Source organism: Mustela putorius, unplaced genomic scaffold, assembly GCF_011764305.1.
Source record: "Mustela putorius furo isolate JIRA1106 unplaced genomic scaffold, ASM1176430v1.1 tig00000242_pilon_pilon_pilon, whole genome shotgun sequence".
Classification (NCBI taxonomy): Eukaryota; Metazoa; Chordata; class Mammalia; order Carnivora; family Mustelidae; genus Mustela; species Mustela putorius.
This window is the reverse complement of record NW_025421325.1, coordinates 240819-312907: the sequence shown is the minus strand read 5'-3', so window position 1 is coordinate 312907 and position 72089 is coordinate 240819. Positions and strand designations below refer to the sequence as shown.

Below are 72089 nucleotides of genomic sequence, written 5' to 3'. Positions count from 1 at the left end.
AAAAAAGGGGCCAGGAAAGAACTAACTAAAATCTGTTGATACCAACATATGTGAATCACCTATAATTAAATTTATGAGGATATGGGTTCATGCTTTTCATTTTTATAAAGCAATGCTCTAAAAACTAGACAGTTTTATCACATTCCATCTGGCAATATATTACAAATTATTAAGATAGAACAAGTTCACAGACCACACTAATGTCATATCAGTGTACAAACGAATTTTGAGGAAATTATAAAATCATCTATTTTAATGGCAGTGTAATGGATGAATAAAAAATAAGGTCTTCAGTTCCCATTAGTAGAAAATTTAAGACCCAAACTATTCATGCAAATATACATCACTACCCACTATAGACTTAACCAAAAACCAGATTAAAATAATGATAACTGACATTTATGAAGAAGCCACTGTATTCCAGCCCCTACTGTACATGCCTGATATGCTCTTCCTTTAATTCTATGAGAAAGTACACAAGGAAATTGGGGAAGACAGAGGTTGAGCTAGGTGTCCAGTGCCACAGCTATGAAGTGTCCACTCTAGAGCTAATACATTAACCTCTGTTGCTAATGTCCAAGGAAAGTAAAGAGTTCATAAAAGAAAAGTGAGAAATTGCACTAACTAGACATCATGACCGTATGAAAATGCTCTGGTGATGGGTCAACAAACAAGCACATAACATGGTGAAGCTTCCTATTATTTTTAAGTGGCTGTGTATGAGTGGGCTTGGCAGCACATTTCAACTCCAGTAGAACATTGAATTAGAGTTCTCTGCAAATTTTAATGCTGTATTGATCTTAACTTATCAATACCGAATTTTAGTACACTTAGCAATTCATGAAGTCCTGGGGCACCTGGGTGGGCTCAGATGGTTAAGTGTCTGCCTTCGGTTCAGGTCACAACACTAGGGTCCTGGGATGGAGCTCCACATCAGGGTCCCTGCTTGGCAGGGAGCCTGATTCTTCTTCTTCTACTGTTCCTCCTGCTATGCTTTCTCACCCTCTCTGTCAAGTAAATAAATAAAATCTTAAAAAAAAATTATGAAGTTCCTATCAGTTAGCAGCAAGTGTAAATAAAAACACTCTTTGAAGAAAGGCCTAGAACTTTTGGTCCAGTGAGTGGTGCAGCAGAAGAGACTCTCAGGGCCAGCAGTAGCTACGGATATTCTTACTTATTTTTTAAATATTCAATTTATTTAAACTAAAAAAATAAAAATAAAAACAGTTCATCCATTTCTCTTATCTTTCACTTCCTACCTCTAGTAACTAACAATCTATTCTCTGTACTTTTGAGCTTTGAGAAATAAATATATGTGTGTATATATGTGTGTATATATATATATATTTTATTATACATGTAAGAATAGCATATGGTATGTGTCTATCTCTGTCTGACTTATTTCACTTAGCATAATGCTCTTGAGGTCCATCCATGTTGTCTCAAATGGCAGGACTTCATTCTTTTTTATGGCTGAGTAATATTCCATTATATGTTATATATATCATATGTATATCATATTAGCACAGTTTCATATATATAGAATCATATATCACTTTTATACAAATATCCTATATACATTATAATATCACAATTTCTACATCATGGTTATTGTAAATAATGCTGCAATAAACACAGGGGTGCATGTATCTCTTTGAATTAGTGTTTTCATTTTCTTTGGATAAATACTTCCTAGTGGAATTGCTAGACCATATGGTATTTCTATTTTTAATCTTTTGAGGAGACTCCATACTCATTTTTATAGTGGCTGTACAAATTCACATTTCCACTGACAGTGCACAAGTGTTCCCTTTCTCCACAACCTTGCGAACACATCATTTCTAGTCTTTTTATAATAGTTTTTCTAATGAGTATGAGGTGATATTTACATTTCTGCAATGACTAATTATGTAGAGCATCTTTCATGTACACATTATTTCTCTCTGTCTTCTTTGGAAAAATATCTATTCAGATTTTCTGCCCATTTAAAAAAATTGGATTGTTTATTTTTTGCTGTTGAATTATATGACTTCTTTATAACTTTTGTATGTTAACCCCTCATCAGATATATGATTGGGAAATATTCTCTCCCATTCCACAGGTTGCATCATCATTTTGTTGATTATTTCTTTGCTGTATAGAAACTTTTTATTTGATGTAGTTTCACTTGTTTATTTTTGCTTTTGTTGCTGTTGCTTTTAGCTTCAGATTTAAAAAATCATTACCAAGACCTATGTCAAGGAAATTACACTGTTTTCTTCTAGGAGTTTTATGGATTCAGGTTTTATGTTCAAGTCTTTAATCCATTTTGAGTATTTAGTTTTTTTAAAAAATTTTTAAAGATTTTATTTATTGATTTGACAGACAGAGATCACAAGTAGGCAGAGAGGCAGGCAGAGAGAGAGAGAAAGAGAGAGAGGGAAACAGGTTTCCTGTGGAGCAGAGAGCCCGATGCGGGGTTCGATCCCAGGACCCTGAGATCATGACCCGAGCTGAAGGCAGCAGCCCAAACCACTGAGCCACCCAGGCGCCCCATGAGTATTTATGTATGGTGTAAGATAATGGTCCATTTTCATTCTCGTGCATGTGGTGGTCCAATTTCCCTGATAAAATTTATTGAAGAGATCATCCTTTCTCGTGGTATATTTGTGGGTTTATATCTGGGCTCTCTATTCTGTGCCATTTATCTGTGTGTTTATTTTTGCTCTAATACCACACTTTTTAAATTGTTACAGCTTTGTAATATAGTTTGAAATCAGGGAGTGTAATGCCTCCAGCTTTGTTCTTCTTTCTCAGTAGATTTTTTAAAAAAACCTATTCAGGGATTTTTACAGTTTCATACAAATTTTAGGGCCATTTTTTCTACTTCTGTGAAAAATACCATTCAAATTTTGACAGAGATTACATTGAATCTGTAGATTGCTTTGGGAAGTATGGACTTTTTTGGGAGGAGGGGGGACATTTTAACAATATTATTTCTTCCAATCCATGAACAGATATCTGTGTTTTCTTCCATTTCTTTTATTAATGCCTTGCAGTTTTCAATACAGGGTCTTTCATTTCCTTAGTTAAATTTATTATATTTATTTTTTGTAATTTATTCTTTTTGATGCAACTGTAAGTGGGATTATTTTCTTCTCTTTTTGATAGTTCACTATCAGTGTATGAAATGTTACAAATTTTTGCATATTGATTTTGTGTCCTGCAACTTCACTGAATCCATTTGTTAGTTCTAACAGTTTCTGATGGAGTATCTAGGGTTTTCTATATATAATATTTTGCCATTTACAAATAGTGGCAGTTTTAGTTCTTTCTTTTCGATTTGGATCCCTTTTATTTCTTTGTCTCCTATTTTTAGTTCCTCATCTGTAATATGGGAATAATAATATTTAACTTACAGAACTTTTGTAGAACTTAAGTGACATAGTACACAAAATGCTCCTATCAAAGTCGGAGATACAGGAGGTACTTGATAAATACTAGGTTTCTTTCCTGCTCAGACATTCTACAAGAAGAGTCTTTAATGATCCCCAGACAGTCACATGATTCAAGCATAATTCTTTTTCTTTCCCACATACTCAAATGAGAGACAGCCACACAGACTCAGAAGCCACCATGCTGAGAGTTGAGATCTTTGCTCAGGGACTGCCATTAAAAATACCGTGTAATCAGGGTGCTTGGGTTGCTCAGTTAGTTAAGTGTCTGACTCTTGATCACAGCACAGTTCTTGATCTCAGGGTTGTGAATTCAAGCCTCATGTTGGGTTTCATGTTGGGTGTGGAGCGTACTTTAAAAAACAAGACAATGCATCGTGTATTCTAGGGCAAGTGACTCTGCCTCTCAGCTGTTTCAGCTGTTTCATTAATTGTAAAAAGAGGGTGGTGGGCCTGATAATCTATCAGTCCTGTTAGCTTTAACATTCTAGTTAAAGGAGTGAAGGAGATACTGTTTGGACATATAGATTCCTTTCATTAATAGCATATATATATATATATATATATATATATATATATATATATATAGTGCTTGGAAATTTAATGTCAATATCGCTGCTAGGAAAAGAGTTATTTGGACTTACAAAGTTTTGAGCATTTAAGTGTTTCGAGATTGTGAGGTTATGGCCTTTTGGATAAGAAATGATTAGTTCTGTTCAAATTCTGTTACAGAGCCATAAAAAAGCAAATTGGTGGCTAGGACTTTTTTTCTGATGATTTTTCTTAGGATTTTTTTGCTGAGTGAACTAGTTTTATTCCAGAGGAAGCAACTTACCCTGAACCCATCTCTCAGCTGATCCCATTCACTATTCATTCATTCTTTTTTTTTTTAAGTTTTTAAAAAAATTAACATATAATATATTATTTGCTTCAGGGATATAGGTTTGTGATTCATCAGTCTTACATAATTCACAGCACTCACCATACTCACCATAGCGCATACCCTCCCCAATGCTCATAACCCAACTACCCTATACTTTTCCAACACCCTACAGCAAACCTCAGATTTCCTGAGATTAAGAGTCTTTCATGGTTTATCTCCCTGTCTGATCCCATCTTGTTTCATTTTTTCCTTCCCTATCCCCTTCAACCTCCTGCCCTGCCTCTCAAATTCCTCATATCAGAGAGATCACAAGATAATTGTCTTTTTCTGGTTGACTTATTTTGCTCAGCCTAATACCCTCTAGTTCCATCCATGCCATTGCAAATTGCAAGATTTTGTTTTATTGATGGCTGTGTTGTATTCCATTGTATATATATACACCACATCTCCTTTATCCACTCATCTGTTGATGGACATCTAGGTTCTTTTAATAGTTTGGCTATTGTGGGCACTGCTGCTGTAAACATTTTGGTGCACGTGCCCCTTTGGATCACTACATTTGTATCTTTAGGGTAAATACCCAGTAGTGCGATTGTTGTGTCATAGGGTAGCTCTATTTTCAACTTTTTGAGGAACCTCCATGCTGTTTTCCAGAGTGGCTGTATCAGCTTTCATTTCCACTAACAGTGTCAGAAGGTTCCCCTTTCTCTGCATCCTCACCAACATCTGTCATTTCTTGACTTGTTAATTTTAGCCATTCTGACAGCTGTGAGGTGATATCTCACTGTGGTTTTGATTTCTATCTCCCTGAGGGCAAGTGATGTTGAATACATTTTCTTTTTTTTTAAATTTTTAACTTTTTTTATATACACCACATTTTCATGTGTCTGTTGGCCATTTGGAAGTCTTCTTTGCTGAAATGTCTGTTCATGTCTTCTGCCCATTTCTTGATTGGATTATTTGTTCTTTGGGTGTTGAGTTTAATAAGTTCTTTATAGTTTTTGGGTACTAGCCCTTTATCTGATATGTCATTTGCAAATATCTTCCCCCATTCTGTCAGAATGGTTTTGGTTTTGGTCTTTTGGTTTTGTTGACTGTTGCATTTGCTGCGCAAAAGCTTTTGATCTTGACGAAGTCCCAATTGTTCATTTTTCCCTTGCTTCCCTTGCTTTTGGCAATGTTTCTAGGAAGAAGTTGCAGCAGCTGAGGTTAAAGAGGTTGCTGCCTGTGTTCTCCTCAAGGATTTTGACCATTCACTCATTTTTTAATTGAGTATGCTTTCACTATGTTTCAGGCAATGAGCTAGGTACTGAGGAGCAGAATGCCTCATGTTTATAATCCACCTAAAGAGAAGGAAAATTAGCCACTTAATAATAATAGTAAATGATAGCATGTTATGCTAATAAAGCATAAGACATTTGTCATTATTATTATTAAGTATTTAATGAATTAGAGGAAGCCTTTTGGAGGAACTTAAAAAATAAGTGGGAAATGATTGGGAGGTGGGGGAAAGAGCAGAGTGTTTCTGTTTCAGTATAAATGATGACCCCAGATATTACATTAGAAATATTTGATTTGAGGGTTTGAAAGGAGTATAAGGCAGAAAGTGTTAAACAAAGTAATTGTGGAAAAGTACATGGGTCCAGAACATTGTGTGGGGGAAGGAGGGGGTGTTTGTGTAAGCCTTTGGAATGTGTCCTACAAGAACCAATGAAAGAAGCAAAACAAGACCAGAAATTATTAGCAGGATTCCTCAGGCTTGGAATTGCGGAGGATGCTTTGGAATGGGAGCAAAGTTAGAAGCAGAGTGACAAGATAGAATGCTTTTGTGAGAAGATGGTAGCAAGGATAGGATGATGGCAGTGAAGAGAGAGAGACAGACAGATAGATGTCTGTTGTGAACAGCTGAGTAAAAATCATAAGAATAGAAGAAAACACATAAAGAATAAAAAGAGGGGGCATCTGGTAGCTCAGTTGGGTAAGCATCTGACTCTGGATTTTGGCTTGGGTCATGATCTCAGGGTTGTGAGATTGAGCCCTGCGTTGGGCTCCGTGCTCAATGCAGAGTTGGCTAGGGATTCTCTCTCTCCTTCTCCATTTGCTCCTCCCCCTGCTTGTGTGCACTCTCTCTCTCTCTCAATAAAATAATTAAAAGAAAATGTTCTTCCACTTGGACTGCTTGTCCCCCAGATCTCCAGGGGCTCACACTTCACTCCTTCCAGTACTTTGCTCTATTATTTTTCAAAAGGCCTTCTTTGAGCTCCCCTTTTTACATTGTTCTCTCTCATACCATTCCCTTTCCCTTGCTCCTCTTTTCTTCTTTTCTATAATACTATTCTCTGACAGTCTACTTGGTTGTTTCCTCATTCACTTATCCATCTTTCTGCCCTTAGTAGGCTCTAAGTTTCATGAGGTAGAACTCTGTCTGTTTGGGTCACTGGTATCTGACACACCATAGTTGCTCAATAAAATCTATTGAATGAATGATTGAGTGAGAATAACATCGACAAGATATTTGTGTAAAAGAAGCTGGAAGACTGGAGCATGGGAAGCAATGGGAAGCAATGCTGATGGGAAGGGTCTAGTAGAAATGGAGAAGTGAAAGAGAGGGAATAAGGAAAACATGCAATGACCTGAGATCCTTAAGAAGGGAGACAGGAATAGGATCTGGGCACAGGGGAAGGAACTGACTCTGGTAAGCTGATGAACTATCTTTCACTGTAACTAAAGGAAGAAGAAAAGGTGAGTGTAGATGCTGGTGTGTCTGTCGATATGGGGATGGGGAGATGAGAAACAGATTTCCAGTGACACCTATTTATGTGGTCTTGTGAGTCTTTTTCAGCAGGGCTGAACAGCTTGGTGACAGGCACAGGTAGAATGGAGAGCTAGATTCAGACATGAGGATTTAAATCCTGAAAAAGAACAGAAGAACAAGGGAGATAGGGCATTTGGCAAGAAAGTAGTTAAAAGTATAGGCTATGGATTTAAAGTAAACTCTGTTGAAGTACCTAGACAAAAATGTGCCTATATCATAGAAATATAGCTTGGTAAATTTTACACACTGAACACACCTGTATAAACAGGACTAGGACAGTACCGTGAGTTTTGGAATTTAGTGCAGAGCAGATGAGAGTGAGGACAGAAGGGAGAATGTATTAGGGACTATAGGATAAAATGATATTTGGATAAGATTAAAGAATTGAGGAAGAAGTTGAATGAGCAGGGCTTGATCTCATGACCTGAGCCCAAATCAAGAGTCAGACACTTAACCATCTGAGCCACTCAGGAGCCCCTGAGTGGTCTCTTTATTTTAATCTGTACCTTTCCACTCAGCAAGTCAAAACTCTTACGCTAGTCTCTTTGCACACTGTAAAGATCCTACTAGCTACAAACTCTGCTTTGATGTAGAGTTGGCAGCTTAATTTTTGAAACTAAAAGGTGTCTACTACTAAGGAATGACCTTACATTCACGGCAAGGATTCTGGTTTGAGGGGGAAAGCAATGCTTAAATGGGGCCCTACTGTCAAAATGAACTGCCTGTTACAGGGGCAGGATGATAATTTTCAGTAATACTTCCTGGTTTCATTGAGCATAATAAATACGGTTGAACTCTAGGTTTACTCTCTCCTGTGTCTAATCATTACATGATATATTCCTATTTCTAGAGGGGTATTTAAGATACTTGTATTCACGTGCTACAGATGGTGTCTAATCTTTCAAATCTTCGAGAAACATATTTATTTAACATCTAATTGAGTAAGGCGCCATGCTGGGTGTAATGTCAAGAAAAAAAATAAGGTTATAACGTAGGAGGAGAATTATGAAAGCATTTTCACATTTCTTTTCCTTACCCTAGTTTTTAAATATACCTTAGGGTTTTAAAACATGTAACTTATTTATTACTCTGTTTTAAATAATGGTAGAACTTAAGAAATTCAATTTTTAAAGAGTTCACTTAACACATTTTATATACGGTCACCTTCAAGGTATCATTAATACATTAGCACATCAATACATTCATGAGGAGCATAAATAAACAAATGGAAAAGATGCCTATTATGGACACATTAGAAATGTGGACTTGTTATATAGAGTATAAGATTCTTGAGGAGGCAATTCTGTTAATGTTTTTATGGTTTTTATGTATGGCATCGACTATATTTCAGCTCCTTAGGAAGTATTTTTTTTTAATTTTTAAAGATTTATTTACTGATTTTATAAAGAGAGAGAGAATGAGCAGGAGCAGGAGGGGCAGAGACAGAGAATCTCAAACAGACTCTGTGCTGAGTTGGAGCTTAGTATGGAGCTCAATCTTATGACCCTGAGATCACGACCTGTGCTGAAACTAAGACTCAGACGCTCAACCAATTGTGCCATCCAGGGGCTCTAAAATATTTCATATTTTTTTAAAAAGCAGTCATTCTAGTCTTCCTGAGATTTTTAATCTTCCAGTTAACGCAGTGTCAGGTTTTCTAACTGCCTTTTTATATGACAGTTCTTTAAAAAAGATTTATTTATTTATTTATTTATTTATTTATAGAGGGCATGGACAGAGGGAGAGGGAGAGAAACTTAAGCAGACTACCCACTGAGTGCAAAGCCTAACATGGGGCTCAATCTCACAACCCTGAGACTGTGACTTGTGCCAAAATCAAAAGTGGGTCACACAACTGAGTGAGCCACCCAGATGCCCATATATGACAGTTTTTACATGGGTCCTGATAGTCTTTGTCTGAGGAAACTTATTTGTTCATATCTGATTTATTTTTTAATTTTTTAAAAATATTTTATTCATTTATTTGAATTTTATTTATTTATTTATTTGATTCATGAAAAGCAGAAGTTTTACTTCCCACATTTGATATACTTCACAATTATTATTATTATTTTTTTTTTAAAGATTTTATTTATTTGACAGAGAGAAATCACAAGCAGATGGAGAGGCAGGCAGAGAGAGAGGGAAGCAGGCTCCCCGCTGAGCAGAGAGCCCGATGTGGGACTCGATCCCAGGACCCTGAGATCATGTCCTGAGCCGAAGGCAGCGGCTTAACCCACTGAGCCACCCAGGCGCCCCCTTCACAATTATTATTAATGGAGTAGAATTTATATTAGCTGGCTTATTTTGTCAATATATCATCATTTATTTATATTTTACTCATTGTCAGCTAGAGCTCTAAAGGTTTTAGAACTCATGTTAATAAATAATAGTTTTAACAGTTGTAGCTAATTGAGTGGTTAATAGCTGACAAGCACTGTTTCAAGCACTTTGCATGTCTAAGTTTTTCTCCTTCAGTAACCTTATGAATTAGGTATGTTATTCTTTCTTCTTCATTTTATTTTTTTATTTATTAATTTCTGGTTTTAGGTTTTTATTTAAATTCTAGTTGGTTAACATACAGTGTAATATTAGTTTCAGGAATAGAATTTAGTGGCTCATCATTCTCTCTCTCTCTCTTTTTTTTTAAAGATTTTATTTATTTATTTGACAGACAGAGATCACAAGTAGGCAGAGAGGCAGGCAGAGAGAGAGGAGGAAGCAGGCTCCCTGCTGAGCAGAGAGCCTGATGCAGGGCTCGATCCCAAGACCCTGAGATAATGACCTGAGCTGAAGGCAGAGGCTTAACCGTCTGAGCCACCCAGGCGCCCCTCATCATTCTCTTCATTAAAGATGAATAAATGCCTGCTTGGCTCAGTCTGTTTAAGTGGCTGCCTTCAGCTCAGGTCCTGATCCCAGTGTACTGGTATCAAGTCCCACATCAAGCTCCCTGCTCAGCAGGGAGCCTTCTTCCCCATCTCCCTCAGCTTGCTGCTCCCTCTGCCTGTGTCAAATAAATAAATAAAATCTTAAAAAAAAAAAAAAAGATGAGTAAATTTAGACATTGCGCAAGGCCATGGAGCTAGCAGGTGGCAGATCTGGGATTCAAAGTTGGGCAGCCTGGATCTGGGCTCACATTCTTATCTTGCAGTTACCCTTCCTATATGAGCTGATTTACATACTCAGGAACTGTAGATGCAATTATTACTATTTTAAGAAAACATTTTACTTTGGAATAGTTTTAGCTTTATAGGAAAGTTGCAAAGAAGTAGTTTTCCATATACTGTGCATCCAGTTTTTCTTATTTTCACATTTTACATAACCACTTGTAAAAACTAAGGAACCAACTTTAGTGCATTACTATTCACTAAATGCTAGGCTTTATTTTAATTTCACCAATTTTTTGACTAATGTCTTTTCTCTGTCCCTGGAGGCCATCTATGATACCACATTACACTGAGTTGTTCTGTCTTCTTAGTCTTCTCTGGTCTCTGAGAGCTTCTCAATCCTTCCTTGTTCCTGATGGCTTTGACAGATTTGAACAGGAGTTGTCAGGTGTTTTGGAGACTGTCTCTCAATTTGGGTCGGTCTGGTTTTCTTTCTCATTATTAGACAGAGGTTGTGAATTTGGGGAAACGATGCCACAGAGGTCAAGTGTCCTTCTCATTACCTCATACAGGGCACATGCTATCAAATGATTTATCACTGCTGAGATTAACCTCAATCGTCATTGGTCCAGGTGGTATGTGCTAGGTATCTCCACTGTGAAGTCACTTCCTCCTGCCTTTTATCTTATTTTTTTCTTTTATTAGAGATTTCAGGTGACTCTTTCCCACAGTCTGTTATATAAAAACACTAGCTTTGTGGGAAGTTAATTGGTATTACTTAAATTAAGGAGTCCATTACTAAGTAAATATAGAAAATATAAGAAAAAAATTGATTTTTCTTTATTGCAGTGCTTCTCAGAGCATTTTAAAATGACTATATGCATTATACTTCTCCAAGAGAAGGTAATATGCAGTGCTTCCAATTTTGTGTGATGTTATATCAGTTAAAGCATCTTAGGGACTAGGATTTTATAAAAAGTGTTTTAGGAATATCTGTTTTATCTTGGATCCTACCATGTCTTCTGGGCTAAATGCAGCTCATTGAGGTCTTTGAAGACACTGGCAGAGAGTCACCAGGAGAAGACCAGGTATGGGAATTAATTTTATTATCTCTTACCATGATTATATATGAGATGTCATGTGACTTCATGTTTAATGATTATTACTTCCATTAGCATTCCAACTGAGTTCATTTTCTCCAAAGTTGTTTATTTATAGGTCATAGAGTATTACAAGAGTGTAGTCGTAATTAAAATACTTTTTTTGAAACTGTTATTTTGGAGTTTCCACAATAGTTTGGTGTTTACCTTTCATAAGTTCACTGGCAGCAAATTTTCATTCACAATTTCAGAGGCAGTGAATAACTCAAAGTACAATGAATGAAGTCAGTGATCAAGATGGTTAGTAGGGTTTTTGATTTTAAAAAGTGCAACTATAAAGTAAGGAAAGTGATTTTTATGTGTGTCTTGAAAATTATTTTTGATGGATATTTCAGGAAAAAGTCTGAACATTTTTGGCAGGATCATGGGAATAGTTACAGAACCTCTAAGGTTTGAGACATCTTTCTATTGGCATGTAAGATAAGACTCTAAGATAAGCTCTCTGTTAAATTTTGACAGACACTGACAATTCTCATGGACTGGATGGGTAACTTGTGCCCCAATCTACTCTACTGAATCCCTTTATGTATTGCAACTGTGATGTCTTTTCTAGGTCAATCATGGCACATAGAGTCAGGGTTTCTTTCCTCCCCAGCTAATTTCTGGTGCCTTTAGTATCTACACTGGTGCTATGGCAGGTGGAAGATCAGGGGATGATGGGATTGTCAGAGCTGAGCCTGTGTGACTGGAGCTACGTGTCATGGTAGGACTGTGTCAAGGGCAAGTGTTGAGAAAAGTGAAGTCATCTTTTTTGTGCATCTGGGAGAAGGTTGCTGGAGTTAAGGATTTGAACATCCTTTGTTTTCTTCTCTAAATTCCTTTCACCTGGTTGTCCAAAACATTTAATTCAAGTGATCAAGGGGCTTTCAGAGTTCACTAATTTTTAGTTATTATCTTCAGGTCTTTAAGTAACCCTAATAAGCCCAAATTACCTCTTTAGATTTTTTACTTTCAATATATTTTTTTTGTCTCCTAAGGGAGTTAATATAGCTACAAGTAATGCCACAAAATTTACTGAAACGACATAATTTCAGTGAAACCAATGTGATTTCATTTAAAGTAGGTCCATTCTGGCAGAGAGAATTGCATATTCCCTCACATTTTCTTTTTCCTTCTTAAGGCATTCCTCTGCCTCTGGTCTCAAACAGTTTCTTAGTTTCCTTGCAGGAGGTCTCCTTTTTAAATTTTTTTTTTTTGCCATTAAAAAATTTAACCTTTATTGAGATATAAGTGATTAGTAGAATTGTAAGATATTTAAAGTATACATTTGATACATGTATATATACACTGAAAAGGATTCTCCAATAACACCTCCGTCACCTCACATATTTATCTTTTTTTTTATTAACATATAATATATTAGTAGCCCCAGGGGTACAGGTCTGTGAATCGTTGGGCTTACACACTTCACAGCACTCACCAAAGCTTATACCCTCTTCAATGTCCATAATCCAACCACCCTCTCCCTAAACCCCTCTCACTGGCAACCCGCAGTTTATTTTGTGACATTAATAAAGGCCAGTTTCTGCCACAGCCCATTTTTATCCCTCTCTTTTGTATTTTTATATTATAGCCCTGTTGCACACCTCAAATTATTTGGAAGAATAAATCCATTTAATTTAGTTGAACTTCTCAAAATTCTTCTTTCCCTCAGTCTTACTTCAGATTTTTTTTTTTTTTCATGGATCATTAAGATGAATAAGACAATTTGGAACCAAAGAAAAAGAACTGGACTTGATGTCAGGAGATCTGGGCCATGTCATTGAAACTCTCCAAACCTCAGTTACCATGTAGAGATCTTCTGGGTAAAGGTGAGGTTGGTTTAGATATTATATTCACAAACTGTCTCTTAAAGACTTAGGGAACAATTGTGATTCCAGGAATTATATCTATGAAAATGCAAGACAATTTTATTTTTAAGATTTTTATTTATTTGACAGACAGAGACCACAAGTAGGCAGAGAGGCAGGCAGAGAGAGGAGGAAGCAGGCTCCCCACTGAGCAGAGAGCCCGATGCGGGGCTCAATCTCAGGACCTTGGGATCCTGACCTGAGACCAAGGCAGAGGTTTTAACCCACTGAGCCACCCACTCCCCAATAATTTTTTTTTTTTAAACCATTGTCCCCTTTGAACTGTGGAAAGATAGACTGTGTTCTTAACCAAAGATACTTCCTCCCCCCCCGCCCGTTTCTAAAGATTTTATTTCTTTATTTTAGAAAGAGAGAGAAAGTGTACAAGCAGTGGGGAGAAGCAGAGGGAGAGGGATAAGGAGACTCCCTGAATGCCAAGTCTAAGGGGGGGATTGATTCCAGAACCCTGTGATCATGACCTGAGCTGAAATCAAGAGTAAGACACTCAACCACTCAACATACTGAGCCACCCAGGTGCCTCAAAGATATTTTCTCATACTAGCAGAAGTATGGATTTTATTGCCCAGCTTTTTCAGAATGTATTTATTAAAAACAGATACTTCTCCCTCTTCCCCCAGCACTTTAAAAAAAAAAAAGACTTAGTTATTTATTTGAGAGAGAGAGAGAATGAAAGAGAGAGGGAGCATGAGAGAAGAGAGGTCAGCAGGAGAAGCAGATTCCCTGGTGAGCAGAAAGCCCGACAGGGGACTCAATCCTGGGACTCCAGGATCATGACCTGAGCCAAAGGTAGCCACTTAACCAACTGAGCCACCCAGGTGCCCTTCCTCCAGCATTTTTATACTGACAGGTACATTCATTCACAGATAAATTATTTCCAGGAGTTTTCAGATAATTTTGTGGGATAGTTTTATCTATTTAAAATATAATAATTTTTATCTATTCAAAAATTATCAGCCAGTCTTGGGACTCTTCTCAATAAATCATGTTCAGTTACATACTATTACTTGGTTATTGTATGTATTTCTGTCATTTATAAGCATGCCAATTAATACTCATCAGTGTTCACAGGGTAATCCTTCATTAAATTACTTTAACTACAGTGTCTTACAGATAAATCTTAACAAATTTTATTGAAGGGATAATTCTTTAAGAGGAAAAAAACCCCACTTTTGATGAACACTAAACTCTAATACTGCCAAAATTTTTAGGGCACTGGCAATGGCTATTATGAGACTATGAAACACTTTGTCAGGCTCAACTCATACCCACTAGTGTTACTTTCAGCAAGACTGCAGCTCTCTGTTGAAATGCTTATGGGGGAATCCCTCTTACTTCGCAGGGATCAGTCCCTCAGGGTCACGGAATGGATGTCATGAGACACACAACCATGGTGGACTTTCAGGAATCCGTAAAAGCAAACTCAACACAGTATCTAGATGATGGCTGACAGGCGCTGGACGAAAACCTTGTCAAGGAGACCCCACTTACATACAAAATGATAGAAAGAAGAAAGTCCAACTCCACTCGACTTCCTTACCCGGAAGTGGGCAGTTTTCCACTAGCTGTTTCTAGAAGTTCGGGAACCAACAGTACCCTTCAGGGGAAGGAAAGTCAGTGCTGCCCTATTGCGAAACGTTTAGTTCCACACCACAACCTCACCTTTACCCCCTTTCACTTCCTGCTTGAATTAGCACCGCATATAACGTTACCTGAAAAACTGTAGTGCAAGTAGGGACAGCCTTACTTATCAAAGCAAAACCCAGCCCCTTCTATTTCCTAGTCTTTAGCAAAGTAGAGTCTGTACCTTCAGAGACATTTTGGGTGATGTTCTTTATTTTTGGATAGGGAGAATGGGAGGATCCTGACGGCAGACTCTGCTCCTGACTCGCAGTTAATGGGAAGGATACGGACCATTTAAGTGTTTGAGGGTATGTAGTTTACAATTTAGCTAAGGCTTATAGCATTTCTAGGCTCTTTGAAAAAAAGCGTAAAGAATATTTGTGTTTTTTCAGCTGTTTGCTTGTAGTTGGGCACATTTTGGTTCAAGTCATACTTACCTAGCTAGGTAGAAACAAGTTGCCTAGTTTCCCCCGAAGCATCCGTCAGTATTGGTTTTGGTGGCTTTTTTTGATTCATTGCCTTGTTTCTCATTACCCGTGCCCATTGCCATAGACCCCCCTCTGACACCTGTCATAGCCAACTATCAACTAGATGGGTGCTTTGCTTTCACATCAGAGATTAGCCTCAAACCTAGGAGAAGGTTGGCAGCTAATGTCAGAAAGATGCTGTTGGTTTTCTTCTTCACTCCTCATTTCCCACATCTAACACACTAACCATAGAAAAGGAATCAGTGTCTTTCTTTTTTTCTAGAACCAGTATCTAGTCCTGCCTTTATAACACTACTTTCTGAGTATAGGAGAGAAGGAAGGATAATTTCATGTAGAATATTGCTGATCAAGTGATACCTAAGAATTACATTTTAAGGATTTTTTTCATTTCCATTTATTCCCATCAGTAGATAGGAGCCAAATATCTATTTTACACTGATTTCTATCTCTCCAAATGTTTATTGATTACCTTATTGAGCGGCAGGAGTTACATAAGTCACCTGATTGTCTTCTTCCTGTGGTAGCAATTACTATATTTTTAAATTTAAATAATCAAAAGTTAAATTTGATTTAAAATAAGAGAGTTGAGATTTCATGAATAGAAGTTAAGTAAGTTCTCATGCTCTGTAAGTAGGAAACCAAAATCCAAACTCAGCCTTTGGATTCCCATTCTAGGATTCTTTTCCACTCTCCAGTCTGAGAAATATTGAGGGTCACCAGTTTCTAGTAAATGCAAGCTTTTAGGGACCAAAGAGGAAACCTCATTCCATGTGCTCTCATCACAGGAACCAGAGCCAGGAACATCTTCCAGTGAGGCTGGAACTATGCCGAGAAGAGAATATTCTCCATCTCTTCTCACACCACAGCTTTCCAGTTAGTACAGTCCACAGCTCTATTTCTATAAAGGGAAAATGATTCTATATTTATATAGAACCAACTATGATGTGGGTGGGTGTCCTCAAACTATTCCATGGGGTAGATATAATTATCTGCACATCTTTTTCCTGCAGATGAGAAGATTGAGAATTGGCGTGGTTAAGTAATTTTCCCAAGATCACAGTTGGAATGAAGATTTGTATACATCTGTCTACTTTTATCGCTTCTCCTAATTTTATTAGTAGCTCTGCCACCATAATATGCACAAGAGGAGAAAAAGCCATAAATAATCTTTCGCCACTATCAAGTAAAATGAAAAATTAAAAATCAAACAAATTAAAGTGCCTGTATCTATAGGCATCTTCTACATTCACCTACTCTCTAAACCACGGGATTGCAATGAACATGAACAAACTTAAAGAAGTCAACATTTACAATTTTCAAAATTTAATTGTCATTATTCTGTCATTGTTCTGTATTTTTAAATATTAACAGAGGGGTGGCAGCAGATCTGTTCTGACCTACTGAATCATGGGAGTTCCCCAGGCCCATTATTATCATTAATTCATATTTTCACTGGGGACTGAAAGTTCTCATTTGGTTGGCTGAACAAAACATGCTATTAATTCTTTTTCCCTTTTTATGGCTTTATTCTTTTCTGAGATGGTAACTTAGATCAGATGAAGGAAACCCTCTCTGAAAAAAAGAAGAATGTTTTTATTTATTCTAACTTGGGTATTCTGAAGTCTGTCATATTTGGAGCATTAAAATACTATGTGCTTGACCAACCAAGAGTGGTGACTGTTCAGCTATACAAAAAATCTGCATGGCAAACCTTCTCCCTGTGGCTTTCATAAAGCACACACAATGCAGTCAATATGACACAGTTCAATATGGTATTTGTTTTATGTAATCAAATGAATAGCACATTTATCGAGAGAGTGTTAATGCAATCATGCGATTATCGGCAAAGCAGAAGACTTTTATATCCATGCTATAATACAATAATGTATGTGAAATTTCAATAATGGCTTTCTTTGTCGGGAAGAGTGGTCATTAACTGAGTTGGTTTCCCATCAGAGAGTGGTAATCATCAGTTTTCCAATGGTGCTGATTTTTATATGAACACAAAATACCATTCATTCTTAATGATATTTTCAGTAATAATAGGGATATTAACTCAAGTCCCTTTTTCATTTCCCAGATCTTCATATTTACTATTCAGTCTCTCGATTTCTGCTTTAAAGGAATATGTATAGACTTTGAGGGAGACAGAAGCAAGACAAAGACAATGCCTTAGAGGACAGTCTCTTAAAAGCAACATGTGTCAAAAGATTATTGAAATTCAGTGAGTTAAGTGCTATGCCCACTTGTCACCTCTCTTTACTCCTCAGTCAAATGCATCATGTGAGTAAAGCCACCAATAAAGTCCCTAAAACTAAATGCAATAGGTTTTGCTCTTTCAGTTGGCCTCCTGCAGGTGTTTCCCATTGTGAGCCTTTCTCTCTCTCTCAAACGTCTCCTGGCTATTGGTCTCCGTAACATCACTTACTTTCCTTTTACTCTGCACATTTGCCACTATTTCAGTCATTATCTTTGAACTAATGTTAAAATCTGAACAACCACAGGTGTGAAGGCAGATGGAGACATGGGAATGGCAGACCAGACAAATGAAAAAGAGAGGCAAGAGAAAGGATCTTAAGGGCCAAAGACAATATACTGTGGAGAAAGGGAGGATTCTATAGCGTTTCTCAGGGGCTGATGTAGTTAGTCCTGTAATTTTTAAGGTCAGAGTTCACAGAGCTGCTTCCAACTTGCTTTCTCGGACATGCTTAGATCCTTGCACTTTATTGAAACTAGCAATCTTTTCCTCAAAATCTTTCTTCTGGTCAACAATGGTCTAAAATTTTAAGAATACTCAGTTCCCCTCTTCTCTTCTTGTCGCAGACACAATAAAACTGTTTTTATTCTGAGAGGACCTACATTGCAACGCTTATTTTACCTTTTCAATTGAAACTTGTGCAAAAAAAAAAATGTCACCCAAAGTTGGTATGGAATCAGCGACTGCCCTTGGAGGAGAGGGAGCTACAGAAGTGGGGGGAGCAGTGAGACAGGTAATGTGGGCATCTCTACACAGGTGAGCATCTGGAAAATGGTGTGAGTGTTTGTGCATGTATGTGTGAGAGAGAGGGAAAGACAGAGAGACAAAAAAGGAGATTCTTTGATCACCAATGGCAGGGCTTTACAAGCATTTTCATTTAGGTGTCTCTAATGAGAGAAGAAAGGGACAAACGTGAAACCTGGGAGAATCCATAGCCTTGTGCCCTTCTGGAATGTCAAGGTGAAAGCTGGAAAGTTCTTTGAAAGATTACGTGTCATTTTGAAAAAGAAATAAAAAGCATCTCCCTCCCTATTTTGGCCATGCCTGTTTTCATATAAAAAGAACATTTCAAGTAACTTGCCAGAATGATGCTATTGCCTTAAATGAAACAATTTCAGAGAATGGTGCTGAACTGATAAAAGCGATCCCGTCCGATAGGGTCAGAATCCTGGCAGTTTTGAGAGCCCAGTTTCAGAGGAACATAACCTACTAATGGCAATGGTTTTTATCATTGCTTTTCAAGCTTTGCTGCACTGGGGAGAAATATTCTGATGCTGCCAGAAAGGCAACAGGGTGCAACGCTTTTCAGTGCCTCTTGGTGGAAATTCTGATGAGTCTATCTTCTTGTGTGTGTCATTTGGCAGATTAAAAAGGACTTCGATAGTACTCTCTTGCTCTAGGTAGATCGTTTATTGATTTACTCCAGCAAATACTTTTTTACTGCCCACTATTTGCCAGGCACTGTTCTGTTACCATCAGTGAACTTGGCAACCAGTTTTTACAGGGAAGAAAGACAACTGAAAACACATCGATTATTTTAATACCAATGCTATTGTTTTTAATTACTTGGACCTGATGAAGATGACTGTAATTTCTAAAATAAATCTCTTCATCTAATGTTCAAATATATTTCATTGTAGTGATGATGTGATGTATCCTGAAAGCACTCATTTATTCTTTGCAATCATGGCCCGAGATATTTACTTTTAAAATAGTATCTGATAAGTCAATTTTGAGAGTTGTTCCTTGTCATAAGGTGAATAGTGGCTTTTTTTTTTTTTTAAGATTTTATTTATTTATTTGTTTGTTAGAGAGAGAGAGAGAGCACAAGCAGAGGGAGCAGCAGATAGAGGGAGAGGGAGAAGCAAGCAGCCTTCCTACTGAGCAGGGAGCCCAATGTGGAACTTGATCCCAGGACCCTGAGATCATGACCTGAGCCCAAGGCAGGTGCTTAACCAACTGAGTCCCTCAGGCCTCTTACCAAGATTTTTAGCTATCGGTGGGGATCAGATCATCCCTTCTCCACAGCCTCTCCAGAATACATTTCTGTGATAGAGCATATTTTTAAAATCACGCCCATTTCCACTATAAATTAAAGTAAAAGGCATATTTTTTGCAGTGAGATATTTCTGGAGAATGATATGGTCGGTGTCTGTCTGCCTGGGTCTCAGGGTCCCTTGTGAGGGCTGCTGCTGTCATTGTGTCATCGTATTCAGACCAAATTGGGGCCATTCATGCACATCTTCTAGTTCAAGCCTACAAAGGCTTATTCAATATCATTTGTTTAAAATCTGAGGACAACTTTTTTCAGACTCTCTCAAGGCTAAAATGCTCAGCCTTGTGCTCTACTGCCTGTATGAACTTGGATGCTTAGATGAGTGGGCTCACCTACCTTTTGTAAAAGGAGATCACAACTACCTTAAGGCTTTGTCTTAATGATGCCCTAAGTTTCTTAAGAGAAAGTACTGGGCACACTGTCCAGCACATAGAAAGCACACAGTAGTTTTAGTATTCTAGAATATATTCACTTTTTTAATAATTAACTTTAAGCAAACATCTTTCTTCATTCACACAAACTGCATTCTAATTTGTGACAATTTTTTTTTTCTCCAAATCCCTCTTTCTTCTTCTCCCTTATTTTGCCCCACACTGTATTTTTAGAGATGATAGTTGGGTAAGTAGTCCACATATCATGCAAAGTATGTAAGAGTGAAGAAACCTGCTAAGCACAAAGCTCAATGCCAGGACAGGACCTAATGGCTGATCCAGTTCTGGGAATTTTAATTCAAGGAATTTTAATTCAATGTCTGAGATGTTTATTCCCACCCAACATTAATTTGCTAGGCTATGAGCTGGATACTTTGTATACTCTCTCTCTGAAGAACATTTTATTACCTGCATTTTACAGATAAAAACAAAGAATGAAACCTCTGAGCCTTGGAAAGGTTAGTGGCTTTTTGAAGAACTTACATTTAATTGCTGGTGGAACCAAGATTTTAATATAGGACAGACATATTGGTTTAAAGCCCCTGGTAGATGTTGCCCTATTAAAACAGAGCAGAGAAGTTCAGACATTTTGGAAACACCATCACAAACTTGACAAAATTTATTCCTGTTTATTGACTTTTTTTTCAAGTATCATCGCATTGAAGACTAGTGAGAATCAAGGACAAACAATAATAAAGAAAAATGTATCTAGACATTTTGATATCTATGGAAATTCTTTGATTTGAATGAATTATGGCTCAGGAATACATGGTTTGTCAGACATCATCTGGGGCTGAATTGGTTTGGAAGGAGTTCGATGTTGGTAGATTGATTCATTCCCCTGAGCCTTCCACTTAGAGTCCAAACCAGTTTTTACTGGATTGGTCAAAGGCTATGATTCTTGCCCAGGTTGTCTAAAAGGCTCTACCTACCATCACAAAAGTGTTCCACAGTTAATTTTAAAACTAGCATTCATACTTTAAAAAAAATTTTGCCACTATATGCTATCTTTTTTTTAAATTTATTTATTTTCAGCATAACAGTATTCATTATTTTTTCACCACACGCAGTGCTCCATGCAATCCGTGCCCTCTATAATACCACCACCTGGTACCCCAACCTCCCACCCTCCTGCCACTTAAGACCCCTCAGATTGTTTTTCAGAGCCCATAGTCTTTCATGGTTCACATCCCTTTCCAATTTCCCCCAACTCCCTTCTCCTCTCTAACTCCCCATGTCCTCCATGATATTTGTTATGCTCCATAAATAAGTGAAACCATATGATAATTGGCTCTCTCTGCTTGACTTATTTCACTCAGCATAATCTCTTCCAGTCCCGTCCATGTTGCTACAAAAGTTGGGTATTCATCTTTTCTGATGGAGGCATAATGATCCAGAGTGTATATGGACCACATTTTCCTTATCCATTCGTCCGTTGAAGGGTATCTTGGTTCTTTCCACAGTTTGGTGACCGTGGCCATTGCTGCTATAAACATTGGGGTACAGGTGGCCCTTCTTTTCACTACATCTGTATCTTTGGGGTAAATACCCAGTAGTGCAATTGCAGGGTCATAGGGAAGTTCTATTTTTAATTTCTTGAGGAATCTCCACACTGTTCTCCAAAGAGGCTGCACCAACTTGCATTCCCACCAACAGTGGAAGAGGGTTCCCCTTTCTCCACACCCCCTGCAACACATGTTGTTTCCTGTCTTGTTAATTTTGGCCTAACTGATGTAAGGTGATATCTCAATGTGGTTTTAATTTGAATCTCCCTGATGGCTAGTGATGATGAACATTTTTTCATGTGTCTGATAGCCATTTGTATGTCTTCATTGGAGAAGTGTCTGTTCATATCTTCTACCCATTTTTTGATATGATTGCCTGTTTTGTATGTGTTGAGTTTTAGGAGTTCATTATAGATCCTGGATATCAACCTTTTGTCTGTACTATCATTTGCAAATATCTTCTCCTATTCCATGGGTTGCCTCTTTGTTTTTTTGACTGTTTCCTTTGCTGTGCAGAAGCTTTTGATTTTGATGAAGTCCCAAAAGTTTATTTTCGCTTTTGTTTCCTTTGCCTTTGGAGACATCACTTAAGCCCCTGTCCCTAACTGCCCCGATTCCCACAATCCACCCCCCCCTCCCACGATCCTTTGCTCTTTTGGAGTGCTTTCAACTGGTCTCCAAGTTAATGCTGGTCCCCAGATGCAGGGCACTCTCGTATTGGGGTATTACTTTCCAACCGGTCGCCTCTGGTGGCTCCCTCTCCCTTTTGTTTATCTTCTGATATCAGTCGCCATTCCCACTCCGCTTTACCTGCCCACTGGCGTTTTCTGCCCCTGTAGAGATCCAGACGTGTATAATTCTGATCTCAGGCTGATTTCATGGGCGATCAGAGTTCTTTGGTAGGTAATCAGCTCATTTTAGGGTACAGGTTGAAAAGGCGCCTCCTCCTACTTCCCCGTCATCTTGTCCCTAAGTCCACTGTATGTTTTCTTAAAAAAAAATTATTTATTTTTAAATTTCTTTTCAGTGTTCCAGAATTCATTATCATTCATACATTTAAACTATAAAACAATATATTTTTATTGTAGAAAGTTTTTAAAAGAAATATACAGAGAAGTATTTTTCAAAGTTGTATATATTTCATGCTATTCAAAGGTATTTCCTTCTTTTTTTTCAGTGCTTATGTAACTTGTACAAAATTCAAGTTATTGTAAGCTTTTCCCATATAAAACCACTATACGACACACATTTTCAATATCATTCAAAGATTCTTTGATATAGTGGGTTTTAGTTTATGTTATAATAATATAGTTTTTCTCATATACACATTCTAATTAATACTCACTTATTGCAGACGGTTTGGAAGACATTAAAATGCAAATAAAAATGACCAATAATCATACAACTCCAAGATAAACACAGTTAATTTCTTTCACTATAGTTTTTCCCATGCATATATATGTTTATGAGTTTATGCATATAGCTCATTTATGGAATGTGTCCTAGTACCAAATTCTATTCTAACAACTTTCAATCCTTAGAGTAACCCTATGACGTGGATATTATTATAATATCCCCTCATTTTGAGGCAAATGAGGCACACTAGGTTAGAAAACTTGCCGAAGATTACACAGCTAATAATAACAGAGGTGGGATTTGAACTCAGGCAGTCTGCTCCATGGACTACACTCTTTTTTCTGATATGATACTGCCTCTCTTTATGTCATAAGAGATTATCAGAAATAATTTAGAGACAAACCTAAACATTTAGCACCACTATATTTCATTTAATCTGAGACACATCTATTCTGTTGCACCATTTTTTTTAAATGTATCACTAAGGCAGAAAAAAAGCCATCAAGTATAATTGTAAGATGTCATTGATTATAACCTACATCTCAACTTCAGAGATATTAAATTGTGAAAAAAGTATCTTTAAGAAAATACAAAATCCCATATGTGATGAACATTTTCTGTCATCAAAAAACATTAAAAAACATTCTTTAGAAGTGCCATATAGGGGTGTCTTGGGGGCTCAGCTGGTTAAGCATCCAGCTCTTGGTTTTTGCTCAGGTCATGATCTCAGGATCATGGGATTGAACTCCACTTCTGGCTCTGTGCTCAGTGGTGCATCTGCTGGAGGATTCTCTTGCTCCCTCTCCCTCTGTTCATGCATGCATGTGTGCATGCTTTCTCTAAAATAAATAATCTTTAAAAACATAAAACACCATATAGTATCGTACCATATACATATACTCCAAATTTGTTATTCAGCCCCTTAGTTTTCTATTTTTTTCCCAGCTAAAAAGAATGCTGTAAATATGAATAATACTCTGATTGTGGACCTAAATATTTTTGCACATATTGAATCAATTCCTTGGAATAAGTTTTTGGTTGTATATTATTTTTTGTCAAAAAGTGTCCATATTTTAGTATTTTTCACGTTGTGAATTTGGAGGAGGATATTTTACCAGTTATCATTCTCATCTTCAATACATACATACTCATTTTACCTGACTTTTATGGTGGGATTTTTCATTTCATTTGATCATTTTCATCTCCTCCTAGTAAACTCAAGTGGTCTCCTCAAAGCATTAAAACAAAGGTATTCTAGAGCTTACACTGGATGTTAATGAAGACATGTCTGAAATAAATAAATATATATATTTTAATTTATTTGACAGAGAGAGAGATCACAATTAGGCAGAGAGGCAGGCGGAGGCAGGGGGAAAGCAGGCTCCCCACTGAGCAGAGAGCCTGATGCAGGGCTCGATCCCAGGACCTTGAGATCACGACCCTGAGCAGAAGGCAGAGGCTTAACCCACTGAGCCACCCAGGTGCCCTGAAATAAATATTTTTGGAAATATCCAGTTTAGGCTATATTTGTTAAGAAAGAAAGGAAAAAAAAAAAAAAAAGACAAGTCAATTGAAACCCTAGGCTTAATTTTCAAACTTTATTATGGATTACATGCTCTATTTCTAGGTGAGTTTACTTTTGTTTGCTTCTCCTCCAGTGTTTATTTTGGTTATCATACTTTCCAGCGCTTGAATTTCACTTTGCTTCCTTTTATAGTTTCTATTTCTCTGTTCAGACTCCGTGTTCACTCATTAAGTTAGACTATTTTTTCTTTTACTGCTTTGAACACGTTTATAATAAATGCTGTAGAATCTTTGTTTGCCAAGCTCAGGATCTGGGCCATCTTAGGTTTGGAATCCCTCCAGTGTCACTGAGGTTTTGTCAACTTAATAAGGGCTCTTAAAACCTCTATTAGGTAGGTTTAACTTTATCCCCATTTTACATATAAGGAATCTGAGGTACAGAAGAGTAAAGAAACTTGCTCAAATATTACATAGCCAGAAAATGAGCATTTCTGAGACCTATACCAACCAAGAAATAATGTGCATTCAGCGTGGATTTCTCTTTATTATCACTGTGCTGAGTGAAAGTCTGATGACTTTTTGGCCTTTTTTAGCTTTGGGGAAGCTTATATCTGATATCTCTAACTCTTTGTTATTAAATACATAAAATTAATCATTATTTCATTCCAGATTGCTCAGGGAGAGTAGAACTGATTATAATTTGAAATCAGAAACTACTTTTGGGCATTAGAAACCCCTAATTGGAATGTACAGTCCAAAGAGGCACTAGCTTTTTGCCTGTTTTGTTCAGTGCTATGCCTTCACACTTAGAAGAGGGCCTGGAAAGAAATGTGTACCTATAAATATTTTAATAAATATAATAAATAAAATAAAATAAATATATAAATAAATATAAAATATATAAATAAAATACAATTTTATATTTTGTTCAGTTTCATTGAGAATAGAATGACATTTTTAACGTTCTTTATCTTGTAACTATCAAGGATAGCTGTATTCCAAATTTTTAACTCATTATAATACCTAAAACTAAAACTAGTGACTATTTGGGTTTTTTTTTCATTTACTTCTTTGTATACATTTATCTTTTGCTTTATACAAATGCTACCTCTCATGTTAGAAGGTGTCAGTAACAAAGCTTGTTTTAAGGATACTTTGATATTGGTAGAGTATTAGAGACTTCTCATTGTTTTGGCATAAATAATAATATAGATGCAGAGATAGGGGTATTTGGGCCCCCAAATGCAGCATGTTTGCAAGATAGACACTTCGTTTAACAAGTTATTCTCTTCGCCAGTTCTTAATTGCAAAGATGAAAAATACATTATTTTTTTTGAAGAGTACATTATTACAATTATTTATATTTTTTTAAATCAATAAACTATTGCCCTGAGGAGGTTTTTCTCTCTATGCCATGTCTTTCCAATTCAGTTTTTGGATATTGTCCTTGTTCCATGGAGATTGCCAGTGTGACTTCTTCATGAAATCTTATTTTCATAGCATGAAATGCCAAAGGCTCCATTGCCCAGGGATTAAAGGTACTCTGTGCACATTTCATGCAGTCACCAAAGGGAAAGCTTTGAAATATGGTCACATGGTGACCTTCCGTACTTGGGAAAATTGGCCGAACCCGCGTGGTCCTGACAGAGGAGAATGGCAAGTAAGATGAATGGTGCACTTTGTGCATTTATTCCTTTAGAGTGGGGAATCTTATGCAAAAATATAAATACAGAGTAATTCTCTGGTTCTGGACCAGCAGTTTTGAAAACTACTTTTTTTTTTTTAAAGGATTTTCTTTATTTATTTGTCAGAGCGAGAGAGCACAAGCAGGCAGAGCAGCAGGGGGAGAGGGAGAAGCAGGTTCCCCACTGAGCGGGGAGACCAATGTGGGGCTCGATCCCAGGACCCTGGGATCATGACCTGAGCTGAAGGCAGTTGCTTAACCAACTGAGCCACTCAGGTGCCTGGAAACTATCTTCTTCTTAAAGGTAGCTTTTCTTTTTCTTTTTTAAACAGCTTTATTTATTTGTTGAGGTATAATTAGTACACAGAAAACTGTACACATTCAAGTACACATCCTGAGGAGTCCTGGCACAAGGGCATTGCTGAAACCATTGCCAAAATCAAGGTCATAAACACAATGTTGGTAGTTTTTCTGTAACTTTTTGTCATGATGAGATCAATGTTCTTTGGTCATTAGGAAGGAGCTTTTTGGGTTGCTTTTTGGGTTGCAAATGACCAAAGAGTGAGCAAAAGCAGGTTGGTCAAAAGGAAAGGATATAAAAGAAGAGATGCCTCTGTTGTTAAGAGGCATCTTACAAGAACCTTTAGAGAGGATTTTTCTCACTCAGAAAACAAAATATCTTTTGTGAAAAATTGTATACGATTTTATGCGCCCCCATTTTTTTTTTTTTTTTTTTTTGGTATAAGGTAAATAAGAAGATATGCTAAAGGAGCAAACATTAATGAGAACTCTCAAATGCAACTGGTCTTACTGAAATAAACAGACAATTTGTAGAGAAAATAAAGTACAAGCCACAGCAATCACCCACCTTCCTGAAGACAAACAGCTCATGGCAATCTTTTTTTAACTATTCTTTTCCTCTTACACTCATTTTGTCCAAGCTGCATAAAGAAAGCGGGTAAGAGGGTGTTCAAGGATTTATGCTCAAGGACCGTTTGAACTTTGGAACCATCCGTGGTTCCTTTCTCCCCACCTCACACCCAGGAAATCTCGCAGAAATTACTCAGATTCCATCACTTCTCAGCATCACCACTGCAGTGACTTGGGGGTGTGTTGCCATCTCTCGCCTGGGTTCTTCAATGACTTCCTCAAGGTGTCTCTGTTTCCACCCTTTCCACACAAACTCTTTTTAGTGCAGTGGTTGGAATGGCTCTTGGATAAGTAAATCAAAGCACCTCACTCCTCTGCTCAAACTCTGCAGTGGTTCTGTTTCCCCCAGAACCCGGATTCCTTACAACGGCACACAGGGTCCCAGCCGGGCGGCGGGGGGGGCGGGGGGGGGCGTGTCTGGGCTCCGGTGCTGCGCTGCTCTCACCTCCTACCCTCTCTTTGGCAATCATTCCGTGGCAGCCCCACCGGCCTTCTTGCCTCTTGACCACATCAAGCCCCTTTCTAGCTCAAGTTCCTTAGGCGAGCTGTCCTTGCCTGAAAAGCTCTTTTCCCAGCTGTCGACCCAGATATCTACAGAAGATCAAATCTTTGCTCCAAACTCACCTTCTCAATGAGGACTCCCCAGCCACTGAGTTAAAGCTGCAACCTATCTTGCACCCTCTACCTCCTATTTCCTGTACCCCAACTATCTTTTTAAGGAGATATCACCTTTTCCCATGCTATATATTCTTTATTACATTTACTGCTGTTGTTAGTTTCAGCCCTGCACCTTCTTCCTCCCCCCACCAAACACAAGCTTCATATGGGCAGAGAGTGTTTTACTAACTGGTATAAGCTAAGGACCTAGAACTATACTCAGCACATAATAAGGTCTCAGTAAATGTTTGTTGAATGAGTGAATAAAAGTTATCTGGTTCTCTGAATTAATGCAGATCCTTTATTTACAACCTCCAAAGGTAATCCTGGTTAATGGCATTTTGCATGTATTTTCAATATATATATAGAAAGCATACAATTCTTTTGGGGCCCTTGGGTAGCTAGGGGCATCAATTCTTGATCTCAGCTCAGGTCTTGATCTCTGGGTCATGAGTTCAAGCCCCATATTGAGCTCCACTCTGGGCATGGAGCCTACTTAAAAAAAAAAAAAATGCTTTTGTACACAAGTGTAAACAAAATGTAATACTCTGTAATAATACTCTGCAACTTTTATTTGGAAGTATATCATGGGTAACATTCCAGTTAATACATATAATGCTGTTTTATTACTTTTTTTTGGCTCCACAGTAGAACATGTACCATGCTTTGTTTAACCTAGTCTGTACAGATGGAAGTTTAACATATTTTAAGGATTTTAATTGCAACCAGTGCTGCGAAGATGGCTTTGTATATGCATCTTTAATTTGTTGTTTGTTAATTCAAATAAATTTTTAACAGTCAAAATATATGAGCATCTAAAATTTTGATAGTTCTTTTCAAGTTACCCTTTAAAAAAGTTGACTGCGATTCTTGAAATTAGATATCTTGCTTCCCTACATACTGTTGTCCTGTATCATTATCCCTGGTGTACAGAATCAGCTTTGTTCACCTGATGTGGTGACTGGTGTGTATTCTAATGGGATGTGACACCAGGGAAGGAAACAGTGTTTCCACTGCCAGATTCTCCCCAATCCTGAGAATTACAGAACGCTCATTGTAGCAGACTCTGTGTTTCAGATCTCTGGAGGGGCCTGCCAGACAATTGGCTGCCTAGAAGGTGGTGACGCTTCTGAAGTTAAGGGGGAAATTCGTTACTTTTAAAATTTTGTACACAGAGGTTACCGTCCTACTAAAAATGTTTCCCATCTGTGTCCTCAATTCTTCATTGTGAGTCAGAGTTGCTATTATAGCAAATGAATTGTCATGAATTTTGCATTATTGCGATCATCCTTAAACATCTTTGCATACTGCCTAAACTCGGGAGACACAATTATTTACATATATTTTCAATCTATTTTAAAAGGATACATACATGGTAATCCAACAGCTCATTTATTCTCCGGTCTTGATAGGAAAGCTGGGCAAACATAATGCAATGGTTTGCTAGTTGATTGCTAGTATACAATGGAGTGAACTACAAAACAAATTACTTCTTATAAAGATTTAAAGGTTGGCAGGCACAAAATCCAGAGAAGTTGTTATTTTGTTTCCCCAGGTGTAAGCAAACTATTTATTGAGCATCTGTTCTTGACCTGTTTTATCTGTCAAATGATTTCCCTTTGTTTACTTTGGAAATTGTTTTCTTTCACCATTTTATAAGGAATAGCTAGATATTTAAAACACCCCACTTTGTAGATTCTAGACTTGAAGGCATTGCATGTGACAACTTCACAGAGCTGTTAGTTATTTCAATACCAGGCCAGAGAATGGAGAACAGGAACAATTATAAAGTATAAACACCTTGTTATCCTGGAGATGGGGGCAAGTGATAGAATAGAGCCCACCAGAAGACATGTGTCCGTGGAGTTCAGTTCAGTAAGAGGAATCTGGTAGGAACCAATGTTCCAGCAGACAGGGGTCAAGGCCAAATGAGGTGAAGCAGGGGGACCTATGGCTTTAGTCTAAGGCAGTGGTTTCCAAATTTGAGTGATCACAGAATTGCATGATGATCTTTGTGGAAAACAAACAAACAAAAACAGATTCCAAGGTCTCCCTTTGAGACTCTAGTTGAGAAGTCCTATAGGGGGCAGCTAGAAATCTACATTTTCACAACGATACTACTGCAGATGGTTTACCTACTTCGTGGTGAGGGACACAGTTAGCAACTGGAGAGTTATCTCAGTTTGGGGGTCACAGGTTTAACCAGAGCAGCACCGGCAGGCTGGGTTGCTGAACCCCAGTTCTGGGCAGAGGGTGCTTCTTCCATTTTGTTTAATCTGCCTGGAAGATGTGAATTATCCCTGTATTTGAATCTGAGCTCTCATGGAGAGATAGATCAATTAGGAGAGCCCACATCTTGCACTAGACAAAAGTAGAGTCAAATTAATAGTTCTATTTTAGTTGTGCTACTGTCCTTTGACATTTGTGAATTGAATTCAGATCTAACCCTTGACAGCTGGTGTAGTTTTCGCTTTAACTCAGTTTTTTCCATTTAAGACGGGTTTTTGGCTTGTACGTTTGAATTCTTCCCCTCAAACCTCCATTTGAACAGTTTCTATGTTGCTTTTTTTTTTTTTCCATTCTCTTCTTAAATGAAAGTTCGTTTTCTCAGTAGGAGCAGCAAATGATTTTAAATCAGACAACTTAAGAAACTACTAGTTTCCATGGGTTTGTGATTAATCTTAATCAGAGGATCTAAATTCAAATGTATCAGAAATTCTGGGGAAGAGGGTATGCAGGGAACATGGGTGTGAATCAAAAAGGAGTGACTTCAAACTGACAAGCATATGACCTGGTCTAAAAACACCAAAAATTCAAAACAAAGTGCTGTGTTGTCAAAAAAAAAAAACAAAAAAAAAAAAAAAAAAAACAAAAACAAAAAAACAGGTCTTCAGACCAAAGTCTGACAAGTGGAATTCTGTCTATGCCCTTGACTTAAAGCCTTACACTGGTGAACCCATAACCCCCATCTCAGTTGGTTATGACCTTGTGGTGCTACTATTATAGTGACACTACAAAAAAGTGCTGTGAGCACATTAGAGCACAGTATAATACAACAGAAATTTCGGGAATATATTGGGAAGACCAAGAATAAGAAGGTGGGGAAGAGAGAAAGACAGAGAAAGAATATGCAAACCATGTCATCTACTGCTCACAGCTGAGCACAAGGCAGACTACATTGTATGGCTACTAAATTCAGTCACCCTCCTACTGATTTATTATATATTTTATTTATTTGTTTCAGACAGAGAGAGAAAGAGAGAGAGAGAGAGAGAGCATGATCTGGGTGGGCGAGAGGCAGAGAGAGAAGGAAGCAAGCTCCATGCTGAGCAGGGAGCCCAACGTGGGGCTTGATCCCAGGACCTTGGGATCATGACCTGAGCCAAAGGCAGACGCTTAACCAGCTGAGCCACTCAGGTATCCCACTCCCACTGGTTTTTGTTTTTGTTTTCCCTTTCTCCCTGACTTCTTGACAAATCCAGGAATAGTACCCACTTCTTTCCTTGAGTTTTCTGAATGGCAGTCCTACCCAGAGGTTATGGAGAACCACTGCCCTGGGTTTGAGAATAGGGTAGGTGGGAGAAGTCAATTTCTTGAAGATGACAAAGAGCAGGCTTAAAGGAGGGCTTTAGCTGGGCACCTCACATCCTCCAAAATGCCCACACGGAAGAGCCAGTGCCAGATTTTTTCCAAGAGAACAGAGCTTGAATTCCCCAGCCTTTGAAGTTTCCTGCAGCCTTGGAGAAACTGCATATCCAAATGAGGAGCGGCCAAATCCATCCCCTTTCCACCGACCTCCCATTACCCCTCTTCCTCGCAGAGCTCTGTGCAAAAGGAGGTGAGCACCAACAGGGCGAGGAGAACTGTGAGGAAGAGATAGTTACTGAGCTATGACAAGATCATCTGAACTCAATTATCTGTAGGAGGTATGGTTTTAAATCATACATGAGTGAAAAATTGTTGGATTGGATCGAGCATACCGGAAAGGGCGTAATAAGTGTTATTATGCTTGGGTAGGGGTCTGGGTAGGGGTTTGGGCTGGAGTCCTACATAAAACACAGCTGGCTTCCGCCAGCACGTGTCTAAGATTTTACTCTCACGTTCATACATGCCATGCATATTCTCTGAGCAATTTCCCCTGTTATGTTGTGGTGTTTACCTTAGTCGATCCTGTTTATTGCCCTAATTCCCTTATAAATAGCTGCATGCAGGTTACAATGAGGGGACCTCAGAGTGGGGCTGGGCTCCAGTACTCATTTCTGCTTGGAACCACTTCATTTCTATGGTTATCCCTTCAGCAACCTTGGCCTCGTTAAGCCAAGAGTCGAAAATATTGTCTGATTACCTAATGTGAGGCAAGGACTGTACTCCACTAATTACTGCATTTCTTCACTCAAGAATAACAGTTATTGAGAGCCTGTTTTGTTCCAGATGCTCTTCTAGGTGTTGGGAACACATCTTCGAACAGAACAAAGTGCCCATTCTTTTTTTTTTTTTTTTTTTTTAAAGATTTTATTTATTTGTCAGAGAGAGAGAGCGAGCGAGAGCGAGCACAGGCAGACAGAGTGGAAGGCAGAGTCAGACGGAGAAGCAGGCTCCCTGCAGAGCAAGGAGCCCGATATGGGACTCGATCCCAGGCCGCTGGGATCATGACCTGAGCCGAAGGCAGCTGCTTAACCAACTGAGCCACCCAGGCGTCCCCAAAGTGCCCATTCTTATAAAGTTTACACTCTGGTGGAGGAATGCAGATCAAAAAACAAACAAACACAAACAAAACTAGCTATGCTCTATGTCCCAGGAGATGATGTGATCCAGAGCGGAAAGTAGCATTTGAGCAAGGACCAGAAACAAACATTGCACGAAGCCTTATAAATGTCCACGCAAGTGTTTAAGATAGAGGTAACCGCTCTCCAGCCGCCACGACGCACAAGTGTACCGGGCACGTTTGCGAACCGCAAAGGAGACCCTGGGGGCTGCAGAGTTGCTGCACGGAAGTAGGTATCCGAGAGCTCCCCAGGGGCCAGAGGGTGACCAAGCACTGAAGGCCTGAGGGCTGTGGATTTTATTCTCCCCGGAATGGAAAGGCAATGGAGGGTCAGTGTAGAGAACTGACCTTTGAAATCGCTGCTGGCGCGTGTGGAAGATGCCCATTGCGCAGACTAGCCTCTGGCGAGCACTTGATCATTTTATTTGCCTGGATGATGATCATCCGCAAGATCCATCCGTAGACTTCGTTTTCAGATTTATAAGAAAAAATGTCCTTGAATTATTATTCCTTTTATGATATGCCTCATGTGGTGATATGTCTTTGAAGACGCCGTGCTTGATGATTTTGTGGTTGTTGTTGGAAACGTGTGTTTAGTAGAAGTCTGTGCAACTATCTCCTTCTTCCGAAGGTGTGGTGACACTGATATCTAGAACTGTTCTGTCCCATCCCTTTTGCTCTTTACATCTCATAAACGCTCTAGCCCGCCTAGTCTGTCTGCTGGAATTGGGGAGTGGTAGTAGCTTAGCTCAGTAGGTTCTAATTCACAGTACCATGACTTAAAAAAGAAATTGTAGGTATAAAAAACTGGGATTTTTTCAAGCCTTATTAAGAAGTTTTGCATAATGTCGAAAGTGACTAATAAATAAATAAGGCAGCTTGTTTCTGCATAATGATAAATAAAAGCCTCCCGGAGATGGGCAAAATCTTTTAGAAAAAGAAAAGAAAAGAAAAGAAACATTAAAACAAACAATTTTTAAAGACTGTTGTAAAGATTCAGTTACAACCAAGAGAGAGCTAGGGTCAAAGGCAAAGGAAAATGTGTGAGCCAGGAAAAGAGATTTCCAGGAGACAGCAAGATAACACTTTTAGACCATTGTTTGAAATGTCTTGGTGATCCTCATTAAATGTTCTTTGTTTTTCAAATGGGCTGAACTGTTCCTGGAAACTATTGCAAAATGGCTAAAAAAAATAATATACTCACTACATAAGCTGGAAAGGACTTAAAAAAAAGAGAATATGATGTTTTCCCTCACAGCTGAGTTTCTCGGTGAATTAGGCTCTAGATGTCTGTGAGAAATTATTACTGAAAAATGAGGTAATACCCAAATACTAAGTAGGATATATTGTCACCGAAGACAAACTTGCATATTTTATTCTTCCCTATAAAACAATAAATTATGCCCATTTTGTCTGTAATGGACTTATTAGTGAGCTAAAATTTAATTAAAAATGAGGGAATTAAGTCAATTTATTTTATTAGGGGAACACTAACTAGAAATATGAACTTCCCATTTTAAGAGGTAAAAAGTTTTGATATGCTGATTGATGTCTTCTTAAAAAATGCACAACTTTCAGCGATCCATTCTGTTGTCATGCTACTTTTGACCCTTTCCATTAATAAGTCAAAATATTTTATAATGAATAATCTTTATATATTTCTTCTAAATACAATAGATATATTAGTTTCTACATATAATTATCCTTATTTATTTTTAAAATATGAAGCTATATCTGGAATGACTTGTTACTTTTGCACTCCAAGGCAATGTATTGATCCTAAACTGAAAAAAACTGGGGCAAATTGAAAAGAAGTCTTTGTGCAAATCAAGTAGATGGACCAAATGTGACCTCAGGCAGTCCGTTTAACATCTTTAATTATAATTTTCTTCATCTATGAAAAGACAATTACAGAAATATTTGTTATTTATAAACACCTAGTATAATAGGTGCTACATAAAATTTTTGTTTCTTTACTATCTAATGAATCAGTTGATGGATATTGTGAGGGTAGTTATATATAAAATATAAAAATGGCCCTTGATGGGTAAATTCATGCTAATTCATGAATTTAAAGCAACAGGGAGTTGAATCACTATTCCTGAGCTATAATCATGCAGCAGACATGACATAATTTTTAACTCCAAGCACAGGCAAATCAGGAGTAAATGGCTTGTTTTGGTGCCTTTAGTTTCTTTTAAATTTTGCAGTCCTTTTCTTGTTTTGTTGTTGCTCTCCATCTGTTTGCTTTTTTGAGCAACCTATATTACAGATTCACAGAATCCTAGAGTGTGAAAGACTCTTACATTAGAACATGAGAAATCTTTGTTCTGATGTAGCAATTCCTTTGACAGCACGCCTAACAGGTGGTCACCCGTCCTCTACTTGCATACTTTCAATAGAAGTGAGTTGCAACCTGTCTACACACACTGACGTATAGCAGTAATCATTGTGCATACTCCCTTAAACTGGGTGTTTACTTACTTAGTACGTTTATACCAATGGAATGTGAGCAAACATGATACTCACCATTTCAAATCAGAGATTTAAAGGATTGAAGCATCCATCTGCCATATACTCACTACTTCCTTCCTATGAGCCAGAATGGGGTTATGCCCTGGATGCAGCTTCACTTGGGCAAACAAACAACAACAACAAAATGAAAAACTTCAAAACAATATTGAAGAACCCTGGTTCCAGAATGACAATCACCCTCTGTTGGGAACACTTAATTGTGGATTATATAATAGAAAAATAAAATTCTATCTTCTCTAGGCTACTGAATTAGCAGAGTCTCTGATATATTATTATTATCATTATTAGGTTCTATTATTATCCTAACTCAAGCAAGAGACACTTCATTTTTTCTAGTCTCTGGAAAAGATTAGTTAAGATTGGGTTTATCTAATTTTTGAATGTTTCATAGAACTTGCTTATAAAATCATCGGAACTGATGTTTAGAATTTATCATAATATTTTCTAAATTTTTAAAATCACTGCTACATAATTAGAAATTGATCATGTCCTTCTTTTTAACTCTTGATGTTGTTTGTTATTTAACTTTTTTAAAAAAAGATTTTATTTATTCATTTGACAGAGAGAGAGATCACAAGTAGGCAGAGAGAGAGAGAGAGGAGGAAGCAGGCTCCCAGCTGAGCAGAGAGCCTGATACAGGACTTGATCCCAGGACCCTAAGATCATGACCTGAGCTGAAGGCAGCGGCTTAACCCACTGAGCCACCCAGGCGCCCTATTTAACTTTTTTTCTTTACCATGCTCACCAGTTATAATTTAAATTTGTCATTTCAAAGCAGCCGCTTTGGCTTTATTGATTTTTTAATTTAATTGTTTTGTATTTATTTTAGGCTCTTAATTTTACTCTTTTATTCTTCTTATTTTGGGGGGGTGTTTAATTTTATTCTTTTTACTCTAAGTTATTAAGTGAGAAACTTAACTAATTTTTAAGTAGGAAACCATAATTATTTGGAAGTATGTTTTTAAGTTTCAAAATCTAGAAATAAGCAGTCATTTCAAGGAATTAGTCCCAATTACTGAGAAGGTTATATTAAAATCTCCTATCCTGATATTAAATTTGTCAGTTTCTCTTTGAGGTTCAATTCCCTTCCCCCCTTTTTTTCTTTATGCAATTTGAAGCCATGTTAGTTGGTGAATATAGAAATACATAGATATTTACTATATTTGATGTGTTTGGACTTATTGCTACATTTTCTGTATTTATTTTCTTCTAGCCTTTTCTTGGATTAAATATTATTATGCTTTTGTTCCATTTTCCCTCTTTACTGGTTTGAAAATTGAACACTTTGATATCCTAAAAGTTTTAACATGCATATTAAATAAAACAAAAGTTTAAACCTAATAACTTTACCTTCTCCCAAACAATACAAGGACTTTCTAAATGTTCTAACATCAACTCCTACTTCATACAGTCAATGTTTATTTGGATTTCAATATGCTTACCATTTTCTGCAGAGGCTCCTTTTAGACAACAGGCTTGAGCAATGGAAATTTGATCAAGCTAAAAGGGCCCACAGCTATCACCAAGCTGAAGGCAAATAGGCCCATTAACTAACCCACCTCAAAATAGCCATAGGCCCTAACAAACCAATGGGGTACTTAAAACCAGGCATGGTTACCAATTAGGGAAAATTCCCATCTTCCCATACTCTCTCCCTCCCCCCTGTAACTGAGACCCCTCACCATCGCCTGGTAGCAGGCAGTCTCTGCTTTGCCATCTTCCCACCACTCCCTTGTGGTGTATTCAATAAAATTCTATCTCCTTTGTTCTGCCTTGGGTGAATTATTTAAGTCCCCAATCACTGGCCTCCATCCGGTGAGGTTGCCCCACATTTGATAGCCCTCATCCCATCAGGAAATCTCCACATTTTCTTCACTTATTTGTCTTTTTCACACTTTACTTTTTCCTTCTGGAATCACATTCTTTATTCTGTAACTTTTTTTCCCCCCTGCAAAAAGCTTTATTGTTTGCATTTGGTTTTGGGCTTGAGAGGGCTCCAGGGTGGCTAAAAAGCTGCCTGGTGGCTGGAGGGAAAGGCTCAGGTAGAAGCCCTAGAAGGGTTGTGGGAGGGGATGATGCCAGAGGGGTCCCTCCTGGGCTATTGGACCCCAGAGGCTCCTAGACCTGCTTGAGGGTAAGCTTTTGGAAGGGATATTCACCAAGCCCAGCCTGGTGGCCAGCCAGCCTGCGTTTGGCCAGGTGGTCGCTGTCCTCTGGATGACGTTCACTTCCTTATCAGGAAGTGGTTCTCCAGGAAGTCACAGAGATGGGGGTCGGCATGGACAGAGCCCAGGGCATGGCAAAGGGGCTGCTTCAGGTTCCTTTCCAGGACTGTGGCGCTTTCCACAGTGTTTCAGGGTTTAATCCCACTTATCTTGGGATAGCATCTGCACATTCCTGAGGAGGACACCCCGCCTGCCACACCTCCCCCGCCTTCCACCCCCTGCCCCCCCAACCTCAGCTCCCACCCCCATGCTGCTTTTGCATCTTCAAGAGATGCTGAGCGTCCTCCCACTTCTCCTCACCCAGAGGACATCCAAGAAGCTGCCTCTGAAGGTTGCCACTGGAATGAAGGTTGGAGGGTGGTGGGAGGCTGGTGGAATGGGACGTCCCAGGGTCTGTTCCGTCCAAACAGTGTTGAAGCAATAGGCAGATCCCAGGACCTCTGGGTGCACTGCTATCCTGAAACATATCTTTTAAAAATTTAGTGGAAGTATCTTAATTGTAAGTTGCCGTTTTTTAAACTGAAAAGGTATAATTTCATTCCATTTTGAAAGTTAGTTTTCTGTTTATAAACTTCTAAATGATGAGTTATTTTCTTTTTTTTTTTATAAGATTTTTTATTTATTTATTTGACAGACAGAGATCACAAGTAGGCAGAGAGGCAGGCAGAGAGAGAGGAGGAAGCAGGCTCCCTGCTGAGCAGAGAGCCCGATGCGGGACTCGATCCCAGGACCCTGAGATCATGACCTGAGCCGAAGGCAGCGGCTTAACCCACTGAGCCACCCAGGCGCCCTGATGAGTTATTTTCTACCAGCATCTTGAAAATATAATTCTAGATTGTGTTGTTACTGAGAGGTCAAATGTTAGTCTCATACTCCTTCCTGTGTAGTTTCTCTTTTTTCTTGAACTAGACTTCAAAAATTTCTGTTTCTTTGTTACACGTAGTCATACTGTGCTACAAAAATGTTCTCTTGAACATTTTTAGAAAAATGTTCTCTTGAGAGTTCATTTGGCTTATTAAATCTGTGTCTTAGGACGTTTAGTCAGTTCTGAATATTTCTCAACCATTCTCTCTTCAAACATTTTCTCTGCTCTATTCTGTCCTCCCATGGAGTGCCACTTTAACGTAGGTCAGATGTGCCCACCTCCATTCTTCATACCTCATCCATTTAGTGATGGCTAACACCATTTCTCCCTTCTCTCTTAGCTAAGGAAACCAGCGTTAGAGATAGAAGAGAAGTTTTCTGAGCAAACATAAAGGAAAAGATTTATTATTTGGAATCTCCACATTCTTGTTTGATGTAGTCTTTTTACCGTATGTTTCCTCTTCTTGATGGGTGTTTCCAAATCTGTTTATGATGAAGTTGAGGTAATCAGACAGTGCAAATACTTTTATATCTATTTTACTTTATTCTGTTAATTCCCTTGCTGTCATATTTTTAGCAATTGTTAGTCCCAGACTTGTCTAACTTTGATGGTTTCTGTACTCCTAGTTCGATGAAGCTCATTGACTTTCTTTGCTTGCTCAGATTAAAAGTGATTATCTCATCTGCCCAGAAGGGTCAGTGAATTCGGCTCAGGAGCACCTTTGAATGACAAAGTGTCATTTCCTTTGTGTGTCATTAAGTTAGGTTTCTACATCTTTGTATTTTGCAATCATGTGCAACTATGTATTGATGAAAGTTCAATGTTTAGGAAGGCCCTAGAGAATTAGGAAGAATGAATTGACTGTCATCAACATGTACAAAGAATTCTATTTTTAATGGCCTTTGGTGGGGGGATGGTGTTTTTAATATATCCCTATGTTCTTAAAGGATAATAAAACTGGGTTCTTTACTTTTTGTTTTGGTAGCTTTTGAAGGTAGTCAACCCATACTATATGAGGGGGCAAGACTAAACGAGTTAGCAAGACTTTAATTAAGATGAACAGGCATTGCACTTCGGAAAACAGTGTGGAGATTCCTTAAGAAATTAAAATAGAGCTCCCATATGACCCTGAAATTGCACTACTGGCTATTTACTACACAGATACTGATGTAGTGGAAAGAAGGGACATCTGTACCCCAATGTTCATATTAGCATTGGCCACAGTCACCAAACTGTGGAAAGAGCCAATATGCCCTTCAACAGACAAATGGATAAAGAAAATATGGTCCATATATACAATGGAGTATTATGCCTCCATCAGAAAGGATGAATACCCAAATTTTGTATCAACATGGGCGGGACTGGAAGAGATTATGTTGAGTGAAATAAGTCAAGCAGGGAGAGTCAAGTATCCTATGGTTTCACTTACTTGTGGCACATAAGGAATAGCACGGAAGACATTGGGAGATGGAGAGGAGAAGTGAGATGGGGGAAATCAGAGGGGAAGAAAAACCATGAGAGACCGTGGACTCTGAGAAACAAACTGAGGGGTTTGAAGGGGCAGTGGATGGGAGGTTGGAGGATCCAGGTGGTGGGTATTAAGGATGGCACGTATTGCATGGAGCATTGGGAGTGGTACATAAACAATAAATGCTGGAACACTGAAAAGAAATAGAATAAAATAAAATAAAAAAAAAATGAACAGGCATTGAAAGAAAGAAGGCCTATACATTTTGAAAAGATTCCCTATTATTGGTTAGTGAGGGCCACGAGAATGCATGTTTTACCATTTATTTACTAGTTTTGGTATCTTAAATTTTGACTTATTGTTATTAATTTATTTTAATTTTTTGCTGGTTTTATAGGCCAACAATTACACATTATTTTAATTTTTATTTATTTTACAATGAGTAAAATTAAACATCATTTACAGATAATTATTGTAGTATTTCAAAGTATAAGAAACATGATAGCTGCATACTTTAGAATCAGATATGAGTGTACCTGCTTTATATCATTAATGAATGGGGTTTTTTAGGTGCTGAAGTTAGTAGAAGGAACAACTCAATCTAAAAATCATGGAATGCTTCATGAAGTATATAGTATTTGAGAGATGAAGGTTTATGATCTATATACTTGGTTCAGGGTTCTGAATCTCCTGACATACACTAGTAATTAGGGTTAGAATTTTTAATCAGAGCAGTTGGTGTAACCTTTGTTCAGAATGGCAAAGATACTATAGTGAAAAATTTGATGTAAGAAATAGCCATGTGCACTCCAGAATCTATATCCAGCAAGTTAGACAGCTGGGCCTGACAGGTTCCAGATAATCTGTAAAGTCTTAAGTAGCCTTGACCATGGGCTATATTCATTTAAAGGAGTCAACCTATGGAATTAAGACTGGCTAGGAAGGATGGAGTTTTCCCAATTGACATTGTGCAATTGCTTCAATGTCATTAAGAAGATAAGCGAAGTGGAAGAGATGGGAAGGGGTTTAGTCTGTAGTAATGGGCATAAAGAAGTCCCCTCTGGATGAGCATGGTGAGAGATTTTTCAGTTGGAAATAGTACTTCTCTTGTCTGTTTTGACGTATAGAAAATAATTCAAATAAGAGACAGAGGACCAAATTCCCTAAATTTGAAATGTTGTTCTTGAAGTGACTAGTCAGACTGCTCATAAAGACTCAGATTTGCGACATGACTGAATGTTAATTTAGAGGAGTGGGGGTCAAGGCAAATGATTATTTATCGTTCTCTGCATATCTCTTCTACCTCTAGAGTTTCTATTGCAAATCCAGTGAAGGCTGTTTGAATACAATGTTTGATCTTCTGATTACAGTTACCCTGTAGTTGTATTCTTCCTTTCAAAGGGGAGGAGGAGAGGGCAGCAGAGCAGGAAAAGAGAGCATTCCCAGGTAGGTATAGGCAGGTAGGACCACACAATTAGATGTTTCCTAACTGCCAAACTGAATCAGAAGAAATCAATCAGAGAGGGAGCAAAAACCATGAGAGACTCTTGACTCCAGGAAACAAGCTGAGAGTTTCAGAAAGGGAGGTGGAAAGGGGGAAGGGGTAACTGGGTGATGGGAATTAAGGAGGGCACTGGGTGTTACACACAAGTAATGAATCATTGAATATTACACCAAAAACTAATAATGTACTACGTGTTGGCTAATTGAATTTAAATAAATTAGAAAAACCACTTTGAACATTTACCATTGAGGCGGGTTAGCAAGTAGAAAAAGAAATACAAACTAAACATTTTCTATGCTTAAGGGAACTGAGTGCAGTTCTTAGGCCATAGGACAATGCCAACCTTAAGTCAATTCTACATACCTTTCCATCCTTTGTGGGACTTTTGAAAGCTCTGGTTAAAGACTTTTCTTTCAGCTTTTTTCAAGGAGAGAGGCTGAACTTGTTGGTCAGAGTAATATTTGTAGTCACGTATCTGACATCCAGAATGAGGTAAAAGGGTAAGCAACTTCCTTTATAGAATGCTCCCTTGCACAAGGTTTATTCCTTTGTGTGTTTATTCCTTTTTAAAAAAATGATTTATTTATTTATTTGAGAGAGAGAGAGTGCATGTGAGTGAGGGGAGGGGCAGAAGGGAGAGGAAGAAGCAGATTCCCTGCTCCCTGCTGAGTATGGAGCCCTACATGTGGGTCCACAAGAGGCTTAATGCGGGGCTTGATTCCAGGACCCTGAAATCATGACCTGAGCCAAAAACAAGAGTTGGAAGCCACTCCTTGTGTCTGTTAAACTTTAAGACATCACCATCGTACGTGATTCACCCATTCTCCTGATAGAAGCAAACCTGGTCAGGAAAATAGTTTTTTTTTTGGTAGCACTGTTATGTAGTGAGAAGAACAATAATATATTTTCGTTACCCCCCCAGTTGGTGTATTGCTCTCTTCACCACTCTATTCCAGTAAGTTTTATCTCTCTCTTTTTAATTTCAATAAACTTTTGCTAATCAGCTCCTACCTATTCTATTATCTCTTTTCTACCTCTATCCATCTAAGGATTCATTCCTTTTATTTATTTAGATCTAGTTTCCCCCTCTTCTTTAAAACTCTATCTCAGGAGAGGCGCCTGAGTGGCTCAGTAGGTTAAGCCTTTGTCTTCGGCTCAGGTCATTGTCTCAGGGTTCTGGGATTGAGCCCTGCATTGGGCTCTCTGCTCAGCAGGGAGCCTGCTTCCTCCTCTCTCTGCCTGCCTCTCTGCCTACTTGTGATCTCTCTCTCTCTGTATCAAATAAATAACAAAACAAAACAACAACTCTGTCTCAGGAAACACCACAGGAATCTGTGTTGCTATTATTGATCTGCTAACATTGTTCTTGATCAAAAGTCTGAATTGTAGTTTTAATTACACTGTTGAAGATTTATTACCTACTAATTGATCTGGGAGGTGAAGTTATTCTTCAGTTGGAAGACCAAAATATGGCTGGTGAAAAGCCTCTAATGGAGGGGAAAAAAGCAAACAAAACAACATGGAATTCTTACTTGTTCATTTCTAGAGCAGTGTAGGAGAGATATGTAAATAGTGGAGCTATTTATATCAGCTGTCACTCTGCTTTCCCCAACAAGTAACTCTGCAGCAACTTTAAACAATTCTGCCTGGCATCTATTTGTATGGGTGATAACTGTAAAACATTTTCAGTGTCAAGAACTATACATTTTAATGCCATTTTTCATTTTAATGGAGTTTGAAGCTTTGAGATCGGTTCTGATGGAAATCTTCAATCGGCCCTGAATCCACTGTTACATTAAACAGTTAAAGGAAAAAAACAACAAATACATTGTTGTCTCAGCAGATACATAATCATATGCACAACCAATTTGTAACTCAGAATAAAAGAAGAAAAATAACTTTAATGTTTTAGAACTGATTGAGCATATTTCTCATTGGATATAGGATTTTTTTTTCTGAGTTAAAAAATGCAAGCATTTGGAGTATTTAAAGCAAGTATGCTGTTGTTTTGCTAAATATTTGTTAAAATATTTATTTTGCTTTTCTGGAAACATCCCTTGCTCTGGGCTATGTGATCCTTTTCAAAGTTTCTTTAAGTAAACATTTTTATTGAGTTCATGGATACTATGCTTGAGAACATATTTTTTTACAGTTTTAAACTGATTCATTTCTTTTCTTTTCCTATCTTTTACATTTTTTACTCTATTTAAAAATCCAAATCACATGGCGTTAGCTCACTGAATATGTGTCTAGAGATAATGAAATATAAAAATTAGATATTTAATTCTTTGGTCTACTGTATTAAAAACTTTATAAATAGTTTTTGTTTCCATTATACAATTCAGTATTAGAAAAATTGATATGTTTGATAATCATTTGGTTTCCTTTTGTTTTCATTCTACATTAGGTATTATAAAAATATTGATACTATGCTTGTATGAGAAAAAAAACCTCTTTTTATTATCAGGACCAGGGATCCTGGTTTAATTCATTTTTCAACATGCGCAATACAAAAAAGAACAATTCTGTCCCTTCGAAAGTCATAGTGTGGAGTTGATGTTATGTCTTGAAAAACCCACAATCTTCAGCACAGAGAATAGATATAAAACTATAATTCTGTGAAGCTGGATAGCAAGATTCTAGCCCTAGATCCTTCCTCTGGGCATTATTTTACTTCTCTGGATCACATTTCCCTAATTGGTAAAATTGGAAGCCATGTTTTTAATTTGCAGGGTTTTGACTATAAGATGAGGTAATCAATGACAAATGCTTTGCAGCACATGGGTCTTTCCTAATGCGGCAATCATGATTGTCTTTAATTTGCAACTCTTCACACAGTAGCCCTTCTGTGACCTGTAAAACCCACGTGAAATTAAAAACTGATAACCAGATGCAGAAGCCCTTATTCTAGCCAACACGCTCACCTGTCAGTGATGCTAGTGGTTTATTTCACCTTGTCTTTTGTCACTTAATTCAAATATACTGTCAAGATAAAGAGACTGACTCATCTTACAGTACCACTGTAAGGTATAACCAATAAAAGTTTCCTCTGTTTAGAAAAATCACAAAAGACATCATAAATGCTATACAACCTCCCCAGCATACCCTCTGGGATTAATGCATTCATTATAGCCAAATAATGCACTGACTTTAGGACAGCATAAGCAAATGTAATTTTCCTGCTCACTTTTCCCATCAAAATGCTCTTGCTTCTGGAAGAAGTTGATTGAGGCGTGCTTCATTGCACATGTGAAAACTCCATTGCATATGTGCAAACTCCATTGCTTAACCTTTTCGTAAACCCAGAGAATTTACGAACATGTAGTCCCCAATTACTCCCTGCCACAGGAACAAAACTAGAAGGCAAAAACACAAGCTAAATGGTGAACATTTTTTTTTTTTAAATTCAAAATGACCTCTGATCATGTGGAGAAAAGCAAAATCTTACGTGAAATACCTCAGAGTATCAGTCTGCAATAACAAAAGGTTATTGGAAAGTCGAATGGATGCACAGACCAACATTGTAAGTCTCCAAAAGAGCTAGGTGAGAAATTGTATTATTCAGACTCTTATTGGAGTTCTTGGATGTGTTTGAATTCAGGGGGAAACGCTTTGTCCCTATCCTGCATCCACTGCCAAGTGGAACTCAACAGCTTGCCTTGACCTCTTTGCCCACAGCCCTGCCCAAAGCAGACACAATGCCACTAGTCATTAGCAAGTTAATTAAATTCTACTAAAGGTTGAATGAGGAGTAGGAGAGAGTATTTCAGACAGTGGAAGAGCACCAGCAAAGGAGAAATGGGAGTATTCAGGGAAATGAATGGAGGCAAGTATGGCTGGGTCACAGAAAGTAAGTAGGAGCATGGTGTCAGATGAAGCTGGAGATGGGGAAGGCGCCAGTCTTGGCAGGTCCTCAGAGGCCAGATTAAGAATTTTGGACTTTAAATCCTTTGAAGGTTTTTAACCTGGCGTAGAGAAACCAGATGCCACCCGCCTTTCTATTTTCTAGCAATAGTTCTGAATAGAATTAGAGAATGGATTGAAGTGAGGGGAATAGGACAAGTGGGGATGGACAAATAATGAGAAAGCCCTGCATTCGTCCACTTCTGACATAATGGGAGCTTGCACCTGAGTGGTGACAGCGGAGATGAAGGGAAGTGAATACTTGTGAGACTTCACTGGGTTTGATAGGAAAGTGAGGAAGGGAGGTTTAGAGGCGGCTGGTAGGTCAGAAGCTTGCATGATAGGATGAAAGAAGGTGGCATGGTTCACTGAGATGGAGATACTGGAAGTAGATACAATTTGGGAGGACAGGGTTTCTTATTTTACATGCTGATCTGGAGATGCATTTGAGGAATACATATGGCGATTGAATAGATGACCCTGGAATTCAAAGAAGAGGTCTAAATTAGACATAAAATTTGGGGTCATATCCATACAGTTGCTTTGCTATTCTTAACCTTTTTTTTTCTTTTTCTTTTTCTTTTTTTTTTTTTAGATTTTATTTTTAGGTAATCTCTACCTGCAAGGTGGGGCTCCAACTCACAACCCTGAGATCAAGAATCACATGCTATGCTGACTGAGCCAGCCAGGTGCCTCATTGTTGTTAACTTTTTAAATAAGAGATTTATTGAAATAGCATACACATAATATGCAATTCATCCACTTGAAGTGTATAAATAATTCCATGATTTTTAATGTATCACAAATATACTCAACCACCACCAGAGTCTATTTTAAAACATTTTCATCCTTCCAAAAGGAAAACTTGCATGCTTTAACTGTCACCCCAGCCTTTCCTCAACTCCAGGCCCCAAGAAACTACAGATTTAATTTCTGCTCCAATGGGTGTCTCTGTGCTGGATGTTTCACAGGAATGGAGATGTATAGTACATGGTCTTTGCATCTGGTGTCTTTCACTTAGCACACTGTCCTCAGATGAAACTTGTGTTATAGCAGGTATTAGTCCTTCATTTCTTTTTATGTCTGAATAACGTCCCACTGTATGGATGCATCACATTTGCTTATCTAGTAGTCATGCAGCTATAGGTGTGATTATCTAAGAAAAGATGATGGTGTGAGAAGAAAATAGGGCTTCATGCCACACTTTAAGAATACTTTACACTCAATGCCCAGATGGCAAAGAACGAGTTTTCGAAGGACGTGGAGAGAGAACACCCAGAATGATAGGGGAAAACCGTGGAGATTTTGTACCTTGGGGACTAAACAGCAAGAGCATTTCAGAAGGAAGGAGAAGTTAACAGTGTCAAACATTGATGTGAAGTTCAGTGACGTGGAGACTGAAGAGTCTCTCTCAAGTTTGTGGATGTGAAGTTCATTAATAACCTTAGCAAGTGCTATCTTGGTGGACTAAGGAGGGCACACACCCTACTGGAGTGGATGGAGAAGGCAAATTGAGGACATGGGGACAGAAAATGTTAGTAACAAAAGCAATGTTTTATAGAAGCTCGACTGGAAAACAGCATGGAGTTTCCTCAAAAAGCTGAAAATAGAGCTACCCTCTGACCTACCAGTTACACTATTGGGTATTTACCCTAAAGATACAAATAGTGATCCAAAGGGGCACGTGCACCTGAATGTTTCTAGCAGCAATGTCCACAATAGCCAGACTATGGAAAGAGCCTAGATGTCCATCAACAGATGAATGGATAAAGAAGACGTGATATAGATACACAATGGAATACCATGCAGCCATAAAAAACCCAAAATCTTGTCATTTGCAATGACATGGATGGAACTAGAAGGTATTATGCTACGTGAAATAAGTCAATCAGAGAAAGACAATTATCATATAATCTCACTGATAGGAGGAATTAGAGATGCAGGATGGGGGGTTATGGGGGAAAGGGAGGGAGAAATGAAACAAGATGGGATGGGTTAGGGAGACAAACCATAAGAGACTCGATTTTAGGAAGCAAACTGAGGGTTGCTGGAGGGGAGAGGGGTGGGACAGATGGAGTATGTGCTATAGTGGGTGCTGGACATTGTGTAAGACTGATGATTCACAGCTGTACCCCTAAAACAAATAATACATTATATATTAATAAAAAGAAAAAAAAAGGAAAAAATAAAGAAGCTTGACTGGGAAAAACAGAAGGAAAGAAGAAAAGAAGCTTGAAACCTGAGGCTTATGTGTGGTGGAGGAAAGGCTTAAGGCATCTTAAACAAATCTGAACGATTTGATTGTGAGGAAGAAGTTAAACACAAAAGAGATCGGATCATGTGAAATGAGTTTTCACACAAGATGGAAGAATAGACCTTCTGCAGGAAAAGAAATAATCCTTCCACCTTAAGGAGAGGATAAAATGGATACAGTCCCAGATCGGTGTGTATATTTAACATTTGGAAGATGAGAGGATGTCCACCGACAGGCTTGTTTTCTCTGGGAAGCAGAGGTAAGGTCATATTCTGGCCATGATGGAGGAGGTAGGGAGACAAGAGTTTGAGGTCTGTAGAGAAGATTTGAAAATGTTACTGGGGAGGTGGGAAGAGTAAAATAGCCAGTGGAACTTAGACTTCTGGGCAAGGCTGTGGGCTCAGTTGAGGTAGTGATTATGAATTTATAGTGGAATCAATCAACAATCAGATACTTATTGTGACTTCTTCTGGAGGTTTTCCTACACTCCTCAAAAATGGGTCACTTCCCTCTGATCATGGCCCGTAGCCGGAGGATGAGGTTTAGAACTTGCCCTTCACTTCTCTATTTCTTTCCTACCCATCACCACTCATTTTCAGAAATATTTCTTTAGTGTATGTATGTGCGAGGCTTTCCACTGCTTTGACAACTAACCTCTTCTTCCCCTACCCCTACCTCTTTGTCCTTTCCACTAGTCTTCTCCTGTATCCTTTCACTTTCTTTTTTCCTCTTTGTTTCTCTATCTTAGGATGGGGAAGTTGGAGTTACCAGTATTTTCCCCAGATTCTAATAGCTTTCATTCATGGAGAGATGAGTATGTTAAGCCTGGAGGTGATGTGCATAGGGACCCACAATTAGATGGGGCATGAGTAGTCTGTGAAGCCTGTGTTGCTGTAATACCCATGTAGACCTGGGATAGAATATGCAGAATGTGTTATATCTTAATGGTTTATTTATATGTTCTCCTTATGAGACTGCCAAGTTTTATGATAATTTCTGGATTTTAGTAACCACATTTGTTTGTTTAATAAATATTTATTGAACTACTATGTGCCTGTGAATTACTATGCACAAGAGGGAAGGGGACAGAAATAGAGCATTGAAAACAAACAGTCTTTTTTTTTTTTTTTTCAAGGAGCTCAGTGTCTTATAGGATAGATACATAGTTGAATGCATACATTATAATATGATGTGACTAAGGCCATAATAGAAGTATGCAGGAGAAAAGAGTTAATACAAAAGAGTGTGGATTGGTCAGAGAATATATTTGGTGAGAATTTGAGATGACTGCAATTGATCAGTTGTTTGCCAGAGAGGAAGGGACGGAGCAGGTGAGTGGGGGTAGAGCCTTAGAAGCAGATGGAACTATTAGCACTGCTTAGACCTACAAAGTATGGGAAGACTGACAGGAGAGAAAAAAGGAAACATAGGCAGAGGCCAGATTGGAAAGGTCTTATATACATGCTAAGTGTTTGGGCTTTATTTTACAGGCTGTAAAAAGAATTGAAGAACTTTAAGCAGTTAGAATGATGTGACCTAAGTTGTCTTTCTTTTTTTAAAAATATTTTATTTATTTATTTGAGAAAGAGAGCAAGGAGAGGGAAGAACAGAGGGAGAGGGACAAGCAGACTCCTTGCTGAGTGCAGAGCCCAAAGCAGGTCTCAATCCCATGACCCAAGATCATGACTGAGCCAAAATCAAGAGTCAGACACAACCCACTGAGCCAGCCAGGTGCTCCTAAGTTGTCTTTAGCACAACCATTCTGGAGGTAATACAAGAGGTTATGTGGAAAGATTGAAACCTAGAATGAGGGGGTCAGTTAAGAGTTTAGACAAGAGATAAAGACATCCTAAACTAGGTTGTGGGAGACTGTGAATGCAGAAAAAACAGAGTCAAGATCCATAGTGCAGAATCAGCTAGACTTGTGATTGTGCCAATATGGAGGTAGAGAGGGGAGAGAAGACGGGACGGTGACCCCCAGATTTCTGGTCTGTGAGGCTGGTGGCTGGTGGCATCGCCAGTGATGACTCTGAGTACTAGGTGAGAATCAGGCGTGGGTGGACAGAGTTAAGAGATCCCTTTTAGACCTGTTAATTCGGAAGATCCTCTGGAAGACCAGGGTGGAGATACGTAATAGGCAGATTTACAGAGGTTAGGAAAGAGGAGTGAGGAGTACAGAATTGCAGTTTTTAACTATGAGAAGAGTACGAAAATCATGAGAACCGATGAGACTGCCAAGGAAGATGTATAAGAGTGAAAAGGGGAGAGACTGAAGCATAGAAGACTGAGAAATATGAATAGTTAAGGGTGTGGTAGAAGAGAAAGAGAGAACACACACAGCAGCGTAAAGTGGCTAGAGAGGGAGAGGAGAAACAAGGAAGCAAGGGAAGGAGACAGAATCAACAGAAAGGGCGACGATGTGAAAAATGGAAGTGGGAAGGATTTAGTCTTGTTCGTTGGTTTGAGAATTAGCGTATCTCAATGTCTTCTGTAGTATAGTTTGAAAGGTAGGCATGAGGATGGTAGACGGGTGTAAAAAATGATCAACCATCAGATTTTACTGGGCTGGGGAATAAGTATTAAGTGAGGAAAGTGAGAAATGAAGTGTACTTTCCAATACTTTTAAGTTTTAGCACAGCCATGATGATGAAAAGGTAAAAATATTTAGTGTCCTCCATTAAGGGCTTATTAAGCTTTTTATCTTTTAAGTGCTCAAGGACCAACAGGTGGGATGTATGGTATTCTTCTTTATGCCCCCATAGGTCACTACAATCCCTGGTAAGTGGATATTACCAAGAGAGAAAATATTATAATAATTAAGAGTTTTCTAACATAGAAATGTCCTTCTTAGCAAGGAAGGACATTCATTATCTTAGAACATGTTAAGGAAGTGTGAGTAGCCACTTACTGAAACACTGGAGAGGAACGTTCTGTATCATTTAAGGGTTTGGGAGAGAGTCTCTTTGACAGGAGACTCCATTCAATTATTATCTCTTGTTTATAATAGCTGATGGTGGTAATTTGAATTTACATTAAAACCCTAGGTGACAGGCCTCTAGACTTACTGTATGATTCTCAACTTTTGTATTCTCTCATCCTGTTAAACCTGTTTGCGCTACCAGGAAACTCTTTGCCTTTGGTCTCTATCCTGTTTTGCACACACCACACCAAATCGACTGGAATGGTCCCTTCTTTCATCCATGTTAACCTCCTCTCCCTCCCAACATCCTCCGAGACTGCTCTGGCTGGCTCTTCTTCCTGGCATCTGCCAGTCCACAGGTCAACGATAGAGCTGCCACTTGTCAGCGTGTCAGAAAATACACACGTGCTTTGTATGAGTGGTTCCCTAATTTGGCAGGCAACTGCTGTCCCACGTCAGCATCCCCTGAGACCATCCACAAATTTAAAGAAGAGAAGATTGACCTTGCAAACAAAGAGCTGATAGAGAAAAGGGGTTCTAATTTATGAGATGAACAATTTTTTTTGATATGTTGTGGTTCCCCATGAGGAAAAAAGCCACATTCAAATCTTTAAGTAATAATAATGAGGAGGGCACAGCAATGGGAATGGGATTCCTGTTTTCTCTTTATATGTAGTAACTGATTCATCAATGACAGTCCTGAACTGTATCTATTCCTGTTAAATGTATACATTACCAGCAGTGTTCTCAATTTATTTGAAGTGGAGCTATTATAGGTAACTTTTCTGAACAGCTGAGGCCTGACCTGTGTATAAATACTGCTTTATCTTTCTGGAGTGTCTTATACATTAAATTGCTTTCTTCAAATGAAAGTGTTAAATGTAAATTTGACATGTCACTGGTTCAGAATTAACATTATAAAGTCAATTGATACACTTATTGAATTACTTATTCCATTTATGGAGCCCCCATCCGCTATCAAAAAAAGTGGGGCTCTGAGGCTGTAGGACGTGGTGCAGTGAGGGAGGTGGGTGAGCTTGCTGGCGCTTACCGGCAACACTTTGCTCTGATTTGAAACTTTCTATTTGAGACTACTTTTTTGTCAGTCTCCTGGTTTTAACTGTTTTCAAGAGTGCACTCACCTCTAAGTAAACTCCTTCCCCAGCTCTTTTTTTTTTCTTTCTTTCTTTCTTTTTGGCTACCTTTTCTGTATACATAATAAAAATGAACATATAGAGCAAGTGTATAAATCAAATGTAAATATGCTATGAGTGTGTTAAAGTGCTCTCCTTTGAGTAATCGCATAATTCATCAATTTTAGCTTCTGAGAGACCACACATGCAAATATTACTATAGAAATAGATTGGTCAAGAGAGCACAGACCATAATTGATAATGCAGTCACTATTGCTTCTTGTTTTCATTTGGATTGTGGAAGTATAAATAATGTTTATTAAATAATGATTTTTGGTTTTGTACTCAAAACTTTACGTTTTATAGCATTCTTCCATTTTTTGGGTTTAGCTAATGGCTTTACTGATATTACCAAGACAGAAAAATTCTATCCATAGAATTTCAGGGAGGTTGTGCTTACTTTGATAATAAGTAGCTCCCTGAGAATAAGTAGTATTATTTTTCCCAGGCAGCTATGGGCAGTGAGGAGGGTGAGGTGGAGGGGTGTGTAATCTTTGGAATGTATCCTGGAGCAAAAGAAAAGGAAGAGCCACTAATATGGCAGAAAGCTGTGAGGTACATGGTCTAAAATCCCCCTCCCCCCATTTTGCCTACAGTCCTCAGAAAGCTTGTCATGTTCTGAAAATTTGGGGATCAGATGTTTTGTGGAATGGGACTGAGCTTCACTTCTGAGATAGAGCCCAAGGAAATAAGGTTAAGAATTTGCAGAAATCACAGAAAGGAGGTTTCTGAACTTTACAGGCCATAATATTGATTGTTCAATCCAAATTTACTTAAATTTTTAAGGGAGAGTCCCCAAATAATTGGTACATTATATCTAAATAAGAGTTAGCATAAAAGTGAGAGGCTAAATACAAATACTGCTCACATTCTTGACAATGGTTTTTAACTGCAAGTTGGCATAAACCTGTAGGCAGGACATAGAGACAGCATTTTCTTTATGTAATATAAACACATGTGGGCTTTTTAAAAAAATTACTCCCATCAGATTGAATTGGTATTTCTGTGGGAGTGGATCTACTAGCCTTTCCTTTCTCACAACTTCTCACAGAGTCTAGTATAGTAGAGTTTAAGGGTACTTAATTAATGTCCTTAATTGCCCTACTAACTAAATGACAGCAATAGTAGGTTCCCTGTTTACATGAGTGAACCCAAACATGGAAAGGAGAAAGTTATTGATAAGAGAGTTGGAGAAAAAAAACAGAATAAAAGAATTAGTGAAAAGAAAAAGATATTGAGTACTCAAGATCTATGTAATGGACTTACATAAAAATTAGGGTGAATACCTTAATTTTGATCCACATTGTGACATGTCATTAAGGTTGCAATAAATAAAATATGCCATCAATCAAACAAAAAACAAAATTAAGCAAAATCCCAAACTCTGTGGCTTAACAGAGAAAGGGAGACATTTTAATGTGAGGCAAGCAAGCTTAGGTGTTATCCGGTGGAGGTATAAATAGAAACTAAGTCTGTGTTTCTCAAAGTAAGATTCGCAGACCATCTGTATTATAGTTGTTAGTATGCCCCACTCTAAAACACTAAGCCAGAATTTCTGGAAGAGAGAGCTCAAAAGCCTGCATGTTTAATCTGCATGCCAAATAATTCTGATGTACTCAAGTTTGAAATCACTGTCTTAGAATGCAGATTTCACTGTGTTTTCAGAGTTAATGGATAGGACCGATATTATACAGTGGGAGGAAATACCAAGGGAATAGTTGTAGGTAACCGGACAGGGTGATGTAGCATGAAATCAGCTTTAGAGTAAAGCAGACCAGATTTGACTAGGTGATACTTCGGGCAAGTCCTTTAATTTTCCTGATCCTCTGTCTTCCTTCCTGTTAAAGGCAAGAAAGAGTACTTCTGTAGGATCATGGTCAGGAATAAAGATCATTCGTGTACAGAGCCTGACACATTGTAGGGCTCCTGATAAGTCATGGCTCTGATCTCAAGGCCTGTGGAAGATTTCCAGGTGCTTAAAGTTTGCAACCCTAGGTGTTGGCGGGGTCTTAAGATGGCTGCCGGGTGGCAGGTTCCTGATGGAAGAAAAGATGTGGAGTGGGCTGCTACCTCCTTCCCTAAATGAAAATGATGTTGAGTTGAATTCTGAAGATGAAGCCCCATTAGAGAACTCTGGACTTAACTTACAGGAAGATAACGAAGATGGCCATTACAAAAACAGAGATCTCAGATTTCCAAACTGATAGACCAAAACCTGGGGCAGAGGCAAATGTAAATGCATACAAAGAGTGCCCTCTGGAATTTCCTTAAATACGTGGCGTAAATTTCAAGAATTGCATAAAAAACATTCTGAACAGAAAAACCTCAACTTCGGGATTCAAAAGGAAGAAAAGAAAACGCTCCAGAAAAGGTAAATTGAAGAATGAAGCAGAGTCTCATAGTGAACAGACCTCAAGTGAAACCCAGTGGAAGGAGCTTACTCAGTATTTTGGAATCAATGATAGGTTTGAGCCCCTGTTAAAAAGAAAAAAAATGGACAAGTTGGGTCTTGAAAAGAGCATAGACCAGGCTGTGGAACAGTGGAATATCAAGAAGGCTGAGGAACTCAGCAACCAGCTAGCTACTCGAGAGCTTGGTGTAAAAATTGCTAAGGAAGCTGCCTGCCACAACTTTGCAAAAGTCAAAAAGGATGCTGAAAATTCACAGGTTGCCCGAAAAAAAGAAGAAGCTTGCATGGGGGTTTGAAGCAAAGAAGAGAAACCAAGAGCAACATGGGATATATGTAACTTGCTACAGTTCCTCAAGACATTTCAGTCTTGACTTGGGTTTTTGCTTGAGTCTTCAACTGCTCAATTTACTGAAAGATTTTCCTGCTTAGGTTAACTATGTCAGGAAACTAGTGGAAATTGGGAAAATAAGCATAAAGTTTGGGAGTTGATTATTAAATCTTTTCAGTCTTAAAAAAAAAAAGTTTGCAACCCTAGGTCCCAGAAAACTGCTGGAAAGCACAGAGACCCCACATTTGAAGAAAATGTTTTGTAAACAAGTCCCCTAATCCAGTCCAAACATGGCCAATATCATATACACGGAGGACAAATAAGATTCCATAAACTCATGGTCTGAGAGAAAAGGAAATAAAATTTGTCACAGTAACATGGTAGAATAATGCATCCTTCCGACTGCTTTGCGTTAGGACGTGATCAGAAAGGAAAAGTGTAATTTCCTAAAGAGCGAAAGAAATTATTTTGGCTAAATTTGATGGGCTAGAAAAGATAAATGCTGCAGATAACAAAGAAACTAAAATTATAGCTCCAAGGAAGTAGGAGACGAACATCAGGTTTTTGTTGTGTAGGTGATTAAATCTCAGAAGAGCATGACAAGAGGACCTGAAGTGAGAAGAAAAGAAATGGTAGGTAAAATCTGTAAATGCTCAGTGTCCCTGTAGCAAATTGGTGCAGTTCTGTGTTTGTTTCTAAGGAAATAACCATTTCAGGCCTCAGGTCCTGAGAGAATAAGTTAGAGTTGTGCTATCACATCATTGCAAAGGACTTTTGGAAATGGGGAGTGCATTTAGTCTTTTTTCTTCTTTAATTTTCCAAGTGAGCTTTTGGATATTTGGATGATTGTCAGAGGTAAATTTTAATTTTTAAATTTTTACAGCTTTTTGAAAAAACGGAGATCGGGGAGGGGCATAGTGTCTTAGAGAATCCTAACGTCATTGTTTACAGTTTATTATATAGTTGAGGCTCCAATGTTGAATGACTAGAAAGAGAAATATACTGGTAATAGTTAGATTACTGGCATCAGGCAATTAATAAAGACAACAAAGATTCTTTATAAATCCATTGATGTAGATCTCCCCATCCCCCCAACCAGATTTATTGAGATGTAATTGACATATAACATTGTATCAGTTTAAGCTGTACAACCTGTTGATCTGATGCATTCATATATTACAAAATGATTATCAGCATAATGTTAGCTAAGACCTCCATCACATCACACAATTATTATTTCATTATTGTGGTGAGAACATTTAAGATCTACTCTTTTAGCAAGTGCTGAGTATATAATACAGCATTGTTAACTATAATCACCATGCTGTAGATGAGATCCCCAGAACTTATTCATCTTACCACTGAGAGTCTGTACCCTTTGGCCACCATCTGCCCATTTTCCTTCCCGGTGTCCCAGCCCCTGGTAACCAACCAGTCTGGTCTCGATTTCTAGGAGTCTGGTCTCGATTTCTATGAGTCTGGCTTTTTTAGATTGTACATATAAGTGAGATTGTGCAATATTTGACTTTCTCTGCCTGACTTATGCCTTCATGGTTCCTCCATTTTGTGTCAAATGGCAGGATTTCCTTCTTATTTTCCTTTTTATTCACGACTGAGTAATATTCCATTGTATATATACACCACATCTTCTTTATTCACTCATCCATTGGCAGACACTTGGGTTGTTTCCTATCTTAGCTATTGTGAATAATACTGGGATTGCAGATATCTCTTCAAGACACTAATTTCATTTCCTTTGGTATATATCCAAAAGTCAGGTAGTTGAATTGTATGGTAGTTCTATTTTTAAAGTTTTTTTTTTTTTTAGGAAACTACTATTTTCCATAGTGGCTGTCCCAACTTACATTTCCACCAAGAGTGTCTAAGGGTTTCCTTTTCTTAATACCTTCACCAGACCTTGTTGTCTCTTATTTTTTTGATGACAGCCATTCTAACGAGTGTGAGGCAGTATCTCATTATGGTTTTGATTTGCACTTTCCTGAAAATTAGTGATGTTGAGCACATTTTCACATACCTGTTGGCCATTTGTATGGTTTCTTAAAAAAATGTCTATTTCAATTTCTCTGCCCTTTTAAATTCAATTTTTTTTCTTATTGTGTTGTATGAGTTCTTTATAGATTTTGGATATTAGCCCCTTATCAGATATATGATTTGTGAATATTTTCTCCCATCCACAGGATGCTTTGTTGATTGCCAATTTTGTTTATTGTTTCTTTGCTGTGCAGAAACTTTTTAGTTTGATATAGTCCTACTTATTTATTTTTGCCTTTGTAAGCTTTGCTTTTGGTGTCAGATTAAAAAAAAAAAATCACTGCCAAAACCAATTTCAAGGAGTTTTTCCCCCCATATTTTCTTCTGGGAGTTTTACAGTTTGGATCTTTAAGTTTTTAATACATTTCAAGTTAATTTTTGTCTGTGATGTAAGATGGAAATCCAATTTCATTCTTTTGCATTTGATTTACCAGTTTCCTCAATGGCATTTATTGAAGAGAATATTCTTTCCCCTTTGAGTATTATTGTCTCCCTTGTCAAATATTAGTTGACTGTATGTGCAAGAATTTATTTCTGGGCTCTGAAATCTGTTCTATTGTCTATGCGTTTATTTTTACACTAGTTTCATATTGTTTTTTATTACTATAGCTTTGTAGTATGGTTTGAAATCAGGAAGTGTGATGCCTCTGGCTTTGTTCTTTCTCAGGCTTGCTTTGGCTATTTGGGGTCATTTGTGGTTGCATACAAACTTCAGAATTGCTTTTTCTATTTCTGTGAAAAATGCCATTAGCATTTTCATGGAGGGGTGCCTGGGTGGCTCAGTGGATTAAGCAGCTGCCTTCGCTCAGGTCATAATCTCAGGGTCCTGGGATCAAACCAGCATCTGGCTTTCCACTCAGTGGGGAGCCTGCTTCCCCTTCTCTCTGCCTGCCTCTCGGCCTCTCTCTCTATCAAATAAATAAATAAAATCTTAAAAAAAAAAAAGAATTTTCATGGAATCATGGAATCTGATTTTTTTTTAAATAATGCCATCCAAAAAATAGACTTAACAGTACTACTCAAGAAGCGTTTTAATGACAATGCTTCTGCCCAGTGCTAGGATTGATTTTTAGCTTAAACTTCAACCTGAGTCCTTTCAGAAACAAAGAAAAACACAAAACCCTCTTTCTATTGTTAATAAAGAAGAAACCACTCATAGAAAAAGCAAAGGGAGGGAAAACTGTGGAGCGAAGAACTCAATAGGGAGGTCCTTCCTCATTTTATGTCCACCTGACAGTTCAACAGACCGCACTGAATAAGGGCTAACATTCCTTAGAAATCAGTTCCAGAGAATTTTATTATTTATGCTATTAACAACAGACAATCTGGTAATTATAGATTTCCATGGGAAAAATGCAAGACATCCAAAATCAAATGATCAGAATGAAAAAGGAACATCCTAGATTAGTCTAGAAGAAAATCATTCATTTGGCCATATCTGACCAAAGGTTTTCACTGATTGCTAGGAATCAGATATTTAGAATACATGCTCCATGATATTATTAAACACCTAGTAGATACTAAACACAAGTGGGAGAGTCACTGGTGAATTAAAACATAGTCAATGTTACCAAAGAGTCTAAGGAAGTAGAATTCCACATACTGTGTGTTTGTGTGTGTGTGTGTGTCTGTGTATGTATGCACATGTGTATTAAATATGAGCTTAACGTGTTCTACACTAGAAATTGTTGTTATTTTGTAGAATAAACAGGCATTCTTGGTTAATCATTTCACTGTATTTCTTAATAAATTGCAAGACTACGCTATTGAGAAATAGCTAAAAGAGGCCCATTTACCTGGTTTTTGAGTCTGGATAGCAGTGACTCATTATGACCAGTCCACCTGTTATATCCTCTGAGGAACATGGCTCAAGCAGGCTCATTTGAAGCTGAAAGTGCTATAGATTTTGAACAAAGACACATTATTCCTTTAAAATAAGGGAAAAAAAATCACTGTGAATGGTTTTACAGAAAAAAGCGATGCTAAATACAATAGATAAAATAGTTATTAAATTCCCTTTAAGAGTTTTCAACAAGAATCTAAATCTTTTTATGGCAGAGAATCCAATTTTTTCATAAAGTGTATCATTATCATTTGGGCATAATTCATTGGCAGGGAATGATTCTTCACACAGATACTGGCGATAATACAGCATTTACATTTTTCAGAACTTTATGTTTAAAAAATGAATAACGGGTAAGAATAGAATCCTAATGTGTCTCTACCTTCGCCGAGACACCAACCCCTCTCTGGCATGACTTCTCTGTGCCAGCTCAGGCTCAATCAGCCAGTTTGATATTTTTAAAAAGCATCTCGTCGAACCTCATCTCACCTAATGCTTCAAAGGTGATTCTTTCAAGCTCAGTTCCATCTTCTTGGTGGTTTTTGGCATTTTTGGTGGAGGAAGTTTGCTTTATTTTGACATACGGTATATCATATCCAAAGGCACAGTATGGACTTCAATCAAAAGGCCTTGACTTGTTCCTTCTAAAGCTAGTTAGTATCTTAAAGCGGGCAGCTATAGTCATGCTTTTATGTCTTTCACCTGGCTTGGAGGGGAGGCAAGGGACCAGCTTGACTATTAATATATACATATATAATACACATGAGTTCAAAAGCCTTCAGTTAGTTCTCTCTCCCCAGATTCATACAAATGGAGTCACCTGCGAGAGCAGCACCTTTAATGGCTTTCCATAATGATTAATTGCTGAGCAACAAAGGCTTTCCCAAATCCTCTGCAAGAACATTCTTGCTGGCTTACAATTAATGCATCTCCTTTGACAAAGTCACTAGCAGGAAGAGGGGGAAAGCGCTTATTCTAAATGGCGAACATACCTCCATTTGTCATAAGCCCAAGCTAAGTATTTCATTTCCTTTGTCTCCAGCCCAATAACCTCTAAAGAAGGGAAATCTCTCTTTAGTGATGATATGACTGAAACACAAAGTGTTAGCTTTTTGAAACATTCCAACCCAACCTCCTGCCTTTCTTTTAAATACTAAGCATAAGGTCATAAATTAAAAAATGCATAGATTTTCAGTTATAATCCCATTTATTAAGGTCTGACAGAAAAACTCCATCTAGTTAAATCTAGTTGCAGTGAAGTAAGATTTATTAAAGGGAACTGTAATGCATCTCGTTAAAAGAAGAGCTGGGCACATCTACTATATTGACAGTTAATGGTGATTTAGCGGAAACGTACAGAACATTTATTTTTCCTTCTGACTTTATGACATTTTTGAAAGCCTCAAAAATAATAAACTATAAAATGTAATTTTTCTCTCTAAAAGATTGTCTTGTGGGTTGGGTATTCCTCACTATCTAGAATGTATTACTGTAAAAATTTTGCAGGGACGCATATCTCTGTTATGGCAGAACTCTTGATAACAAGGAAGCAAATTGCAACAAGTCCACATACTGAGGAGTCAGAGGTGTTCTTCAATTACTTTCTGATCTAAGCTCTCCCGTAAGAGCATGCGGTCTTGGTCCTTTGGCTCTTGTATAACTATTAATAGAAAGATCATTTTTTAAAAAAAAAATTGCCAAGAATGAAAAAAAAATCTGCCACATTGCCAATGTTGTACTGTCACATTGACCATTCATCTAGGAATGCATTTCCTAGGCAGTAAGATCGTTCAATGGTGTATGCCCAAAGCATAGCCAATAAATGTGAAATAAACATATTCACTGCATTTTGTAAACATGAAAAAAATTACTGTCTTCAAAGGCTACTGTATGCCACAGTGGTCAACTGTTCTACTAGGCAAGCATCTGTGAGCAGGAAACCCAATGTTTTCTGCATCTTTAGGATCTAGTCTTATTGGCATGCGGCAGTCATTCATCCATATTGGTCAAATCAGTGATGGAATGATTGAAAAAGTTGATGGGAAATTTTTTTTAAACTCTAAGGTCTCTTTACATTTTTAGCTGATTTAAAAGAAAGTATCAGTAATAGGGAGAAACAGTATACTAATGTCAGTCATTGGGAAGGCAGTAATTTGCCAGTTCCTCCATGTGAATTGTCCGCCTGTGATTTATGGACACTGCCTTTGGGCTTTCCGGCTGCCTTTTTTTTTTCTTCTACACAGTGTATCTTTCTCCTTTACTTCCGTGATTTAGGAGCTGGCTTTCCAATTATGGTCCACCTTTGTTATTTCCTCCTTCATTAGCATGGTGGAGTGTTAATTGTAGTTTGATGACTTCTTTTTATTTTTAAAAAATAAAATCCCTAAATCAAGAAGGGATCCTTGCTTCACTGGAAGGAAAATCTTCCGTAGAATAACGACAATAAATCGTTTATTTAGGTTTTTTTTTTTTTTTTAAGCAGAGATATAATTTGGCCTGAATAAAGATGAAATATTTCCACTAGATTTTAAAAGTTAAGGTCACAGGAATGAAGATTTAAAAAAAAAAAAAAGGTAAGTCAAGTGGGAAATACATAAGAAGAATCAATTCTTAAGGCATTAACCGATTATCCAGGTAAATGAACTTTGCTCTTTCATTCTCTGTTTGTGGCCAGTTTACAGAATAGAGACAAGTAGGTTAAAGCAACACCCACAATTTAAATATTTTTGTAACTTCACTCACTCATTTCACAAGCTGCAAAGATTGCTACCATTTGTTGGTGAATTACTATGTGTTAGTCTTTGTGGTGAGGACTTGACCCATATCAGCACACATTTAATCTTCACAACAACTCTATGAATTAGACAAAATCTCCATTTTACAGATGTGAAAACAGAGATTTATAGGGCCTAAGATCATATAGCTTCTTAATGACAGAGCTATGTGGCTCCAAAATCCATGCCTGTAAACGAATACTCTTCCATGAATTTCATGAACACTACTCACCTGCTCTCTCACAGGACACCAATTATTTGGGGCACAGCCTTCAATTAATCGTTAAGGCTAGTTTGAATTTATATCTTGATTTTATTTTACTCATTTTTTTTAATTTTTAGAGATTTATTTATTTGAGAGAGAGAGAGTGAGTGAGCACAAGCAGTGGGGTTGGGGAGAGGAGACACAGATTCCTCACTGAGCTGGGAGCCCCATGTGGGACTCAATCCCATGACCCTGGGATCATGACTTGAGCTGAAGGCAAACGCTTAACGAACTGAGCCACCCAAGCATGCTTTACTCATTCTATTATTATTATTTTTTAATACTGTAAGGAGAAAAAAGTTAAGATTATGGGTTAGGCTTACATTAATAATATCTATCCATAACACAGCTGTGACCACAAATCTTCAGAGGCTAAACAACTCTGGAAGTCTACCATATTTCTACAGATTGCTTCCTTCTCCAAAGTGACTCTTATTCACGCTCTTCTCTTCTCTCTCTTTTTCTTTTTTTCCACCCCCTGCCATATGATATACCCTGACCCAGATGATAAAGCTGTTCAACTGAAACATGATACAGACTCATTTTCTTTTAGGAAATCAATACAACTGGAACTCCCTCACCTCCTGTCATGAACCCTACTGCCCTTCCTGTCCCTGGAATTTGTACTCTCTCCTTTTACAAAGGATGAAACAATCTGCCCTTGTCAAGGATCTCCTTTCCATTTGTGTCCTGGATCCAGATGACACATGTCTTTTCCAAAACTTTCCTCCTGAGTTTATCCTTTCTCTCCTGCCTCAAAGGTTTCTTCCCTTTTACTGAATTGTCATTAGTGTACAGACATGCTTGTATCTTTCAACTTAAAAAAGAATCCTCAGGGCACCTGTGTGGCTTAGTCAGTTAAGTGTCTGCCTTCAGGTCAGGCCCTGATCCTGGGACCGAGTCCTACACCAGGCTCCCTGCTTGGTGGGGAGTCTGCTACTCCCTCTGACACTCGGCCCTGCTTATGCTCACCATCTCCCTCTCCCTCTCTGTCTCTCTCACCCTCCCCAAAATAAAATCTTAAAAAAAAATTTTTTAAAAAAAGAGAAAGAATCCTCTCTTTAGTCCTTATTTGCTTTCAGCTATCCCTCTCAAAACTCTGCTCACCACTAAAAAACTTCTTGGGTTTTCTGTAGTAATGGACTCTATTTTGTCACTGTTCATTCCCTCCATTCCCATCAGACTTTTCTTACCTGCAATGCATTGAGGCTTCATTTGACAGGATGACCAATGAAGTCAATTTCTCAAATCTGGTGATTGCTCTCTCTGACGCTGACCTGCCAGCAGCATTTGACATTCTTGACCATTCCCTCCTTTTTGAAGCACTTTCTTCTAGCTTCGGTGACATCAAATTTTCTTCATTTTCTCTTCCTTGGCAGTCACCTATTATGTTTGCCTTCTCCACTAGACCTTTGAATGTTGAGCTGATTGAAGGCTTTTCCATCTTCATGTCCACACGAGACAATTTCATGGCTTGTATACCCTCCAATATCTCTAGCCCACTAGTTCTCCAGAATTCACTCTCCTACTTAACATACATTTATATCTAATAAATACCTCAAACTTACATTTTTTTCTACTCTTTGTTTTTGACATGATTTTGACCTTTTTCTTTTCTCTCTCTCTCTCTCTCTCTTTTTTTTTAGATTCCATGATTAAATGATACATGCCAGTGTTTCTCTTTCTCTGTGGCTTACTTCACTTAACATAATGCCCTCAAGGTTCATCCGTGAATATTACAAACGACAGGATTTCCTTCTGTTTTAAGGCTGAATAATGTTCCATTGTGTACATACACTACATTTTCTTTATTCATTCTTCCATCAGCAGACATGTAGGATGTTCCCATACTGTGGCTATTGTGAGTAATGCTGCTATGAACATAGGAGCTCAGAAATCTCTAGAAGATCTTGATTTCCTTTCCTTTAGATAGTCACCTAGAAGTAGAATTGTTGGATTATTTGATAGTTTACTTCTAATTTCTTAAGGAATCTCCATGTTCTTTTCTATAGTAGATGTACCAGTTTACATTCCCACCAATAGTGTAAAAGAGTCCCCTTTACCCCGTATTTTCACCATCATCTATTGTCACTTGTCTTTTTGATAATGGACAGACATGAGGTGATATCCCTTTGATGTTTTCTTTGGAAAAACATCCATTTAGGTCCTTTGCCCATTTTTAAATTGGGTTATTTGGGTTTTTTTTGCTATTGAGTTGTATGAGTTTTTTTTCTTTAAATACTAACTCTTATCAGATATGTGGTTTATAAATATTTTCTTCTATTACTAGGTTGCTTTTTTACTTCGTTGATGACTTCCCTTTCTGTGAAGAAGCTTTCTAGTTTGATGAAGTCCTACTTGTTTATTTTTGTTTTTGCTGAGTTTGTTTTGATGTCAAATCCAAAAAAACACATCACCAAGACTGATGTCAAGGAGCTTACTGCCTATGTTTTCTTCTCGGAGTTTTACAGTTTCAGGTCTTACATTCAAGTCTTACTCCATTTTTAATTGATTTTTGTGTATGGTGTAAGATAGTGGCTCTTTCATTCTTTTGTGGTTGTCCAGTTTCTATGTTGAAGAGATTGGATGTTCTTGGTTTCTTTGTCAGAAATTAACTGACCATAAACACATGGGTTTATTTCTGGGCTCTTTTTTCTGTTCTACTGACATTTTTATGCCATTTCCAAATTGTTTTGATTATAATAAGTGGTAATATTGTTTGAAATCAGGAAGTGTACTGCTTCTAGTTTTGTTTTTTCTCAGAATTGCTTTGGCTATTCAGAGTCTTTTGTGGTTCCATATACATTTTAGGATGTTTTTCTATTTCTGTGAAAAATGCCATTGAAATTTTTATAGGGATTGCATTGGATCTTTAGATCATTTAATGTAGTATGGAGATTTTTAACAGTATTAATTTCTAATCTATGAGCATAGAATATCTTTCCAATTTTTTGTGTCTTCAAAAATACAGAATGGCTGATGGATTAAAAAATAAAAAAGACCCAACTATCTGTTGCTTATAAGGGCTCAACCCAGCTTTAAAGACACACAGATTGAAAGGGTAGAGATTAAAAAAATATTCCATGCAAATGGAAACCAAAAGAAAAACAGGGGTAGCTATACTTATATCAGAAAAAAAAAAAATAGATTTTAAGCCAAAGGCTGTAATAAGAGACAAAGATGGTCTTTATACAATGATAAAAGGGTTAATTCATCAGAAGGACATAACAGTTGTAAATGTTTCTGAACCAAACATAGAATACCTAAATATATAAAACAAATATTAATAGATCTGAAGGGGGAAATAGATAGCAATATAATAGTAGGGGACTTCAATACACCACTTTCAACAATGGATAGATCATCCAGACAGAAAATCAATAAGGAAACATTGGCCTTAAACTACATGTTAGATCAGATGGACTTAACAGATATTTACGGAACATTCCATCCAACAGCAATAAAATACAAATTCTTCTTAAGGAGCCTCACCTAGAATAAATTATGTTAGGTAACAAAATAAGTCTATGTAAATTTAAGAAGTCTGAAATCATATCAAGCATCTTTTCCAACCATAATGGCATGAAACTAGAAATCAGTTACAAGAAAACTGGAGAATTCGCATATATGTGGAGATTAAACAAATCCTCCTAAACAATCAATGGGTCAAAGAAGGAATCAAAAGATAAATAAAAATACATCTTGATGCAAATGAAAATGGAAATACAATATACCACAGTTTATGGAATGCAGTAAGATCAGGTCTAATAAGAAATTTTATAGTGATAAATGCCTACATTAAGGAAATGGAAAGATGGCAAATAAACAAGCTAACTTCATACCTCAAAAAACTAGAAGAAGAACAAACTAAGCCCAAAGTAACTAGAAAGAAGGAAATAACAAAGGTCAGAGGGGAAATATATGAAACAGAGACTAAAAAGATAATAGGAAAGATCAAAGAAACTCAGCTTTTTAATTGCCATTTTTTAAGAAAGATTTTATTTATTTAAGAGAGCTCACACATATGTATGTGGGGGGAGGGGCAGAGGGGAGGAGAGAAGGAGAGAATCTGGAGCAGACTCCACACTGAGTATAGAGCCCAGATTGGGGCTTGATCTCAGAACCCAGGGATCATGACCTAAACTGAAATCAAGAGTTGAATGTTCAACCAACTGAGCCACTGGGTTCCCCTTGTTTTTTTTGTTTTTGTTTATACATATATAGAGAGAGCACACATAAGTGTGGGTGGGGTGTGGGATGGGTGTTGGGATGGAGGGTGGGGGTGGAGAAGGAGAAAAAGAATCTTAAGTGGGCTCCACTCTCAGCACAGAGCCAACTTGGAATTCAGTCTCATGACCCTGAGATCATGGCCTGAGCTGAAATCAAGAGTCAGACACTTAACTGACTGAGCCACCCATGTGCCCCAAGGGCTGGGTTTTTGAACAAGAGAAACTATTAGCTAGACTTATCAAGAAAAAAAAAAGAGGACTCAAATAAACAAAATTATAAAAATTATAAATGAAAGAGGAGACATTACAACTGATACCACAGAAATCAGAAGAGACTACTGTGAACAATTATATGCTAACAAATTGGATAAATTCCTAGAAACATACAACCTACCAAGACTTAATTGTAAAGAAACAGAAAATCTGAACAGATTAATTTTTAGTAAGGAAATCAGATCAGTAATCATAAACCTCCCACAAAGAAAACCCCAGGACCTGAAGGCTGCACTGGTGAATTCTACCAAATATTTAAAGGAGAATTAATACCCATCCTTCTCAAACTCTTCCAAAAACTAGAAGAGGAAGAATCACTCTCAAACTAATTTTATTATGCCTGACCTGATACCAAAACAAGGCAAAGACATTACAAGAAAAAACAACAGGCCAACATCCCTGATAAACAAAGATGCAAAAATCCTTAACGTATTATTGGCAAACTGAATTCAACAAATGTCTTAAAAAGATCATTCACCACAATTAAGTGGTATTTGTTCCAGGGATGCAAGGATGTCGCAATATCTGCAAATTGTGATACATGACAATTAACAAAATAAAGGTAAAAAAATCACATGAATCTCTATAGACCCAGAAATAGAATTTGACAAAATTCAGTATGCTTTTGTGATAAAAGCTCTCAACAAACTGTGTACAGAAAGAGTGTACCTCAACATAATAAAGGCCATATATGATAAACCTATAGCTGAAACCATTCTCAGTGGTGAAATGCCGAAAACTTTTCCTCGAAGATCAGATCTCCATTTCCAATATATCCATCAGAACAGTTCTTGGTTCTATCTCCAAACTATATTCTTCCCAATATTCTCAATCATGATCACTATCACTTTAGACCAAGATACCACGGTTGTGACTCCCTCAATATTGCAGGACCTCATTGGTCTGGTCCTGTATTTCTGTAGTCTTGTCTTCTCTACAAATGACTTCTTGCATTTACCCATTTAAATAATTTCCCAGAACAAAGGAATTCTTTCTTTAAGTCACAGGAACAGATGTTCCTCTTAGAAATAAACACTACTTTTTATTCCATGAGAGAGTCAGGTATGGATTTCTTTGTAGAAGCCTCATGATTAGTACAGTTATTTTATAAATTGCCATCAAGATCAAGCCATCAAAGAGCACAGGGAACAAGTGTCTTCATTTTTTTTTTATTCTTGGGGAAATAGACTTAGGTTTCAAATCCTTTATATGCAAATGATATTGTTATTATGATTTCTTTGCTGTGCAAAATTGAGAAGCAAGCTTATGTTAGCAGGTTCCTGTTTAAAGGCCAAGAACACAGTCCACTGACTATAATGAATCTTTGTGCATTACCATGATTGTCAATAAACAAAAGGCAAGCCACCATTTCTGTGATTGTAATGTTCTCCTATTTCATTTGGTTCTTACAAAAACAACAGGTGAATCGATCTGTCTCTATTTTTGCTGTCTGACCACATTTGTAAACAATTAGAACCAGACTCATTTTTATTATTTATAAATAACAATTTTATTAATAATTCATTATTTTAGTTTATGGATGAGAAAAGCCACGTGGCTTAGAGAGTAAACAAGAGGGGAAATTAAGGGTATGCATTCTACCTGATGTGTGTCTTCATTTGTTAATGTTCTGTTTTGCTTCCTGAAATGTCTTCTGATAGATGTCAAATCAATAACACTTAAACCATAAGAAAGCCCAAAGACTACATAAACACTTCAGAGAAAAAAAAGATTCATTTGAGACAACTGGGTTCCAAGCATATTAAGCAGAGGTGATAGTTGTTAATTTGGTTATGGTATGGAACTTAGGTTAACAGGGATTCTGAAGATGACCAATGGTAACATCCTCACTGGAGTTTGTAGAGTTGAGTCCTAAGAAGTCTTCTTCCTCCTCCTTCTTCTCCTTCTCTTTTTCCTTCTCCATTTCCATCTCCATCTCCATCTTTTCCTCCTCCTCCTCCCCCTCCTCCTCCTCCTCTCCCTCCTCCTCCTCCTCCTCCTCCTCTTCTTCTTCTTCTTCTTCTTTCTTCTTCTTCTTCAGAAGTCTTCTAATTATTGTCCTTCTGCCAGTGTACATGCATATGACAGATATGACTGTGTATTCTGGGGTCCATCACTCCTTCTGTTTTTCAGTTCTTGGATTCATCTTCTTGTTTGGCCTCCTCATCCTCCCCAGGTCTTGGACATTACTAACTTAGTGACTCCCACTTTACTACTGTATTTACTCCTCTGTGTACTCAGTTGAAAGCACTGGAGGAAGAGAAGTTGAGAGGAAGAAAGTGTTAACACTGTGAAGTTTCATTTGACTGCATCTCTACGTATAATGAAAAGCACTTGTGATGTGATTTGCTGAAATTGAATTGTGGTTACAATTCCCTAGCAATATGTCTATTAAGTGAGGAAGACCTATGTTGCTGTTTCTTGGCAAACCAGCTAATTGGAAGGCAATTTTATCAAGTAGGGTGTAGCACTTGTACTAACAGAAGAGGTGTTTTGCAAGTCTTATCATAATGACAGGTATTTAATATATTAAAGGATATATACAGTATTTATGGTTATTTTTGAATTATTTTTATAAATTATTTACTATATTGGCCTCACTAAAAATTCATTACTAGCTTCTTGGTGAGGATGGCATTTTTTATACACACTTTTGGGCTACTCCTCACTGTTAAAATGTAAGCTAGTTATGTTGTAAGTTATTTTTAAAAAGCATCGTGGCTATTTTGGTTTCAAACTCCTCCAGTACTGACTAGGAGGATCTTGGTTGTTTTTAACTTTTTTTTTTTTTAAAGAGATATATAATAATTCATTTTATTAGTGGTTAGTGTAGAATTTTTCTTGCCTTTCAGGACTGGAGAAAAGCCCTGAGGGCTAGAGCAAGGCATTCATATGGCATGGTGAGATGTGTGTGTGTGTGTGTGTGTGTGTGTGTGTGTGTTGTTGTTGTTATTGTTAGATTTGCACTTAAGCAGCCAGTACACAGGGAAACGAAAATTTAAGTGTTCTTCTTGAACTCTTATGTTACAGAAAAATGAGCATGGAAGTTTTCTCCGTTCCAGGTAGTAGGTGAGGGGTGGTGCCTGAAAAAAATTATTTGGCTTACATCATATTTGGGGCAAAACCTTTGAGAAAATAATTTATGGAGACACTTGAACCCCTCCTTTATGCTTTATGCCCCCAAAACTCTCATAATAACCATCTTGCGTTCCTTTTCTTTAAACTAACTCTTTTCTCGCTGATCGTTGAGAATATTTTTGCTACTTACCTGTTTGGTTCTGTTAACTATTTTACTTCTTTGGTTAAAATAAAAAAATTCTCTTTGCTATTATTCAAGCAAGTCATTTACAGAGATGATACTGTCTCTTATTATAACCAGTGATTGGTCTGTGAGAGAGTACATGAAATTATAAAGGCACTTAATGTATGTATTTCCCCTCCCCTATAGGGGTGTGTGTGTGTGTGTGTGTGTGTGTGTGTGTGTGTATGTGTCTATGTGTCTGTGTATGTCTGTGTTTTCCTAGGCTTTACCCCATTTCCCAGACAATTCTTATACAAAACATTGTGCAAAAACCCCTCTAAATAATGTCACATTCCAAACCACCACATTTGACCCTTACAGAAAAATGAAGGATGTTCTCAGTTAACTGTTGGGTCTGGTTTTCAGATAGTAAATGTTCTTTATGGGGGTTGTGAAGAGACAGAATTTTTTTATCTTTATGTATGAATATTTCTTTTATGAGTTCTCTTTTATAGGATATTCCTGTGGATTTGGAGAAAATGAGACCATGTCACTCTAGCTTATGAGGACATGCCAAAATGAGCTTAGGGTCCAGGAGAAAGGAGATAGGGAATAGTAGTGAAGTGGGCTTTCATTTGCAGGGCAGGTATTGGGTTAGAGTAGACAGAGCAGATAGGGTCCTCCTGGCTTTTACAAGGTTCAAAGAATGAAATCCTGGCTAGTGATAAAGTGTTTCTTGGCTTGAAGGACACCATCTTCATTGCAAACACTGCTGGGGGAAATTGCTAGTGCCGCTAACTTCATGGAAGACAATGGGATATAGCTGGTGGAGTTAGGGTTCTGCTTCAGGCCCCTAGGAGACATGATTAACCAAGAATGCTACAGAGAGAAAATGTGTGTGTTGTGGTTCACAATAAAAGTCCTGGGGTGCTTCTAAGTTAGTAACTATCCTGGGAGACCCTTGACCTTTTTGACCTGACACATCACATTAAAAAACAAAATAAAAATAACCAGATCCAAACCTGTTATTTAAAAAAAAAAATCTAGGTTATGAGAATTAAAAAGCCTTTTTAAAGTCTTGACCTTGATATGTGCTCCTGGATCTTTATTGTGGACTCCAACTCTTTAATTTCTAAAATGTAGTTTTGTTGGGGTTCTGTTTGAATCTGTGTTGACTATGAGAGCCTTAGCACTTTACATGCTCAAAGCAGGTCCAACTGCTAAAATGTGGTCTGCGCCACGGAGAGAAAGGAAGCCTTGTAGATCCTTTCCAGGCATTAGCAGGCCTGTGGAGGGTTCATGAACTCTCACAGAGGGATGGTTTAACCCACATTCATCCTATTTAACTTGACCATTTAAAGGGCTGACCTTTTAATAATATAGCAACTTGAACAGATTCCACATCTCTTTTATGGTTGAACTGCTTTCTTTCTAACTTGTTATTTTTTTTATGTGTGAAAGGCTTTAGACAAGATACTGGGAAGCTCATCACACTAAAGGGAGATTAATTAACGTCAGTGGAAAATTCAATTCAGAGAAAATAAAAGCAGCAAGGAATAGAATCACATAGGCTAGATCTAGAAGCCCATTGGGAATAAGCCCAGGAGGCTTAATGCCTTCAGGAAGGTCTAGCAGATCAAGGGAGAGAGAATAAAAAATTGAATCTAAGTTAAAAGAGAAATTCCTCATTGCTAACTCAAAATTCTGCATTCAGAAAAATCCTAAAGGACCAGACATCCAACAGAGTCAAATCCCTTTGCCTTTTTTTCTTTTTTCTTTATTTGAACTAGATTTTTGTGATGATGTAGCATGTTATATGGCAGGCATCCAAGGAAGCCTTTCACAGGTGGACCTAGGGCTTGGTTTGGGAGTGAAAGTATGGTGGCCTTATAGCACAAGGATGAGTGTTCTTTTGGGTGAAGCCAGGAGAATCATCAAGCACTTAGCAGATGTTGGGTATAGAGCAATTGTAGATTCTTTGGCTCACTGTTCTCTTTTGAGTGTCTAATGGCCTCTATCTTCTTGATCTATTCTTTGCTTGATTAGAGACTTTGGTCATGTGATAGGCACAGAGGACCAGCACTAATGAGAAAACTCAAAAGGCTGAATCTAACAAGATGTCTAATATTTTAAAAATTTCCTGCAATCTCTGATTATGCTTGCCATTTGTTGATTATGTATTTTCCAAGGTCTAGGATATAAAAAGAATCACCCATTTTCTAAATGGTCATTTGACCGTGAGGGGTTCTGGTAGAAACCCCAACAGACTTTTGTGCATATTATGTGGATTGCTGTCAGAATGTCAAGTGTTTGTGGTCCTTTTGGTAGCATAGTAACAGTTCGAGGCATGACTGTTGTTGGCACACTCAAGAGAAGAGTGTGCTCAGTGCTCTCTTATAGGATGGTGATGTCTATAAACCGGTCTTACTGAGGTCTGCCTTTGACTAATTATGCTGTGGGCAGGGCTGATCACATGGAAGCATTCCTTTCTTGTTGCCTTAAGAATAAAGTGTTTAAAGGTTTTATTATTATTTATGTTCACACACATAAAACACATATTATGGTATTAAGATAAAAGGTATCCTCTTATATTTCATTTAAGAGGTTAGTTCCAAAAATGATTAAATATTACTGAAAAAGGAGAGCTTTCCATCCATTGACATGATTGTCTGGACAAGAGCTTATAGGTATTGGCTTAATTTGCTCCACTCCTCTCCCCTCAACAGTGATTTTCTTTCTTTCTTTATTTTTTTTTAAAGATTTTTATCTATTTATTTGACACAGAGAGACAGAGCAAGAGAGGGAACACAAGCAGTGTGAATGGGAAAGGGAAAAGCAGGCTCCCCACAGAGCAGGGATCCCGATGCTGGGCTTGATCCCAGGACCCTGGAATCATGACCAGAGCCAAAGGTAGATGCTTAATGGCTGAGCCACCCAGGTGCCCTTCAACAGTGATTTTCTATTGAAGAGACTGTCTTTTTTCCACTGTATATTTTTTCCTGCTTTGTCGAAGATTATTTGACCATAGAGTTGAGGGTCCATATCTGGGCTCTCTACTCTGTTCCACTGGTCTATGTGTGTGTTTTTGTGCCAGCACCATGCTGTCTTGGTGATCACAGCTTTGTAGTAAAGCTTGAAATCAGGCAACGTGATGCCCCCAGTTTTATTTATTTATTTATTTCCAGCATTTCCTCTTCAATAAATGGTGCTGGGAAAATTGAACAGCTATGTGTAGAAAAATGAAACTCAACTATTTTCCTACACC

General features: G+C 37.9%; 1 pseudogene; it reads left to right on the top strand.

The window, feature by feature from the left end:
- Positions 1-53460: 53460 nt before the first annotated feature.
- On the top strand, positions 53461-54156 carry LOC101684985 (annotated as a pseudogene).
- The last annotated feature ends 17933 nt before the right edge of the window (positions 54157-72089 follow it).